The sequence below is a fragment of the Photinus pyralis genome, unplaced genomic scaffold (genome assembly GCF_008802855.1).
Source record: "Photinus pyralis isolate 1611_PpyrPB1 unplaced genomic scaffold, Ppyr1.3 Ppyr1.4_LG7, whole genome shotgun sequence".
Lineage (NCBI taxonomy): Eukaryota > Metazoa > Arthropoda > Insecta > Coleoptera > Lampyridae > Photinus > Photinus pyralis.
Genome location: NW_022170738.1, coordinates 20458225 through 20524415, shown reverse-complemented (window position 1 = coordinate 20524415; position 66191 = coordinate 20458225). Strand labels below are relative to the sequence as shown.

The following is a 66191-nucleotide window of genomic DNA, read 5'->3' as shown; positions in this document are numbered from 1 at the left end:
TTGTCACTTGAAGTAAAGCATCCCAATGCTGTGTCGATGACGAAAAATATACAAATATACGTTCTAGTGTTCCGAAAAAAGTAACGGAACTTGCCGAAACAGATGCTGCATGAACGCCAGCAAGATTCAAACTGTGGTTCGAGCAAGGAATGAACGTTGCTTTAGGATTAATCTCCCGGATTTTAGATTGTACTCCGTTGCGAATACCGGCCATTGTAGCAGCGTTATCGTAAGCTTGGCCACGGCAGTTCTGAATATCTAAACCGTCAGTTTCCAATTTCTTTAAGATCATCGATGAAATTTGTTCAGCAGTTTTTCCATGCGTTTCAATAAAATCAATGAAGGACTCCACAACTTCGACTTCTGTTCCGCTGATCTTGACGTAGCGAATGACTTGGCTGGTTTGGTCCTTGTGAGAAATGTCCGGTGTACTATCGAATATAATTGAAAAGTACTTGGCATCATTCACATCACTAATTATTCGACGTCGAACATGGTCTCCAAGCAAATTAATAAACTCGTTTTGAATTTCGGGAGATAAGTACGTTGGCGTAAGTTTGTTGGACAGCTTAACTCGAGTTAGATGTTCTGCTAGAACTGAATCATAGTTGGATAAGAAGTGTATAAGTTCGAGAAAGTTTCCGTGGTTTTCCACACACGAATCTTTGTAACTTTCTCTGTGACCTCTCAGGGAAAGATTTTGTCGCGCCAAAAACAAGATGACGTCTAGTATGCGTTTCAGAATGTCACGCCACTTCTTTTCTTCTCGTAAAACTGACTCTTGATGTTGGAAATCAATAGTTTTTCCTGACATCAGCCCAATTTCCAAAGTCTTCCACTGAAAAAAGGTACTGCAATGCAAGGCACTTGCTTCATGTTCGTCAACTTTTGGGCTTAGTTTCAACCAATTTTTGAAACCGTCAGATTTACTGAAACTTGAAGACTGGGAAGAATTTCTATCAAACAATCTGCAACAGAAACAGACTAGCGATCCCTTAGCAGGTGAATATAGCATCCAGGTTCGCAAAGTTTTTTGATTGTTCTCTAGAACTTTGTAGAACCAATTTTTTGTCAAATTTCTGACAAGGCCTTTACTTTTCTCTGATGCTGGTCTTGTTTGAGAAGCAAATTTTGCGTTCATATGGCGCACTTGATCCGGACCTTGTTTCACCAAGTACACGCGCAGTTCGTCTGAAATTAGTTCTGGCCACAGTCCCGCATCGTTTGGAATTTCGTTGCTCTGAGTGCTGGTTTCCGCCACCGCCACGTCGACATTGACTTTCTGAAGTACCTCTGAATTGCGAACTTCGATAAAATCTTGGGATTCTGAGCTACAAGTAAGTTCGTTCAAAGCCGAGATTTCAGATCCTATAGCGTTTGCACTTTCTTCTTCTGAATTCTCTTCGTTACTGCATTCTTCAGGACTAGCTTGTGGTATCACATCGGCAACTTCAGGAATGTCTTGAATGACTTGTTGTGGACTAAGTTCTGTCGGATTGACTTCAACACTTTGACTAGAAGACTGCGAACTGTTAGGATTAGGATTGAAGTATTTCAACAGCGAATCCCGTGATTTAGCTGCTTCTTTCTCTTTTTCTTCTTTTCTTCTTCGTTTATACGCCGCTCCACTTTCTCTGTGACGCTTCATTTTGAACCGAGTCGATTTTTAAACCGCACAAAATTCAAAACATGTAAGCAAGCACGTTTCGGTACCCAGGTACAACTAGAGCTCTATATATACCCAAGCAGACCGACGTTTATTTCTACCTGGGTACCGTCGTAAGCGTAACGTTCAACTAAAAGATTTAAACTGATGCGCGCTCCAGTACCAGATTCGATGCTGTACGCTGTACTGAAATGTGAAATGAAATAATACTCGATGGCTGCAAATGCAAATTGTTTTTGCGCATTGCGCAGTCGCGTTTAAGGGGCGGCAATTTTAGAATTGTTGAGTTTGTTTTTGCCGCCTTTGAAGACATGCCGCCCGGTGCGGGCCGCACCCCCCGCACTCCCATCGCTACGCCGCTGCTTAGGTAGACATTTCTTTGACGTTTTAACCTTAGATGCTAAAAAAACAGAGAGCACATAGCTATGGCCTTTTGGGAAATGCTCAATGCATGGAAAATGCGCTATAGGTACTCGCCTTAGGGCTGTTTCTTTGCGGTTAGTATCGATGGTATTCGTGGCTGAAGCAATATCTGTTAGTGTCGTGTTGTTACTCTTGACGTTGGTGGTGTGTTTGTGGTAATATCAATATTCTTTTATTGCAGACGAATTGGTGATCTAGCAACCATTTACTTCAATACCATCCTTGTCCTTTCCTTTGTGTACTGTGAAACTTGTGTCGTTATTTTCTTTACCGTTTAATCTTGGCTTTGGCTTGCATTTGAATTACGATGTGGAATCCTTCTCGAATACCATTATGCGAACTCTTACCTTTATATAGCAATCCTTACGCTATCTAGGTGTTCACATTGTAACCCAATCCGTTATTTGTGATATAGCTTTCTTTTAAAACCTTGCCGTCTAGGTTTCTGTTGCGCGTTTTTCTCTCACTCTCTGTCGGCGCGCGCAGACCGTGTTGATGAACTCGAATCGATCTTGACTTGTACTTGAGCTACACGCCATTACACTTACTTGACATTACTGTCTACCTTTTTGGGATATTATATGTGGTGGTTGTATTAAGTATTAGTGAAGCTTTTCTCTTATTATCTTACTTCCAACTTCGCTGACGCATTTCTGCGGATTTATCTAGTTCTAGTTTAAGGCCGTTTACGGTATGTTATCTATGACGCATTATCTTTTTACTTTAAATTATCCATTTCAGGCTACTTTCGTACTCCCTGAGTTTTCTTACTTCTTATTTTGGAGTTACCAATTGCTTCCTGATTGTGCATTGATATTTCTAAGTGGAAACGCGAATTCCCGATTTTCGATATTGTGCAAGAGCATTCTATTGAAATTTCGACGCCATTGCCAGTCAAAAACACCCTGCATATTTCTACCTTATCGACTGAAGAATTACCGCCATTTCGTGCGAAACCCATTTGAACTGATGACCAAATTGTGCAAAGTTCGTTGACCTACGATTGATTCCTCCGAAACGCAAGTACCTACATAACAAGACGTGTGGAGTTGATACTGTGTAACTCGTTCGTATGTATTGGTATACCCAGTTACCGATTACGTTTAGTTTTGTCGTTACCGAAGTTTAGATTAACGACAATATCATCTACGATCGACATCATATTTGTGTTACCCCGATACTTATATTTGTTAGTTTACTGTATTTTATCCCTCACATAACTACTTTTGTTTGTGATCTAGTTTTGTCTTTGTCCGAAGTAAATTTCTACAATTTTAATTAACGTTATGTATTTTGCTCTGAAGAACTTGCTCGTGTTAAGTTTGTTTTCATTTGAATTGATAAGATTGCTTGGTCATTGAAGAGAGATTCAGTTATTTGTACATTTTATAGTATTTTTTCCTTAAGACTTCATGTCACTTTTTGATATCTCATACCGATTGTAAAAACTAACCCTTAGTCGAACCAAATTTTGTTTTGTCATGACTTGAATTTTTGATTCTTTTTAGTATTGATTACAATTCTACGTATAAGAATAACTCTTCGTGTCTTACGTTAACCACTGCTTATGCGATATATTGTGCAACGCAAATCATTACCCTTCTTATATTTTTTTGTTTGTGTGTCTGTCTGTTTACAGATTTGCAGTTTCGCGTCCTCTGAGCTCAGCAGGTTGCGACCGTAGTTCAAAGGTAAATTTAGTTGTTTTCGCCGTTTTTCCCTTTTAACGTTTGATTACATTTTGGGTTTTGATACTAACGAATTGTGACTATTACTTTGTTTGAAAGTCACTTAATGATTATAGCTCCGTTGTTTCTGCGGAAGCCGCTTTTGGATAAATACTTTCCCCGGCTCGCGTTGGCTTCTCATTTGTTTTTTTATTAGAGATTATTGTGAATTCCCATTTTGACATACCAGATCTATATAATTACAGTGTCAGATTTGTGATATTTTGAGGTCATTGTATTTTAAAGTATTAAACCACCCGACGAATTTATGACATCAAATATTGTTTATGATTCTTTCCCCATAATTGTGCATTCCTTCGAGTTTAGTAAGACGAGAACAAGGATCTCTTAGTCTGCCTTGTTTATCCCTTTAGTAAGTATTCCTCTCTCTCTCTAGATTTATCAAAGACCAAGTGGCGCCTATCCGGATTACTTTTACTGTTTCCTGCCATTTTTGGCTTATATTTGTGTTTGTATAGAAGAACCCCATATTCACCCCGACCCACCTCTACTTTGCCTGAGCTTACCGTGTGCTTATCTAAGGTAATTTTGTCACGTTGGCCCAAAGTGAACGTAACAAACTCACTTTGTTTATCGTTACCGGATACAGTCTTCCTTTCAATTATCTACAGGTTGTACTATTTTCGCTCCCATCAGGTGATCTTTCATTTACTGTGGCATTTCTCTTTGGTACAGCTTCATAAACTGGTGGTTTAGATACTTTTACTCATCAAGCCAAGCATCAAGCACTACAAAACACAAATGTTAAAATGAAGACATTCTCCATGAACTAGATTGGGCCCTCGCGTGAAACAATTAAGTCGTGAAATGAATAAAACTGACTGTTACAGATGTAGTTTATAACCTAAAGGCAATGCAATCTCATATACCCAGTAGGGAAATGAAGCACAGTCTACCTATCCATATCGATTCTTATGGTATCGGATTAATAATATATACCGAGTGTCACGACATAGGAACAGAACCAGTTCGTTGTTTAGTCAGTAACAAACACCATAAAACAAATAACTATCGGCCACACCGGTTAATGAATGGCTCGACAGGCGTTTGTTACAATTACACGGTGCTCAATTTTGTTTCTCACCGTGAATCGTGCCTGGAATTTGTCGCGAGGTGATTTTTTACCTACTCCTCGTGCCTTTTGTTTTTCGTTTACACGCTCCGAATACCTTTCTGTATATCGAGAATCATGTACGAATAAAAAATTCGTGTTAACATCAACACTTTATCTAATTGTGCATGCTTACACAATTATTTTAATTAGGCCCAAGGGTACACACGGACAGGTGTTCTAAACCCGTTATAATTAGAATATAAAAAATTCTAAAATGTGTAGATTTTCCCACAAAAAGGTCTTCAAGAAGTAAAAAAATGTAAAATTAAATGTAATGCCATTGTAATTACTGGTGAAACACCTGGCCACTCCACTTGTTTATTGTGGGATAAATATGCAGAAAAAATGTTGTCTCATGACTCATTTGTAAAACATCCTAATTAAAGCGGCTGCATACTTACGAATTTAATTAAGTGTCTTAAGATCAACAGTAGGCAGTAGATGTGCCCGTGACATGGCACATAACTACGTTATAAGCGGACACTTACAATTGACTTTACTTAGCCGTTGTGCATAAATTCTGGATTAATTAATGAGTGTTTGTCAAATGTAGGTAGGTATATGGTTTCAAACTGTAGGTTCTGGAATATTTGGAAAACGTCCAATTGCAGTCCTTTGACGAAGGAAATGCACGAAAATTAGTACGTGAACTTATTGTGGACCTAAATACCATGGCGACGTGTGACTACGCATTGACTGCTGACAATGTAAAAGGGCAAGTCCCGTTTTGTTAGTAAATAAAATAAATAAATAAATAAATAAGAATTCTCCTTAATTAATTTCGAATGTGGCCAGAAACGTCGTGTCATAATGGTTTTTATTTTTAATCATAATCAGTTTTTTTAAGAATAAAAAAATGTTTTGTCCGTCCGGAACCACTTCTGCCGTTTTGAACTACTTCTAGAGCCCTGAAATTTTTTGCAATAGGCTGTACCTTGAAAGTGGGCCATACGACCATCAAATTTCGCTGTCTTAAGGGGGGCCGCCCAGAGATGCTGTCTTTGAAAGTAAAACGTTTTTTAGCTTCCTAGCATGTGCTAGGTAGCTATTGCGATAGCCGTTTTTTGAACATTTCAAAATTTCATCAAATGTCGACGTTTTAGACCATTTTAAGCAACTTTTAAAGAATAAAAATTTTTTCCGTCTGTATGTACGTACGTACGTACATACGTTTGTTGGCAATTTTCTGAGAAAACGGCTCGACGGATTTTGTTGAAATTTTGTATATATGTTTTAGGCATACCGAACAGAAAAATAACGGGCCGGATTTTTGAAAAAAAATTTGGAGCGCCGTAACGGCATCGAACTTTTTTTTTCAAATGGCAACCTAAAATTTTTATTCTATTATTTGGAAGACCTTATTTTCCTGTGTACAACCTACAAAAAATTGGGCCGGGTTATATTATCAAAAAACGGAGAAAAAAAATTGTCAAAGTCAAAAAATTGTGTTGCATATGTGCAAAACGCAACGATCTTGTTTCTGAAGCAATTTAAACGAAATTTCTATGGTAAGTCCCTTTAATAAGAGCAAACAAAATTCATGCGCAAAAATCGTGTTGCGCATGCGCAGAAATGCAATTTTCTTATTTATGGAACAATTAGAACGAAATTTGGATGGTAGGTCCTCCTAATAAAAGAAAACAAAATGCATGCGTAAAAAATGCACCTTTCTTATTTTTTCCGTCTGTATGTACGTACGTACGTTTGTTGGCAATTTTCTGAGAAAACGGCTCGACGGATTTTGTTCAAATTTCGGATATGTATATTAGGCATACCGAACAGAAAAATAACGGGCATCAAACTTTTTTTTCCAAATAGTAACCTGAAATTTTTATTGAGTTATTTGGAAGATCTTATCTTCCTGTGTACAGCCTACAAAAATTGTGTCGGGTTTTATTACCAAAAAATTAAAGAATTAATTAAAGAATAAATTTTTCCCGTCTGTAAGTGCGTACATATGTTGGCAATTTTTGGTTTCAGCTAGGAAGCTATTCTGTCAAGAATTTGACACCTGGTTTTGTCATTATTCCTTGTTGTAGTGGCTGTATTAAGTTTTATTTTAGGTGAACGTTAAAGCGGAAGCGGAGCTTATTTTCGCTCGATCGTACACGATGTTTGTTCGCGCTTTAACTTTAGAAGGAATTATTACAGTACGAGGTTGAAATTGCCACAGTATGTTCCAGATCATAAAATAAAGTTTGGGATTGCTAACCATCCAATCCATATCCCTCCACAAATACAAGAAATATGAACAAAATGGCGCCTGGCATGCGGGTTGGTACATCTCGGTAGCCGTGTGACATAGTAAACATTTAAATAGGGGAATTTGCACCTAGATTACCCACGGCGCAACAATAATCGTCTATTAAAGAGTTTACTTTGGAAACCTTCTAGCTTTCCGGAAAACTATAAAAAATGAAAAATAGAGGAAACTGTCAAAAAATGCATGCACAAACCCAACTTCCTTTAAACTTTTAAAGTGATTTTTCTAAAAATTTTAATGCGGATCCTTCAAATCTGATCTGCGCATGTGTACACCCAACTTTCTTATTTGTAAAGGAATTTCTCTGAAGCGGCAAATAAAAAAATTTTTAATCACAGATGCTTCTAGTAAAGACAAGCATATCTCATATTATAAAAATCAGATGTGCGCATGCTGCGCAATGTCAATTTCCTTATACTTATGTAGAGATATTTTTTTGAAATTTTAACAAATGCTTCTTTTACTACAGGAAACATATCGCATATTTTAAACATCAAGTGTGAGCGCTGCACAATGCTAAGTTTCTTATTTATACGAAAACATATTTTCCTGTACACATAAATAGTCGGTTGTATGAGTTTTCGGCAAGTAATTATCATTCATGGAAAATGGGCTCAAGTAACCCTCTTTAAGGCGAAAACCTCTTTTTCATTTTTTCATTTTTGTTTTCGTTAAATTAGGCTTATCTTTTTCTCGTAGTAATACAATACAAACCACCGGCATCTTGGTGGTATTGACCATTTTGTTGTCGAAAATGTGACATGCCATGGAAGATTTACGACGATCTATCGAGTAGGATAAAAAAATTTCTCCCGCAGTAAATATATTTTTGTTAATACATAGTACCGAGCACCACCTAACCCTATTTAATCTAATTAATTTATAGTTGCTTTACATTTTATTTATACAGGGTGATCCACGTAGTCTGTTCGTTAGAAGTTTTTAACCTTGCAATTGAAATAGAGACTTGAAATTTGGTTTACAGCCATAACCGATCATTGCGAATTGAAATATAAAATAATTTCAAGATGGTGCTACTTCCATAAATACCGGGAATTGGTGCCATCTTGGTTTTTTTAATAGAAACATAGAATTTTCTATTTCCTTCTAAATGCGTTAGTTTATTCTGCCTTCAACGCAATTAAAATTTAAGTACCTACCTATCTGTCATAGTTTTTGGCATATGTCAATTTTTCTCGCTGAATTTGAAGATGCAAGGGTCCATTAAGAAATTCATATCGCTTAAACCGTTTAACATAAGTGATCGTCCTATTTAATACCATAGTTCCTCTATGTTAATACTCAAATCTTAGTCTAATCTTAGAGATATGAATTTTTGAGTAAACCCTTGCATTTTCAAATTGTTAGAGAAAAGTTGACATAATGCTATATTTATCGATGTTTCTTAGTATGATTAATGGAGAGGGGGATCCTTTACACATAAACAGTTAAAGACCGCCTGGCATACTTTCAAAATTACTTTTAAAAACAACATCTCTGGAAGTAATGGGGGGGGGGGGGCTTAAAAAATTTGATGGCCGTCTGACACACCTTCCTCAGGTATATGCTATTTATTGCATAAAATTCCAGGACTCTAGGACAATGCCCTTAAAAGTAGATCTAAACCGCCCAAATGGGTCCGGACAGATGGACGGACGGACAAAACGCAAACAATAAAAAATTTGTTTTAGTTTCTATTGGTCGATTATATAGGTGTCAATCAAATTTCAATTTCTATACTGCAGGTTTAAAAACTTAACGAACAAGATACGTGAATGTCGCTCTATATTAATTCGATGTTTTATTGGAAGGTTACTGAGATCGACTACCTGTATCATGTCCAATAAACCAATACCTACTCGGTTTACGGAAACGTCTGTAATGTTAAAAAAAAATTATTGCTCCATATTTAAGGGGCTTTATAGAGACAGATATTTTACAGTAGATAAGGAAGCTGGTTCTGCTCATGCGTGACACACCCACACCGAAGGTCCTTTTATTCAAAGGACCTACTGTTAAAATTTCACAAAAATTGCTATATCTAATTGTATGAGGTCGCCTTTGTATATTTACCGTTCTCGATCCACAAGAATCCCTGTAACTTTTACCCTATTGATGGTTCTTTCCTAAACCATAAAAAAGTCGCGGTCCAAATTTCGAACAAGCGGCCGCTGTTAAAAAGAGTGGCCGGAAAATAATAAAACTATAAAGGATCACTACAAAAAATCCATAAAAGTGATCCCTGACCTTGGCGTAGTTCGGGTCCGGGTCCGGCTTTTACCAACCAAGTTCGGGTCCGGGTCCGGGTCCGGATTTTACCCACCAACCGGGTCTGGATCCGGGTTTTACCCACATCCTGATACTCCGCAGTCTCAACCAAAATAGGGTACAATGGTGCAATACCTTTAACCCAAAAAATAGGATGGTAAAGTAGACCATTTTTGCCGTAATGTGCCACTTGAAAAAGTGATGAAACTACCCCATTTTGTGGGGTCATCACTGTCAGTACTGGAGATCACTGCGGTTTAGGTCTTTCTTTATACATATAATCGTATGCACTCTATGAAACAAGAAGTATTAACTTTTCCACACTTCTTGACAAGAAATGACGGTCTTGTGTCAATTCACTTCTGCTTTGTCTTATTCTTTGTATACGAACATGCCAAGGTACCTATGGTAAGAACAAGGAATTCATGAAACACTATAGCTATACCTACCCAAAGATGTAGTCCATTTAGCTATAACTTTCTAAAGCCACGATTTTAAGTTTAAGACCTTTTGATGCAGTTATTCCAATAAAATCAATAACTAAACGCTCAAATTACGTATATTTATATACCCATACAGTTATAAAGCTTATTAATACCATACTAGCATTCCTCCATCTACGGGCAAATAGGTTTAGGACAGCAGTCTGGATACGGTTTACTAAGATCTTTTTCTCCTAAATAGCATGGCTTGGAGACTGAGCGAACGCCGCATCTGATAATGAAGGCATAAGTAATAATTTAATAATAATGTCGTTATCATATTTTATTGTGGGCAAAGTGTCTTAGCTGACATCAGCTTTCCTCTCACTAACCCAGTATACAAGTACGAACAGTCGCGCCTTGCCTGGGATTCGAACCCAGGATGCCCAACTAGTGTTTATGACAGCGACTAACTACTAACTTACCCGGCAAGATCAATGGTTCCTGGCGAACAGGTTATCCTGACACAATCGGTTGCTGATTGACTTACACCAATTTTCACTTTCCCTATAGACGGGTCTGAGCTCTCACAATATTCAGAATTGACTGAAATAGTCCAAAATTTTGTTAGTTGCAGAATATATGCATGATTATAAATACCTGGAACTTCTTCTATGCTTGTCCATCCAAGCGCTACGGAAAGAACTGCGGAAATATATACTAACGTTATTAATATCTTCATGATTGCTTAAAGATTTCTGCATCAAACAGCTGTCAACTTGTCTTTTTATACAGATCAGATCGGGTTACCAAGATAACCCTCTCTAAAATGAATATTATAACAGATTGCATAGAACTGTGCGATAAGCTAATTAATAAACAAATTATGCAATAAACACACTCATTTTGGTGAAGGTTACTTAAAAATTTTAACTTATCGTGTATATAAGAAGGTTCACCAGATAAAAATGTTTTTGTGAACTAATCGACCAGGATGTAAATTGCGTAATTCTCCATATTCAAAATAATTTGGTTGTCATGTAGTCCAGTCAAATTACGGTTTGGGCTGGATGTTGTCACTTCACTCAACGGCACCAAGCGCATCCTATGTAAAAAAATTCGCTGAATCTGAAAATCATAGTCCCCTTGGCCGGAAACGCCCGAAACATATTGCTATAAACAAAAAACGAAGAAAAAATGCAAAAATGTCGTGTTTCACATTTGACTTCGAATATCTCGTTAACTATTGCCGGAGGGAAAAAATGAATAGAAATGAACTTGTTTAGAATAAAATTTTCTATAAGATACAGTGGGTCCGGAACGCTCATTTTAAACTGTTATTTATTTATGGAAAAAAGTAATCTGTAAAATTAACACTTTGTTATTACTAAGTAACATTCATTCGATCTTTTTGAAAATCCGTATTTAGTAACTACTTTGATAACTAAACAATATGACAAACCAGATCACTGTAGGTTTCATACTCATTGATTAATTAAATAAACAAGTAGAAAAAGGGATGCTTTGTTTTTCAAACTGGGGGACTACATGAGCGTTCCCAATTTTTTTATACATAGTGGAACCGTAAAACAATCTTTTCCAATAATTGTCCCGATCATTTTTGCAAATCAATGGACTGTGGAATTTTTTTAGTTAACTAACAAATCGAATAGCTTCCGAGATTTAACAACAAAAGTAACTCTATAATCGGCCCTTGGCACTCGGATTAATAAAAATCATTCATCATCATGAAATAGAAGCATGAAAAAGTTCACGCTCTAAAGAATCGATCGGTGCGACCCGATGTGCAAAATCATTTTTGGTTGTTATTTCGAAAACTGGCGTCAAAGTCAAAAGCTGATTTCTCGTGAACTATTAATCGGATTTGGACGTATTTTTTTTTAATGTACGGCTTTCCGAGAGCTTTACATACGTCTATTATAGAGTTATATTATTTTGTTATATTTCGGGAGTTAGTCCATTTGTTAACTAAGAAAATTCATCGAATTTTGGAAAAAAAATTGCACAGTCCGTCGATTTGCAGGAATCATCGGGACAATTATTGGAAAACATTGTTTTAGGGTTATAATATGTATAAAAAAATTGTGAACACTCTTGTACTCCCCCAGTTTGAAAGACAAAGCATCTCTTTTTCTACTTGTTTATTTAATTAATCAATGAGTATGATCTGGTTTGTCATATTGTTTTGTTATCAAAAGTAGTTACTAAATACGGATTTTCAAAAAGATCGAATGAATTTTACTTAGTAATAACAAAGTGTTAATTTTAGAGATTACTGTCTTTACATTTTTCCCTAAAAAACAATAACAGTTGAAAATGAGCGTTCCGGACCGGACTTATAGAAAATTTTATTCTAAACAAGTTCATTTTTATTCAATTTTTCCCTCAGAGCAATAGTTAACGCGATATTGGCAGTCAAATGTGAAAAAACACGACATTTTCCTATTTTTTCTTCGTTTTTTTGTTTATAGGTAACATATGTTCCGGGCCAGAGCCGTAGCTAGAACGAAAATTGTAAAGGTGCAAACGAAATGTTAGAGGGTGCACTTATTGTTTACAAAAATGAAATCTCGAGAGACTTGTTTTGTCAAAAAAGCAAAAAATATATAAAAAAACTAATTTTAGCCAATATATATTATATATTAAAAAAAAACAAAAGGTGTAACATAAAATAAACGTAACACAAATATAAGTCAATCGAATCAATATTTAAGCATACATAAAAATATTAGATAAAAATATAGTTTATCTAATAAGTACAATTTATTTATAACAATAGAAAAAAGCTGGAATATATTCATTAAAATAGTTGCAACCTTCTCTCTTTGGCATTATGAAATTCTTTTAGAAGTGTGTTCATGTCTATATTTTTAGTTCTTTCCTTTTCGAATGTAATCAGCGACGTTGCCAACTTGTCAAGCAAGAAACAAGCCTAGAGCTAGAATGTCCTTAACTTCACTTTTCAGATGTCTGAATTTGAGTTATTTAAACTTGTTAGGTACTTTTGAATCAAATTGTATAATTCTAATAACCATTATTGTACTCATACTACAAAATGTATGTAGGTATTATAATTATCAATAATAATAATTTTTATTCAATTTATTGTAATAATAATGCACAACAATTATTGTATATTTGTGATAATTAATTTACAATGTACAAAAATAGTACTATTGTATATTTTTATTTTACGATTCTGATCGTGATCGGTCAGAGGGTGCCACTTAATATCCAGAGGGTGCCAGGTACCCTCTCGCACCCCCCTGGCTACGGCCCTGTTCCGGGCGTTTCCGGCCGGGGGGACTATGTTTTTCCGATTCAGCGGATTTTTTTACATAGCTTGGTTTCGTTCAGTGAATTGACAACATCCAGTTTATACTACTTTTAGAGCTAATTTGACTCGACTAATGGTATACACTGGTTGGCCCAGGATTTTAGCGTCGGACAGTTTTCAAAAAATTAAATTGTCAGTAGAAGCCGAACTATCCACGTTCCAATGGCGGCGTTGCCACAAAAATTGAGGTGGAATAGGGACAGGAATAATAAAAAAAGTAACAAAAGAAATGCAAGGTATTGAATACGTGTTATTGCAATATCGTAATTTCCGGTTCTTATTTTTCTTCCCAACTCCTTATGAATCGTATTTAGTGCAAAATCAATATAGTGATACTGTGCGACGAAACCGTGTTGACTTGAAAACCCTTTAAATAAGTTTGTACCTACTTCGTTAGACAAGTTAGGAAACCTGATAGCCTAGGAAGTCAAGTCAATTAAATTTATTGGTTTTGATATCGACTATAAAAAAAAATAGAGACACATAATTTTTTTCGAATTTCCAAAAACTGGATCGTGCGTTATTTTCACTGTATCATTTTGGGCTAGGCATACCCACAAACATAGGGTACAGTTACACCTTTTTATTAGTTATGATTCCTGAGAAATGAGTTACGGTTGTAATGCAATCGATTTTGGGCCATAAAAGGTTTGTTTGAGGAAATTCTAGTTTTGGACTCATCATTCTATTTTCGTGGGATACTTAATTATTGCACCCTGTATAATATACTGAATGACATATTTGTACCAAGAAGACGTTAGAATTGTTTGACCAAGATGGCATCGATTTTAGCAAATAGTCTATATCGTCTCCCAAATGACCTGAGATACATGTCATGTCAAAGCTGCGTATGCGTCTGTGTAGGAGTCGTCAAATCACATAATCTTTTACCCGTAATGCCCCACACATGTTCAATATAAAAATTTTCTTGATGTTTTCAATAGCGCTGCTGTCGATACATCATTACATTAAAAAATTTGAAACAAATAAACTTTTTGAAACACTAGGAATCCGAATCAAGCAAAATCGGCTGGTCGGTCTGTCGGTGTGTACGCTCATTTCCGGTTAAATGGCTGAATGGATTGGAACCAAATTGGTTTTCGATTGCGCTGCTGTTGATACATCATTACATTAAAAGATTTGAAACAAATCCTTTTTTACTTTGTAGTGTATATTCCGCCTCTTAGCAAACCAATATGAAACGATATATATAGTTTCTATCATTTTCTTTGGAAACCTTATCTCTGTTGCAGGTTGCTTTCATATTTGGTCGCCCGGTACCAACAGTCCGCGAATTTCAAGAGCGTCTCAGTGGAAACACATCGGCCAAGTAAGATAGTATCAATAAATGTCTGAAAACGTTGTGGGGTGGTAAGCGGCACATAAAGTGTATATCAGCGAAGTTCTCCTACTTCCTACTTTTCTGACGGAAATACACCTTTTGAAAGACTAGGAATCCGAATCAAACTATACAAAATATCTCGATGATATCTGCCGGTCTGTCTGTCTGTTCTCTCGTTTTCAGCTAAACGGCTGAACCAATATTTGGAACGAAATCTGGTACACATATTCTTAGACTTAGAAAGAAGAGTTGAAAAGCTTTTTGGCAAAATCGCGCATGCGCAAATTTCCATATCATTAGGCGTTTTTTCGCGTTGGCCAGTTCAAATGACCATTGAACGTGGTCAAGAATTTCCTGTTTTCGCGCTCCCGTTCAATGAATTTCTAACCTCTACAAGGGTCTCGCAAGATTTACCCGTTCATGACCAGGTTGACCGTACTCCGCCGCTTGTTTTTAGGTTTTGAATTGTAAGGTTAGGTATACGTAAGAGTAAATATTGGATGTTTACGCCACGGCGAACGGTTATTTTTCCAATTATGTTTAAAATTACTTTTTTCTCCAACCACCTGAATAAGACGCTATTTTGTGACGGTGTTCGGTACGTAAAATTGACGTTTTGCGGATTAATCGCTTTCATCATGGCAACTGTACAAAAAGTGGATACTTTTGGTCCTAGTACCAAAAAGAAATTGACCTTGAAAGTTGACCAATTAAAAAATTACAATCACGGAGATATGTCACATTGACATCGGTTTACATTGCAGGTTGTAAGATATTTCTATACATACAAATCAAATATTTTTGCATATTCAATGCAAATAATGCTGTTACCTACGTATGTACATGTATTGAAAATGATTTACGCTCGCTATTTTTATTTAAATCATGTGTAACGTAATTTACATATTCGGTGAACGTAATTTTAATACGTATACAACCCGCCGTCGCGCGTAACGCCATCTACTTAAGACACATTGCACTATTATCTGTCATTTTGAATTCAAAATTTGAAAAAGTTAATTGCAATTAATTTTAATTAAAAAACTGTATGGTAAGTTTTTTATTTCAATACAAATATAACAATATTAATTGTGTATGCATTAGAAATGACTGAAACTGATAGCGACATGGATTGCACTCCGCCAGAGATTATAGAAACGGCAGAACATGCTAACTCAAGATTTGCTCCCTACAAAGTCACGAGAGGTGAGAAGTAAGAACGAATAGGTTATTATAAGTTAACCTAAAAACTAGAGTGGCATGACACGTGAGAACAAGAAAGCAGATGTTCTTATACTAGTAGTGAAACTGTGACTGAATCTAAATTCGAATATAATTTGAAGTAAAGGGGGTTGGAGAAAAAATTTTATGTTTTATTCGTACAAAAAATGCGTTTTCGGGACTCGGAAGGGTGCTGGACTCCGCTGACGCGTCGTCCAGCAACTATCTTCCTCGTCCCGAAAACTGACATTTTTTGTACTAATGAAACAAATAACTATATTGGATGATGAAACTAATAAAGCATATACCACACAAGTTGATCAGGGTACATACCAAAGAATTAATAATGATATTCTGCGAATTGTGGTTATGTCAAATGACCAACAACTCAATTTTCGCGCTCTGTTCAAATGACAGTGAATTTGTATTGACCAAATCATAACCAAGCGTGACCAGAATTGTTTGACTAGGTCAACGCGAAAAAACGCCTATTGTTAAACTATTGCATCGTGCGGGTGGCACCTGCGCTAGCCACAGCAAGTTTTTTTAATCTATTTAAACAGGGTCGCCATTAGGTGTGGAACCCAAGTTCTCACGCTAAAACCTTTTGAGACATGAAAATTAGAACGCTTCCATTTGTTATTATTTCAAATATTTTGAGGTTAGAAATTTTTTTTGGAACATGGTTTTTGAATGCGACCGCAAATTTGATTTTTTTTTAAATGCAAACATAGGTCATGTGATATGGTCATTAGAATGCTTCCTATGGCTGTGTGTCTGTCCGCTTGACATGCATATAGCACACCTCCTCGTTTTGCTCTTCAAAGTGGATTTTAAGTATATACACGTTTGTCACACATCTGCTATGCCAAGTCCGAAATAAGTACACATCACGACCAAAATAAAGGAGGGCGACACAATTTTCGGACCTTACTCCTACCTTTTTCATTTATTTTATTTATTTATTTATTTGTTTATTTATTTATTTATTTATTTATTTATTTATTTATTTATTTATTGATTATTTCTCTTGTTTTGGACCTCCAACAGGCTTTCGTCCAATTACAGAGTGAGCCCATAATTTCTAATAAGTTGGTATCACTAACTTGACTGTTACAACTTAGCGGTACAGTGTCTTTAACCCAACAAAATTTAATAACAGAGCGGTGAAGTAGGCCATAATGTGCCATTTGAGGCGCAGGTGACGTGACGTCATTAGTGACAGTACCGAGGTTCTCTACGGTTTCGAGTATTTTATTTTATGCACTTTACGAATCAAGAATGACTCTTTCACATTTCTAGACAAGAACCCATGCTCTTGGTTCAATCCACTTCTTCTGCTTTTTCTTATCCTTTACATACGAATATGGTAAAGTATGGCAAGAGCAAGGAATTCATGAAACACTATAGGTACTTACCTGATGAATTGTAATGCATCCAACCATTGAATAAAACCATCACCTTTATTCAATTATCTACATAAGTAACTTGAAAATGGTGTGATTTGTCAGCTAAAATATCTTATAGGTAGCAACTAATCTAATAAAATCAATCAATTACATAGGTATGCCCATACTTAGATAGGGCTTATTAATATCGTACTAGCAGTCCTTCGCTTACGGACAAACAGGTTGTGGGCAGCAATCTGGATACGGTTTACTAAGATCTTCTTCTCCCATATAACATGGCTTGGAGACTGATGCAACTCCGCATCTGGTAAGACATAAATAACAATTTAATAAGACTGTGGTCCATTGAATGCTTTATTTGATTTGATTATGCGCGAAGTTTTAGCTGACAGTTTCTCTCTCAACCCACTATACAATTACAAACAGCCGTGCCTTACCTAGAATTCGAACCCAGGACCTTCCTATCCAATCAGTACCTATGACAGCTTCTAACTTACCCAGCAAATTGAATTAATCCAGGCGAACAGGTTATCCTAACACAACCAGTTGCTGGTCGACTTTCACCAATTTTTACTTTTCCTGTAGACGGATCGGAGCTCTCACAATATTCAGAATTGACTGAAATCGTCCAAAGTTTGGTTAGTTGCATATGGATGATTATTATTAATAATACCTGGAACTTGTTCTAAGCTTGTCCATCCAAGCGCTACGGAAAGAAATGCAAAAATACACACAAACGTTGTTAGTATCTTCATGATTGCTCAAAGATTTCTGAACATAAACATCAAACCGCTGTCAATCTCACTTTTTATATTGATCAGACCGGGTTACTAAGATATCTTAATTAAAAACAAGCTAATTATTAATTAATAAACAAATTGTGCAACAAACACCCATTTTCGCGAATGTTACTTAAACATTTTAACTAATCGTGCCTATAAGAAGGTTCACCAAATATTAATATTTTCTGAACTATTTATCCAGGATCTATAAATTGCGTAATTCGTCCATATTTCCTGATTGTCTTGGTATATATAGGGCCCAAGTTTTTAGCGTCGGAAGATAGCTCATTATCTGTACATTTTTCAACGGTTTGGTTAAACGAACTATGTATACACTTGTTTGGGTGGATGCACCGCTCGAAACGACCCTCCTTATTTTGGGCCAGATTTTATTGGCTTTGTTTGTCATTTTATAATTCGCGGTAATGTGAGACCGGATGTGACGGGATGTAGCACTTCTCTTTCGTTGACTGAGCTCTTAATTTTTGTTCTACTACGTCGAACGGAGAAGTGGTAGCACTCAGGACTGATTGGATACGAGAACGCGAATTGGAATAACATGCGATTTACAACTAAAATTTGAAGGCTCAATTTTGGCCTCACTGACAACCGCAATTACATGGTCTGTGGTTTACAGGACGAAAATTTAAAGTTCAGTCTCGCTGCCGACAGCTGCAGTTAACTATTTACAACTATCCTAAACCAGTACAAAATTCTTTGAAATACTTCAATTTATCATAATGATATAAAAAAATTTAGTCAAATACAAAGAAACAAGAAAAATGAAATAATAATCCTTTCAAATAATTTAATATGATTTATGTTAACCACATGCTCGAATTACAGATATTTATTTATATTCCCATACTAAGATAGAGCTTATTAATACCATACTAGCATTTCTTCGTTTACACTCTACGGGCAAACAGGTTGAGGACAGCAATCTGGATAAGGTTTACTAAGGTCTTCTTCTCCCATATAACATGGCTTTTCGATTGACGCAACTCCGCATCTGGTAATGAAGACATAAATAATAATTTTTCATAATACCTATCCGTTAAAATGACTTAACTAGTAATGTCAATGTGATTGATAAGCGACTTATAACGGCCTTGGTCTGTTAATTTCCATAACATTTATAAACCATCGACCCTGTGATGTATCAGAAACGTCAAACTTAACGTGCAGCTTATCTACCAAAAAATGTTATTTTGCGTTATTTAGTATGGGTAAATTACAGATACTCTGCACGTTAAGTTTAATATAATAATAACATCTATTTCTTTAAAAATTGTTTTACAATTATAGAACGTTAGGATACATCACAGGACTGAATTTTTCTATTGCAACGGGAAACGACAACAACCCTTGAACTATATAAGCATTTTTATTTGGAATTTTATTTTCCAAATCTGAAATTGGGTTATTTTCGTAGGTATTATGAACGTATTTCGGCCGATATACAAATATCGGACTTAGTTGAAATTCAACTGCGTCCGTTATTTGAGACATATCGGCCTAATTACGTTTTCTGATTAATTTAATGTCTTTATTTTATTTTATAATGGGCGAAGTATCTAATCGGTGCCTATGACAGCTACTAATTACTAACTTACCCGGCAAGTTCAATTAATCCTGGCGAACAGATTACCCTGACACAACCGGTTGCTGATCGACTTTCACCAATTTTCACTTTTCCTATAGATGGATCTGTGCTCTCACAGTATTCAGAATTCACTAAAAAAATCCATAGTTTTGATAGTTGCAAAATATGTATGTTTAATAATACCTGGAACTTCTTCTAAACCTGTCCATGCAAGCGATACGGAAAGAAATGCTAAAACACACACAAACGTTAATAGTACCTTCATGATTGCTCACAGATTTCAGCACACAAACATCAAACAGCTGTCAATCTGGCTTTTTATACAGATCAGGGACCGGGTTACCAAGATAGCCTTCATTAAACTGAATAATACAATCAATTTCACATAGAAATGTGTCATAAGCTACATTAATAAACAAATTATACCTACAAGAAACGCTCATTTTTATGAATGTTGCTTAAAAATTTCAACTTATCTTGCATATAAAAAGTTCACCAGATACTAATATTTTGCGAACGACTGAACCATTGAATATGTAAATTGCGTAATTCGTCATATTTTAAATTCGGTTGTCACGATATACAGAGTGGACCAAGCTTTTAGCGTTGGAAGATAGCTCAACTGTACATTCTTTCAAAAACTTTTGCAACAAATTGTCACCCGAACTATCTACGTTTCAACGGCCTTCGCAAAAAAAGGAGTTTGAAGTTCCGGCTCCTATGCATGTGTGGTATTCCGAGTCCCAGCCCCTTATGAGTAAAATTTGGCATGGAGACAAGGTAAATTAAAGACATGATAAAAGATGATATTTATTCCTTAATTAACAGTTTGAAAATGAACTCTTTACATTATTTACAACCCACACAAACATTTAATATAAATTCGCCATGGAAGGCAATTAGAGGAAACCTGGGCTCAAAACGCAACAACTGTACGACTGGTTATCGCGGCGGTATTTTATAATAAAACACAATTCGGTTGGGTCTTTGCCACCCATCGGTAGTAGTTGAAGGTGTAAACGTTTGTTACACAACTGGTCCGAAATAAATACACATCATGACCAAAATAAAGGAGAGTGATAGATTTTTGGATCTTACTGTATATAGAATTTTTATTTAAATTTTAACAAGTTTTTAACTATTTACATAAAGCGCATTTCCACTTGCATTCATTTCCCATTATTGTAAGATGCAACTTCTATTAAAATCGTAAAAATCCGGCCACAAATATGAAAGATAGCGTTGCACATGGGCAATCCATTTTTGACGTGCTACTTCAATTTCAGTTTATGAGAAGAATTTCATTTCAATGCTTTTCTAAATAAGAAAGTTGGAACTGCGCATGCGCAAACCTAAATTTTGAAACTAATGTTAGATTTTCCTTTGTTCCAAGCGCCTAAGTATCAAATTTCAGTTAAATGCTTCCATAGATAAAAAAGTTGGCACTGCGCATGCGCAAAATAAAATTTTGAAACTGGCGCTAGATTTTCCTTTATTCCAAGTGCCTATGTATCACATTTCATTTAAATTCTTCCATAAATAAAAAGTTGGCACTGCGCATGCGCAAAACCAAATTTTGAAATTGGCGTTTGATTTTCCTTTATCCCAAGTGCCTATGTATCAAATTTCGTTTAAATTCTTCCATAAATAAAAAAGTTGGCACTGCGCATGCGCAAAACCAAATTTTGAAATTGGCGTTTGATTTTCCTTTATCCCAAGTGCCTATGTATCAAATTTCGTTTAAATTCTTCCATAAATAAAAAAGTTGGCACTGCGCATGCGCAAAACCAAATTTTGAAATTGGCGTTTGATTTTCCTTTACCCCAAGTGCCTATGTATCAAATTTCGTTTAAATTCTTCCATAAATAAAAAAGTTGGCACTGCGCATGCGCAAAACCAAATTTTGAAATTGGCGTTTGATTTTCCTTTATTCCAAGTGCCTATGTATCAAATTTCGTTTAAATTCTTCCATAAATAAAAAAGTTGGCACTGCGCATGCGCAAAACCAAATTTTGAAATTGGCGTTTGATTTTCCTTTATCCCAAGTGCCTATGTATCAAATTTCGTTTAAATTCTTCCATAAATAAAAAAGTTGGCACTGCGCATGCGCAAAACCAAATTTTGAAATTGGCGTTTGATTTTCCTTTATCCCAAGTGCCTATGTATCAAATTTCGTTTAAATTCTTCCATAAATAAAAAAGTTGGCACTGCGCATGCGCAAAACCAAATTTTGAAATTGGCGTTTGATTTTCCTTTATCCCAAGTGCCTATGTATCAAATTTCGTTTAAATTCTTCCATAAATAAAAAAGTTGGCACTGCGCATGCGCAATACCAAATTTTGAAATTGGCGTTTGATTTTCCTTTATTTCAAGTGCCTATGTATCAAATTTCATGCAAATACTTTTATAAGTAAAAAAGTTTGCAATTCGGTTTATAAATGGTCGAGATGCGAAAAGGGCACTGTGAATTTTGAATCGATTCGATTCAAATTTTGGCATTGCGTATTATATGGCTAAAGCTATGCCCATATTGAATTTCAGGCAATTCAGTTCATAACTAACGGAGATGTAAAAGCGATCGAACATTTCTAAACAAAGTTATCGTTCACACGGACAGATAGATGGACAGACAGACAAAGGAACAGACGGACAGACCAGCATGCAGACCACAGATAGCAATGCAAAATTATAAACGATCTCTAGGATCGTTAATAAACGGCAAAAGTGTAAAATTATAGAACATGTAAAAAAACGGTTTTTTGTTTTTTTTACAATAACTTTTTTTGTAAGCGGTACAGAAAAAATTCCTTCCTTGGAACAAGACTCGACACCATAACGAACCAAATAGCGAAAAAAGTAGAACAATAGCTCTTAAGATAAAGAACTAGTAGCGTCGCAAAACGAGCGGACGGACGGANATTCGATCCAACTTTTGGCATTGCGTATTATATGGCTAAATCTATGCCCATATTGAATTTCATGCAATTCAGTTCATAACTAACGGAGATGTAAAAGTGATCGAACATTTCTAAACAAAGTTATCTTTCACACGGACAGATAGATGGACAGACAGACAAAGGAACAGACGGACAGACCAACAGGCAGACGACAGATAGCAATGCAAAATTATAAACGATCTCTAGGATCGTTAATAACGGCAAAAGTGTAAAATTATGGAACATGTAAAAAACGGTTTTTTGTTTTTTTTACAATAACTTTTTTTGTAAGCCGTACAGAAAAAATTCCTTCCTTGGTACAAGACTCGACACCATAACGAACCAAATAGCGAAAAAAGTAGAACAATAGCTCTTAAGATAAAGAACTAGCGTCGCAAAACGAGCGGACGGACGGACAGCCGGGAAATGCGCTAAAAATGATTGAATATAGGGTACCTATTCCATTTATAATAAGTTGGCACCACTAACTGGAAACTATTTTAGATGAACTGATTTTATGGAAATTAGTCTATTCTCATCACATTCTAAAAATACTCCCTTTCGAGTTGTCAGTTGACCAATTAGTTATTTGTTTCATAAGTACGAAAAATGGGCGTTTTCGGGACGAGGAAGGGTGTCGGTAAATTAAGTTCTAACCTCACTTTATTCCATTTGATTGTAGAGGTACAAATTTGATGTTGAGGTTGATCCGTGTTACAGTTGGAGTTCCTCTTGCGTATTTTAAATGACTTTTGGATTAATATAAACATAGACATGTTTCAGGTTTTTATTAAAGTGACAACCCAAGTCATGTTCTGAATGACAAGTAAGTTAATGACATTTGATTGGTTAACATTCAAAATCAAATTACTTTTTGGACTAGTCCGAAAAGTACCTACTCTTTGAACAGTTACCATGGTGATACCGAAGACTCCTGAAATCGACTATTTCTTGTACCAAAAAGTGTGAAAAAATAGGGCCGATTCAGGTGGTTGGAGAAAAAATCAATAACGCTCGAATTACATATATTTATATGCCCCTACTTAGATAGTGCTTATAATACCAAATTAGTATTCTTTCGTCTACGGGCAAACAGGTTGAGGACAGCAATCTGGATACGGTTTACTAAGATCTTCTTCTCCCATATAACATGGCTTTTCGACTGACGCAACTCCGCATCTAGGGGAAGACATAAATAAGAATTTAATAAGACTGTGATCAACTTAATGTCTTTATTTTATTTTATAATGAGCGAAGTAGCCAATCAGTGCCTATGACAGTGACTAACTATATCAACTTACCCAGCAAGTTCAATTAATCCTGGCGAACAGTTGATCCTAACACAACCGGTTGCTGAGCGACTTTCACCAACTTTTACTTTTCCTATAGACGGATCTGTGCTCTCACAGTATTCAGAATTGACTAAAGTAATCAAAAGTTTTGTTAGTTGCAAAAAAATGTATATTTGTTAATAATACCCGGAACTTCTTCTAAGCTTGTCCATCCAAGCGCTACGGAAAGAAATGCCGCAATACACACAAACGTTATCACTACCTTCATGATTGCTCAAAGATTTCTGCACTCAAACGGCTGCCAAACTGGCTTTTTATACAGATCAAACCGGGTTATCAAGATAACCCTCATTAAATTGAATATTATAACGGATTGGAAATACATAGAACTGTGCGATAAACTAATTATAAACAAATTATGCAACAAACACACTATTTCTATAACATATTCGGCAACTATTGGGGGTATTAACAATTGCATTTGGATATTAGATTACAGTTGGGATAACTTTAGGGCAAGGATGATTTTAAACGCTTTATGAGTGACTAGGCATTTGACACCCCCTTTAAATCTTTAGATGGCAACATGCAAATATCAGTACACACATCATAAACACAAACCGTCTCGAATGATAATAACATTGATAATGTAATAAGAATCAACCCCTAAAGAGCATCTAAAAAAGCAGCAGAGCACCTCGGTGAGACCCTACGTGGCCACTGGATTTGACCAATTTTCAATTAGCTTGTTACTTGTGGCACATAGGGCAACTGTGCAAAGATTGAACCAAATCAGTATCTAAGGATCGTCTATTGGCTGTCATCGTTGCTAGTCAGTTTTATTGGATATGTAAGTTTTTGGAAAGGTAAGGTGGATTTTGGTTTAAATAGGACGGACATAGAAGAGAAGTTTGGAGGCCAAATTGCAATTCTTTTGAAGAAACTTTTTGCTAGTTCCGAGGTCGAAGCGTTGTCCGTCGTTAGTGACAATTTTGTTTGTCGGATAAGGTTTTCGAAACCAAGCTTTTTGGTTCGCTTTGTATAGAGGTTTATTTGCCATTGTACAGTACCGTTCGTTTTGGAAGAGATAAGGAGTTGGATTTCGCCCGGTTGCGCGGCCGACTACGTTTTGGTTTGGATTTTGTTTAACAAACACCCTTTATATTTGCTTGTAGGTATATTAAATTTTTTTTTTTTTTTTAAAGGTGCAGCTCATCAACTACTGGGTTATTAGTGCTACACCCTCCTTTGATCGTTAATCGCAAAACGAGTGTACTACTTCGGAATTATAGTAAGAAGAAATAAGGTAAGAACAAGTTACACATATATTCACGTCTTCGGGTCTGTGAAGACGACGTACTTGAACACACACAAGATAAGACCTCGGATAGAAGGAAACAGGTAGTAACAAAAGGTAAGAAACAGAGGAAAAAACCTAGGGAAGAAATACATGTACTATTTCAGTTTTGAAAAACCACAAATAAACGACGTTCATCAGAATTCTTTGTCCAATCTAGTAATCCTAGCGAACAGGAGGATAGTTTTCTGGTTATTTGGAGACAGTGCTTCTTCCAGTGTGAGTGGCACCCGTAACGCCCTTCTTACATTCTGGTACCTCGTACATTCTAACAATAAATGGGAAACGGTGATTTCAGTGTCGCATAGGTCACAGATATCTGGTGCGGCTTTTTGGAACAGGTGGGAGTGAGTGGTTCTAGAGTGGCCAATTCGCGCTCTGGTAAGAAAAATCTTCTCTCGTCTTGTTCCGATAGCAGGCCATGGATCGACTTTTGCTTTTACGCGTCGGAGTTTGTTGCTTTTTTGACTTCAGGGCTTGATTTTTTGGAATAACAAATTCTTGTGTTTTATTTGTATTTTGTGGAGAGTCAGGGGTGCTGAGTGGTGAAAGTGATGTAGTTGATGTTGGGTTATTGGTTGATACTGATAATGGTCTCTATTTAGATTGGATTATTGGATTTTCAGCACTGGGAGTGACGGCTGTACAATTTGTGGTTCAAGAGACAGAGTTTCATCAGGTTGTAGTGGTTCGTCTTGCTCAACTCTTTGGGGTAAAGAGTCTTGCTCAATTTTTTGGGGTAAAGATTCTATCAATTCATTCGTATTAGACGTATTTTTATCTGGACATTGGTCAGCTCGATGTCCTGTCAGTTTACATGAAAAGCAAATATACTTGGACTATTAAGGATCATATTGTTTTTGCTAAGTAGCAAGAATATCATCCAATTTTGTTAATTGTTGTCCTGTCCAAGATATATCGCAGTAATGTCCAATGATTCTTTTTGCCATTCTAAGGTTTGACATGTTTTGCCTTTGCTTAAAGCCTCTAGTGACCCTTTTGAAAGCTGTTTGTACAACTTAACATATATCCACATTTTTTTTATTTTTATTATGTTTTGATGATGCATGTATAGCTACACATGTCAGGGTGTCACAAATTGCTTGTTTTCGATGTTTTTCGGGGATATTTAATTAAGAACTAGAGATAGAGTGATGCGGTAAGCGGTTTGCACTTCTCGGAGATACTTTTCAAAGCTGCCTAGATTGACGATGCCAATTTTGACGCGAACGTAGCACTAGCGAAAAAGTTAAAAAATGCAATAAACAGTTTTTGCTTTATAACTCGGTTATTTTTATAGTTTCTGACCCCCGCCTTAGTTTTCTAGTGGAATGTACTTATAATATTGTTTGAACTATTTGCTTGTTGCTCTCTAATTAGAAAACTGCTCGTATTGTCGTCAGGATGTTTGATAATAAAAAAATTGAGATACACAGGCAAAACCGTTATTCAGTCTTGAAAATTAAATACAAGTAGGCCGTGGAATATATTTCAGGTAATGCTCACAATAATAACAGTATTTTAATCAAAATTGCTCATCATATATTGTCTACTACTCTACTTCTTTTTGATATAATGCTTGCACTAATTTAATGTTCCTCCATCTACGAACAAATAGCTTGAGGACAGCAGTGGGGATGTTCTTTGCTGAGATCCTCTTTACCAAATCGGCAAGGTGGGGGTCCTGTAGCGTTGCATCTATGATTGAATGCACGGTTGAGTTATAGAATTCAAAAAGAAACCTTGATCAATTTACCCTTCATATATGATCAGTCCTGGAGTACAAGTCGCTTTGACGCACCTTCCCGCTAACCTACTTACGCCAACTTTCAGCTTTCCCACAGATGGATCCGAGCTTTGGCAATATTCGGGATCGACTAAACCAAAAATAAGTTTTAGTAGTTGCTCAACACGCATACATCATACTTTCAACGGTTTCTTTGCCTATCCATCCAAGAACTGAGGATAGAAGTGTGAATGTGAGCACTACCGCGCATGGCACCTTCATGATTGCCTCGAAAGACTGCGTCCAAACAGCTTTTCATCCACGTATTTGTACAGATCAGGAGCGTGCCTTGATTCCAATCAATTTACAAATGATGGCCTGTGATAAGCAGAAAACAATATGTTTATTGTGAAATTACAGTATATCCATCGCTCTTCAGATAATGCATATCTATTTTAAAGTGCTTTATCATTTGTATGGTCAAAGAAAGGAAGTGGATTATTATAGTTATTTATACTATCTAATTATCTACAAAATTACGAACATAATAATAGGACCGTATATTATCAATAGAACAAATAAATTAGGAAAAACAGCGTATCTGGTATTCCATAGGTTTAAAAATGATTTACTGTTAATCACCAGTTTATCAATGAATATTTGGTGTAGGTATAACCCTCTTTCTTGAAAGTTTTATTTTAGATCAGTCAGATTATTTTGTAATGCCTACCATAGCTTAAAAAAAACAATCTATGATGAAAGTAAATCTAATAACGGTTTCAAAATTACTTTTTTCTCCAACCACCTGAATAAGACGCTATTTTGTTATGTATACTTTTTGGTCCAAAAAATGGGCGATTTGGGGAGTCGTCAGTATCATCATGGTAACTGTCCAAAAAGTAGGTACTTTTCGGACTAGTCCGCAAAAGTAATTTGACCAATCAAAAAATTACAAATAGTTGTCATTGACCTGTCATTCAGAACATGACTCGAGATGTCACTTTAACAAAAACCGTAAACATGTCTATTTTTATATTAATCAGCACTTGCACATCAACTTTCAACAAGATCGAAATAAATGTCAACTTTCTATAGGAAGCGCTGTCAAGACTTGTTTAGACGTGCAAGATTTTATTGCAGGAATGACTTGCCGGGCTGAGCTCTTCTATCACCGTTTACATTATGAGAGTTATTGGGAAGTGCTCTCCGACACAAATTTGTGATAGTTTTACTATCCCGTGTAAATTACGTTTTAGTGCGTGAAAGAAATAACTACCTACAAAATGTTGTTTTACATTAAAACATTTACAGATTTACAAATGGAATTGAAAATTACAGCTTCGGTAACATATGTTCGCAGTTAACATGTAGGAGCTTCAAACATAGGAAAAACTAAGACTTCACAGTACATACGAAAAGTAACTTCGCAATTCAATTCATGTACGATTAACTAATATGGGCAACTTCGCACAGTGCTTATATCCGCATGCTTTGGTTGTGAAAAAAATATGTTTCTAGGTAAACAGTTTCGCACCTTCAAGTAAGAGTAAGGAGATGTTCAGCATCCTAGACCTAATTCTATGCACTCCAATGCTTCCTGTACTTGTACCAGTAAATTTCGAAATTAAACTTGTCATCGACCACTTAAAGAGAATCTTAGGTTAATAAAATGTACCCGTTTATGCTACTTACTTGATTGTACATCTTGTCGTATTTGATTAAGCAAAAATAAGATGTTTCGTGTTCATATTGAATTGTTCTAAGATATTTACTTCATGTTTACTTTCATAAGGAGGCTAACTTAACCTAAAAAAATATTAATAGAGTGGCACCCAAAAGATGAAGCAGTGGTCGACAAACGACAACTACAAGAGCGTGCGCAAACACACTGGGTAAGTAAAAAAGTGGTTGGAGAAAAAATTTTATGTTTCATTCGTACGAAAAATGCGTTTCCGTGACTCGCGTCGTCCACCACCACCCTTCCTCGTCCCGGAAACGTGCATTTTTCGTACTTATGAAACAAATAACTATTTACGCATGGCGTATGTTTTATTTATGAAGGTATTCAATGAAATTTCTAATGTAGACATCCAAATAAAAGTTGAACTATTATTTTCAAAATGTTGTGATTGCGCAATAGTATTTCGAAAGTATGTAAAGAATTTTATATGTAGACACTTCCAATAAAAGTAAAACTAATGCCCATTTCAAAATTTGTTTATATTTGTATACGCTCCACTATACAGGGTGCCCTTTAATTATGTATGGAATATAGTATATATCTCGGTAAATATCGACTACATACAAAATTTTTTTATATGAAAGTTGTTTAACATTTTATTTCCTATAGTAAGGCAGCATTCCATTGCTTTTATTTCAGATAAATAACGAAAAACATTTTTTTTAAATAGCAATGGACATTTTCATTAGGTTTATTTGATAGACATTTTTTTCTCTTTTAAATGACGTAACACGTTAGCACCCGTGTAGAAGAAATTAATTTTTTTATCCTATACAAGGAGAAACTTACATTTTCTCGCCTGTGTGAGGACGCGAAAGAAGACAATTGCACGCATGGAGCGAGAAAATTCAATTTTGTCGGCTAGGCGAGAAAAAAAATACGTCTTATGTAAGCTAGATGGCGCGGTTGTAATAAAATGTCAAAGAAGTTATTTCTTTTTAATTAAATAAGAAACATAAAATCGTCAACACTGATTTAATAATTAAATTTACCCTATGTTCACTTTATTTTACTGAATTCAAGAATTTATTTAATTACCGCGAACCTATACCTATCAATGTTTCGTGAATTTGAATACTTTCCCAATATCACGTGACCAATTCAAACTTAAGTCATAATCTCCTATTTGCTTTCAATAACGAGCATCTGTGTCAACACATTTAACACCGAGATGTACTTTGCACTTTACGTAGAACACCGCTTATCCGCAATAAGTAGCATTTTAACATACGAGACTACCCCGAAGTTAAAATGTGTCCAGTGTGACTAAGGAATGAATAAATCTATTTATAAAACACATTTTTTTAAAAATACAAGATCATCAAGGATTTAAAGTGTGCCCATTGCGCGTTCGTCACCGAGCATAAATCCAGTCTTAAAAGCATCTAACATTTGACAAGACATGGATCCTGCCAAGGATTTAAAATGTAACCGGTGTGATTTTGTCCCTTAAAACACACATTCAATTTTAAAACACATTTGTTAATACACAAGACCAGTAATATAATTTCAAATGCGCCTGGTATTAATTACAACCCCTTAAATCCCGTTATTTTCTAAGGAAATAATCACGCGCCAGTGAAATGCCGGAAATGTCAACTCAGTTCGCACATGATCGGTATTCTCCACTTGCACCTCTGCTGTGTTGCACCGTGACTCCCTTCGTTGACTCCGCACTGTGCAATCGCAAGCGCGCTAGAATTTGAATTTGCGTTGAACTGTATTATAAGGGAAAGAGGTAAATCTACGAGTAAAAATATACTCGTGGGCCCACTTAGATTGCACCGTTTCGTAAAATTTTTTTCGCGTAGTCAGCAGGAAACGTGGAAATAAACAAAACAAACGCGTGCACGTTGACGCGTTAAAGCAAATCCAAATTCAAGCGCTTGCGGTCGGACGTTGTTGAGGGATTAATTTTAAATGTAAGTGCATAGGATAAAAAATATTGTGTGCACCACGGCACGAAAGTTGTTTTCCGGGACTCAGGAAGTGGCCAGCCTCGGCTGCGCCTCGCCTGGCCATATCTTCCTTCGCCCCGGAAAACAACTACTTTCCTGCCTTGGTACACAAAGTACTATTATTTCAAGCTTTTTGCCACTGCCTTGTAGTTAATGGTGGACATTGTAAATATTCATTGCGATGGAAACCATTTTACTGCTAATTTCGTTTTGTCTTCAAGGTTTAATAAGAAGCGCACACGTTCATTTGTCTTATTTTAATGTAGTATATCGGGATTAATGTTATTGATCTAATTATAATAAAGTTTGTTGAAAAATTTTCTTGAATTAGGGTACCAACATGTTATATAATCAATGTCTATCAAATGAGCCTAATGAAAAGGTACACTGCCATTAAAAGAAATTCAATTGTTTTTAGTTACCCATTTGTTTTCTGAAATAAAAACAACTGAATAGAATATAGAAAATTTTTGTATACATTCGATATTTACCGAGATATATACTATATTCCATACATAATGGGCACCCTGTATTTTTCAATTAACTGTATAGACTTTGGCGATAGGTGGCTCATTTGAAAAAAGGGGGTACGGATCTCGTGCCTACAGGTATTTTTTCCGGCCTAGGTCCGTGTGAAAATTTTAGTGGTCCCTGAAGATTAAAGATCACCAATGCTAACTCACTGATTATTATGCATCGATTATTGCTTCCCTTTCCACATTCCATTGAATAAATATTGTTTTTATGGTTTTTTAGGTAATCTTTATTAATAAATATATATTTAAATATTTTTTGTCCGTGAGGAATAAAACGTTGGCGAGCGCTGGCCTAGGGTACCACAATTTGCCCTCAGTTTTAACTTTTGAAAGTAAGATATTCAATCAGGTTTGAACGATTCAATGCATTACTAACGGCCTACAATGCAGGTATAATCGTATACCGAGAAAAAGCTATACCTAGAATAAACGTCGATGGTTGCGTTGGTTACCATTGCATCAACCAATAGGATACATGTTGCAACGGCAGTTATTCCAAGATCAACTTATTCTGTGAATAGGCTTAATTGTAGAACCGGGCCTAAACAGAGAGAAAAATATGTAAGGCCGCACAAACAAAAGGTTGTATGTTATTTGCTATGGCGATTCATTGCGTTCCGCTCAATAAATAAGTATACATACTCGTATCTCATTATTTCTAGGACATGAGCATTGTTTGTTTATTAATACGAACCGTGTAATTGTTCATTACAAAAACACGTATAAAACTCTACTTCTACTTACCGATATACTACACTTACGAGAAATCGTAGAACAAGTTTTAAGAATTCGATTTGAATGCGAGAAATTGGCCGTTAAATTGATTTTTGGGTACAATGCGTTCTGTGTAAACAACCTGGCTTAATAAATTACACACCAATTTAAAAAATAAATAAGCAAGTGGCAAATTTTACTGTATATCTTTCACATCTACAATGACACTATAAATTAAATACAGTGTACAGGGTGACTTATTTGTCGTGCACTATTGTCCGCATTTTAAGGTCAAAGTGACACATGCTATGGTTTTGTTGGGATAGTCCCTGTTCTGCTACACATCATAGAACAATCTAAATTTACCTTTTTGTTCAAAATTTGATAGTTTCATCAAGACAATCTTGTAGCAGAAGAGGAAAGTTGTCCGCGCAGTCTCGACAGTAGGAACGCTTCTGTCGGTCATCTTAATTAGGACTGTCTTGAATAATTTAAGTTTTTTGCAATTTGTTGTTGTTTTTTTGTTATTTAACGCAAGTAGTAGAACTGCAGTTCTTGCTTTTCATTTGTATTTATAATTTTTCAATATCGATCATGTTATTTTATTTCGAGATCGGTTTTGTCAGAATTATTAGTTGTTAATTTCTTTTAAATAATTGCCTTGTTTATTTTATTTGTTTAATTTTGTTACTTGTTAAGAGCTTAGATTTAGACATTTCAGAATATATGTGAAGTTATTGTAAAAGTCTATCTTCGTTCTGGGATAGGAACTGTTATCGCTGCGCAGGCTAATCAATTCATTTCACGATACTCATGTGTTATCGCCGATAAGAAAACACAGGTGTAGATTATTCGAAGACGGCGCATTATTTTTGTAAAGGAAGGCGCTATTTGTGAGTCGTAGTCACCTGGTTGCTGTGCCGGGAGACGTAAATTCTCCGACATCGTATCTAGAGGTCTTTTTTTTCTATCTTACCTCGATCACTCTCTTCGTGTCGTATAGGGGCACTGGATCTCGATGTTGGTATACCAATATTAATTTGTTGCCGATATGGGGTTGGCTCGACCGGCAAACTTATCCACGGTTCGCTAACTCTTCTATGCTCAAACGACCATGACTAATATCGAGACTAAACCTATGCCGAAAAAACGTGCCGTACACTAAACAGAATAGCACATACTTCATTGAATCCAATTAATTAGGCATTTCCCAACTAAAACGTGTTTTAAGTATTTCCTCAATAAGTCAACTTTTTTAACAATGCTGTAAACATAAATAAAACGAATCTACAATTCCGTAATTATTTTAGAATAAGCCAAATGGAGCATCGTTATCATTACATTTTATTTTCTCTTTAAAGTAGTAACAAGATTCATGCCTTCCTCCTATTGCAAAATTCGTGCAAAAACCTGCAAGACAACTCTCAAGTCGACAAAAATTTAAAAGTACTTGAGACAATAAAACAACTATAAAAATAAGAATTTGAATTAACAAGGTGCAATATAAAAATATCTCCATTTAATGCTGGAGTTAATAAAGACGACAAGATTTTCTTCTGATAAAATGCTTGAAAGTTAAATCGTGATTTATAACTTTCTTATCATATAAGATTAAATTTATTCAAATTTTTGTTTGGGAAATATTAAATTTATATGGTAGTGGGAGACTGTAACTAAAGGGTTAAGGATATATGATCGGAATTTGATGCGGAGTCATTAAAAATTGTTATAATGGTTACTTTATCTCGCCACTTCATTAAACAAATCCAAACATAATTATCCCATTACAAACTCTTAATGTCTACGTATGAGGTAAAGATAGAAATTCAGCACTAACGAAGGGTATTTGACAATGTTTCCTTCTAGTGGTTTTCCACAGAACATGACTTGGAAAAGTTGTGCCTATCGTGTACATTAGCTGACATTTTTCAGCAGCTGTGCTACTATATTTTAGTTATTAGATTTTCTTTAAAAAATCTAGATTCTTTGACATTGACCTACAGCGTATTATATTAAAATGTAGAAAACGTAACGTATTTATTTTACAATTAGGTTATCTAATGAAGGTTATCTGTGGTAACCTAGCTCGCTCTGGCTAGCTATAAAACGACCAGACGCTGCAGTTTCAGGTATATGCAGTCATGAAGATGCAAATTGCGTTAGTGTTGAGTTTCGCGCTTTTTTCAGCAGCTCTTGGATGGACAAGCAGAGAACAAGTTGAAGGTATAGTCATCGCGCATTGTAGCAACTTAATAAATTTTTTTTGAAATTTAGTGGACCCCGAAAAGTGTGTGAGTTCAGATCCAAATGTAGGAACCTTAAAAGTTGGTATAAGTACATTACCAGACAGTTGCGTTAGGGCAACCTGCAGGCCTGGCATGATCGACCTCGCTGGGTAAATAAAACGGGTCTAGGACACTTCGCCGAATGCCCACAACGCCGACACGATTTTTTGAAGGTCCATATCGCCGACTAGGGACACTACGCCGACCGTGCCCACATCGTCGACAAGTGTGCAAGGGACACAACGCCGACCATGCCCACTTCGCCGACGGACACTACGCCGATCGTGCCCACATTGCCGAAACGTGTGCAAGGGACACTAAGCCGAACGTGACCACAACGCCGACTGTTCGAAAATCCAGGCCCCTCATACTCTGTCCAGTGTATGAGTTTGCATTTTAAAAAGTTTAAAAAACATGTCCTAAACCTACAAATAACCTAATATCCAAAGCTGCTTTGCTTCACACTCCGTCCAGTTTGATTAAGAATTTTCGTATGAGTCTGTAGTTCGAAAAAAGTTAAAAAAATATTCTGAACCTACAATAACCTAACGTCAAAAGCTACTTGGTGTTGCACACCGTCCAGCTTGATTAAGAAGTGTTGTATGAGTCGACGTTATGGTCACGTTCGGCTTAGTGTCCCTTGTTCACTTGTCGGCAATGTTGGGCACGGTCGGCGTAGCGTCCGTCGGCGTAGTGTCCCTAGTCGGCGATATGGACCTTCAAAAAATCGTGTCGGCGTTGTGGGCATTCGGCGAAATGTCCCGGCCTCAATAAAACATCGTATTTTGTTTGTGTGCATTTATGCGTTTATGACCAGGTGCGGAGTTGGGTCAGTGGGCAAGCCCTGCTACATGAGCGGAGAAGATCTGAGCAAACCATATCCAGAGTGCTGCCCTCGACCTGTTTGTCCAGCGTAGAGTAAAAGCTGGATATACCAAATATGTGACATAATGTGTAGGTATGCTTTTAGTTGTATTGTATTACAGTTAAATTTAACTGTTATGACAAATTAAAGACAAAGAAAATGTAAAAAAACTGTAGAATTAAGGGTACTTACTATTAACATCCGTTGCGGACGTCGGGTCTGTGTCAATCGCAAGTTACACTGTTCAAACCAAGAGGGAGGAACACTGCTTGAAATGCCACATTCTTTAAAACATTCTTACTCACCAGAAGCGATGTTTTCAATATTCAATATTATGCAAAAATGCATTGCCGCTGTCGGTTGGTACCATGCTCGAAATCATAGGGTGAATCAAATTTAAACAAGACTTTATTTTTAATATTTTTTTTATTATACTTACATTTAAAAAAAACAATTACAGGTTATTTTTCTACATATTGTCCTGCTTTCGAAACACATTATCCCCAGCGAATACTGAATATGCAACAAATTTCAATATCCCGTCTTTGTAGAACGAACTTTGTCGTGTCAACAGTCAATTGCGCACATAGGCTTCCACCTCAGCGTCATCGTTGAATCTTTGACCTCCCAGAGCGTCCGAAAACATGAAAATCGCAGAGTTAAAGGTCTGGACTATAGGAAAGATGCTCCAGCTTTTTCCAATCGAGTTACTTCAATTTTTATTGGGTCAGGGCTGCTATATTAGGACAAGCGATTTCTTGGAGAAGAATCCCATCAAATGGCGAGGAGCCCACCTTGAGGGACACTTTTCGCAACTCTAGCTTGTCTGTCATAAGAAAGTGCTACCTTATTAACTTATCCCGACTTCATCATTTTGCATATTCAATGACCTCAAGAAGTTGTCAAATGCGGCGAATGCTGTTGCCTGTGATCCCGATGCGCGCACGGAGATCGTAGCCTTCGTTCTCGACGCGTTTAGGCCTTTCTGCGAATTGTTTGAGTTATGCAAACACTCGAGCTCTTGAAGGCATCTCTTTCTGTTTCGTCAATCTCCGGGAACTTTCGGCTGCATTGGCCTTCCTAAGCGAGAAACTGAATAATAATGCGCTGCGCAACAGAGACGTGCCCTTCTTTTTTAGACATCGTGATAACTGACACAATAATGAACGGACAATGCCGATAAATTGCCTCTTCCACTCCTGATATCCCCGTTCAACACTAAGTGCTACCTAAAGTTTTGAAATTTCGCGCTCTGGGCGTACTGCGAATAGTGAGTTTACTGTGAGCTGTGACAATATTGTGAGTTGTTCGATGATTTCCTTGATGGTCGAATAACACATCTGTAATGTTAAGGTTAACAAAATAGATTTCTGCATCTATAGGTAATTGATGTTATAGTGACCTTCGGGATTATCATGTATAAATATAAATTTGCGTGGGTAATTACGCTTAAAGTTTCTTTTGAATCATTGAATAGTCATTCGAATACCATTCGCAGTCAAAATATTTCTCGATTATTTTTGAGGTGCTGTTCCACTCATGCTAGTTACGCATTTTAAATATTACATATAACTATTATATGTAACTATTTTATATATTATATATAACTAGCATTCGTGACAACACCTCAAACATTATCGACAATACTTTGAGTAGTCATGGTATTATGACAATTTTTACGTCAATACAGTAGTACCAACTACCATCAACCAACATAAATAATAAAGTCAATATGTTTTCATCATTTAATGAGGTTGGTGAAACGAGGTGCCCTTGGTATATTTCTTAAAATGGTCTTCTTTCACGATACTTAATTACATTCATTTTGGCAGGTTGTGATACCTACAGATCCATTGCCGTAGCAATAGTATGTAAAAACATTTTGAAATACGTCTACTTTTCAGATTTCCTATACACAGTAGTCAATGGCGAGATTGATGGATTTTTTCTGAAACTACATAGATACTTTCGTCTCTAAAAAGGGTTAATAAAATGTGATTTTCCTCTCTACTGAGGAAAGTAAAACAATTGCTGCGTTAATCTTAGTAATGACATTTCAAATTGAAACATACCCGCATCGATAATGACTATGTGTTAAACTTCAATATTGCATACGATAATTTATTCAATTTTGATTTTAGTTTCAGAAAAAATTATGTCAAACTTTTGAAATCTAGTTGAAAAACTCCACTTTCTTCATATTTTCATTTTTTTTTCTGAAACTACAATCAAAATTGAACAATTATCGTTTGCAGTAATGAAGTTTGACACATAGCAATCTAAATACGGGTAGGTATATGTTTCAATTTTAAATGTCATTACCATTATTTAAGTATTTAAACAATGTCATTACTAAGATTAACTCAGCAATTGTTTTTTACTTTCCTCACTAGAGAGGAAAATTACATTTTCTTCACCCTTTTTAGTGATGAAAGTAGTTGTTTCTAAAGTAATTTCAAAAAAAATAACTATTTTTCACTGTTGACGTTTTCCCGCACATTGTTCTATACATTAGCCGTTTAAAATCTAGTACTTCGTGCTTCGGAATGGGGTCATCCCGGCTTCATTTTTTATTTCTGATCTACAAAGTACATTAAAAATAAAAAGACCCGTGTGTCCTCAATTTTTATTTGCGAGTAAAATAAACCCAAAATAAATGATTGAAATACTGTGTTTTTAGTCCGAATTTGAAACGCTTCAGTCTAAATACGTCACAAACCTACAACCAATCACGTAGAAGTGAGCCGGTAACCTTGTGCGAGGGTCTGACGTTTGTCGGATTTGACGTTTTAAGATGCATGTTTAACTGCATCCACAACCGTCTATAATTACAAGCCGTGCTGAGAATTATGGCAACACTGCATAGTAGGCCGATTTCCTAATTCAACTTGGCAGATTTCAGGTGTATTTTATATATGTTTTGTGTGTAATATTCCTTTTTACCTGTTTTAACAGAGTGAGATTGCGACAATTTGTGTTACTCCGGACGAAATGAACAGAAATTATTATTCAGGTAAGTTGCTAAACGAAATATATCGATTTGTTGTCATAACCTCTAAAGCAGGCTACTCCTTACTGGACCCTTTACAAGCACTTGTATTTGTTCAAAGTAGGTACCTGTACAAGCTCAAATATGACCTACACACTACGTGGTACGTAAGTACGGTAAGTGTTTATTGTGAAAAAATACAATTAGTTTGTATTTCAGGTATTCTAGCACGGACATGTCAAGTCGATTTTATGAAGGAACCTTCCGACTTATTCCCAAGAGTTCACGGTACGGGAATTTGAAGTCTACGGTGCTCCCCAGCCATTTACTGTCCTTTTACCGAAATTATGTGCTCAAGCGTGTGCTTCACTTCGACCTCTTTCGACAGAAGTTTACCAATTTCGGAGATCTCGATGGAAAACACATTATGATGCAGTTACCAATTCACAGTGTTCCGAATTTTAACGTCAAATAAAAATGTTATTATCCATTTTTGTAAATAAATAAAATATATGTACAATTATAAGCTGCCTAAGTATTTCTCTTCTGTATTAAAACCACCAAGGCGAAACACAGGAGAGAGTAAAAATGCAATTTTTCAAGAGCAACAAGACGCCATTAAAACTTATATCGGCCCACCGATTGACTTTCGGACAACGTTGTCAAACTTCTCAGCATGGCTTGTAATTATAGACGGCTGTGCTGCATCTAACGCGAAAGTGAACAAGTGACAAGTGTCTGTGACAGGTGACGCAAGTTACAAATGACATTCTCCTGCAATATTGCCAATTCGTTATGTCATCTGAATGGTTCTAGGAGCTGATTGGTCGGGTTTATTACGTCGCAGAGGCAGAGCCCGCCACAATATATCGTTTTGAATAAACCTTAAAACCGCACATGTTCATTATTTTTTTGGTAATCAGCCTCTACTTTTAAATACACTTTTACCGTCCAAAAAAATGTTTTATGGTTTCAGGTACACGCTTATTAAATTAGAACTACGGAATTCAACTATACTGTAAAAAAATGTAAACCCCCAAAATGACATACATTCGACAAATCTGGGGGTCCATATTTTAAATCAGTCGCAGTAAATTCAAAGTTTAGGTACAATGGAACAAACAGACCAAAGGTACTTTGTCCAAACCCACCAGTAGCGGTAGGCCATAATTACAAAAGATTTGCGAAATTCAAGCAGATTAACGTACCCTTAAAAAGTTTTGACTCCACAACTAAAACGCCCTACAGACGGTACCATTTGTCGTACAACTTATCGTACGGCTTTAAATTTATACTACCGTCTGAACGATAATCGTACCGTGTGTAGCGACTTACTGTTTATCTTTGTAGAGAATTACGTCGCACGACAAGTTGAAACGATGTTTTTTATGACAGTGAGAAGACCAATGAGCCAATAAGAAATACAGATTTCTAGCGACGATGTCCTACTTACACTTTATACAATGCCAGCCAGATGTCGCTAGATTGAGCACACATTTTCAGGGGTGCCCCCATAGATATGGTGCCCCTACCATTGAATGCCCCTACCCATATTAGTATTACACACAGCACTTCCTCTACTAAACTTATGTTTTTAATCTAAATACCAAACATTACTCAAAGCATATCTTTTTCTAAGGAGTTTAAACAAATGGTTAATTGGTATTTCACTTCCTGTTTCTAGTAAATCAAGTTTCACTTTTATTATTCAATTTGTCATTTTCGCTGTTACCTGCGGCACAAAATCACGGCTATAGAAAACATTTTTTAATTTAAAGAAGTTGAACTAATTGAACTAATGCGTCTGGTAGGCATTCCTGCGCAATGTCGAAAGTAGGTACGCACCTTATAAAAAAAAACTAAGTGAAAAATTAATGAAATGTAGTTCTACAAGATTGGCAATTAAGATACTTTTTACCGATTTCTGTTAATTTATAAATGCTCGTGTGGGTTTTATCTCCATGCCGTTAATTGCACTTGTAATTAATCATCAGATATCTACGTACGCGCGCTACTTTAGTAAACCTCTTCATTTCAACGTTTGTTTGCTAATTAATTGTAAGCCGTTTTGCATAAGTGGATTATGTTAATGCGATCTGAAGTGTTCGTTGTTAAATGAGGAAGGAAAATTTGAAACGTGCAGAATTTCGGGCGCAACTGATCCGTATCACGAATCTCCCTCGATGAATATACAGAATTCCGCTCGCTTTGCATCGCAATTAACAATATCAATAAATAAATACCGGCAATATTTGGAAGTCGGCGATTGAATAATTGAGCTGTCGAAACGGCTCCTGTGTCTAAGCAATAATAAATCATACCCAGTTAGTTGTCTAGCGACGTGTTCTTCGATAGCTTGTCTGGCCTGAACAATTTCATGGGTGATTGCTATCTCTTAACCCGGACCTGTATTCATGCTTGATTAAATTGGATACACCTTCACAATTAGATGAAGTAAAATATTGAGATATTCGATACGCTCCCGCACGTATTTCTTTGGTGCAATTGGTTTCGTGGTCTACTGCCATTTTAAAAATCTACTATTAGCGCTTACGTGAAATATTAAATCTGGATCAACCTCTATCGATAAATGTCAGAGACAGTGTGCACGACAGAAACATTTTTGATTCAGCTTTTGCACAATATACACTCGGACGCAATGGAGAAAAGTCTAGCTAAGAAGAAGAATGCGTAGTTCGCGCGTCTTTCCGGTATAGCAAACTCATTGGATACACTATATTATATACACTCTACAGGGTGGTGACTTGCGTAACGCATCAAAGGGATTTCAATGTAAAATTCATAACATGCGATTATTGGCTCCATCAAATTATTTCAGAGCAAAAATGTATTAAGGTTTCTTGTAGAAAAAATTTTTTTACGCCAATAAACCGTATTAGTTTTCAATTTTTTGCATAATAAAGACGGAAAATTGAAAGAATAGAACCCCCATCTTTTTCAATAATCTGTGATGCCATGGAATTTTATAATACAAAAACTGCGCCAATATCCGTCATGCCATGGAATGTCTGCTATGAAACAAATCAAATTCTATCAAAAAGTACCGGGTGAATCATTAGAACTGATGTCATCAGTTTGAATTTCGCGCGTACAATTCTAGTGATTTTTACGGGATAGAATTGGCGATGATATATTTTTAGTTACCTATTTTACTAATTTTTATTAGTCACCAGTGCCGTCGTTATTTCGTTAATTTGTTGATGTTTTTAATTTACTTTTCCAATCTGTATTATCAAACAGTTCTTTCCAAAACTACGCTGTAAATTCAAGAATTTGTTGAAGTAAGTAATGTGCATTTGTAGGTTAAAAATCCCCTTCTTGAGGATCCTCCAGTCCTGTCGAGAGCAGTTTATGGAAGGAAGAGTATCCCGATGTTATTATTTCTTATAAAGCATTTGCCAATCATAAGAAAGGAATCGTTGATTGATTTGAAAACAAGAATTGCATTTGCAAAAAGAAAAAACAGGTTGTCCATTACTAAGAAACGATGAAGTGGTCGAAGACAAAGAATGGAAGCGAGTTCCAGAAAATCAATCCGTCAGTTAAGTGCCCAAGCTGGTAAGTGGTACACGTAGAATGAATATTATACCTACTAACTTTATTTTCGAATTACAGGAATGTCTTTATGCAACATGCCAACGAATTTTGCATAAAGATCTACGTATACATACACCCGTATCGGGTTTCTGTTCTACAGCAACTGCATGCTCTTGATTATGAGAATCGACGTAATTATTGTGATTGATTTAATAACAATTTAAATAATAACGACTTATTTGTAAATTAAAAATAAATTATTACTCCTTGGAGAGTGATTCTACATACACCACTGGAATTAGGCAAATGATAATCTATTATTACCAACCTTTAAAATTTTTTGTTTTGCGGGACATTCAAACTGTCATCAGTTCTAATGAATCACCCGGTATTATATTTAGAACAGCGAATTCAACATAAAGAAAGACCAAATTACTAAAAACGGTTTCCTAATATAACAATTTACAATAAATGTTCGAATAAGTCACCATTAACTGCAAGACAGTAACCAAGTCGATCATAAAATCCATTTCGAACTGCTGCTAATTGATAACTTGATATCTTTTTGTTTTAGAAAATTCCATGGCATCGCAGATTATTGAAAAAGATGCGGGTTTTATTTTTCCAATTTTCCGTCTTTATATTATGTAAAAAATTGAAAACTAATACGGTTGATTGGCGTAAAAAAAAATTTTTATAAAAAACCTTAATACATTTTTGCTCTAAAATAATTTGGGGAGCCAATAATCGCATGTTATGAATTTTACATTGAAATCCCCATGATACGTTACACAAGTCACCACCCTGTATAGTATAGCAGATTCTGGACCATTTAACCTTTCTTAGAAAGAAAATTGGTCTACAAGATTCTGGACCATTTGCAGCCTATAAAATCTGGATCAAATAAACAAGTTATTTGACAGTGGAAAAGCGAGGAGTTGTAAACGGAACGGAGTTTTGCCTTCGGGTAACTCCAGCCGGCGGGCCAGAGATCGAAATTTGTAATAATTTAAGGGGAAAATACTTGTTACAACAAATTATGTATCTTAATCCACTCTTGAATCAGAGCCGGTACTGGGTCTGGAGACACTACCACTGGTTGTCGCTGTCAAAACGGAATGGCGTCAATCTTAGACAAGGAAAGAGAGAGGTCTGATGACCATTGAACTGTATACTCTGAGAAAATTTAAATTTAATTTAATTAAATTTAATGATCAAATTAACAGGTCTGGGAAATAAAAATGAAACTAAAAAAGAAAGCACTGTGTGTCGCACTGTTTATCACAATGTACCTGACTCCATTTCATAAGTTAGGTCGTGATGAGGCGTAGAATTATTATTGTTCGCGGTTTTATTACTTGTCGGAGAACCCCCGTAACATCTAAAGCTGTTAAATAGGTGGCTCCACCTATCGATGCAATTTTTGTCCATGCGAATTTGACGTGCTGGGACGGGTAACTTTAATTTCTTCTTCTACCGTTAACTTTTCGTTCGGCAGGCTGGTCGAAAGCAGCTAATGACGTGTTAATTCCCTTAAAGTGGATTGAATATTAAGTATTTATATCTTTGACAATTTACCCGTAGTTTTGTAACTTTAAAATTAGGTGAGGATTTAATTGGGAAATTTCACACGTGGTAATACTTACCGGCATTTTGATTGCCGGCGTTATCTGTGGTGTCTGTTCTTTTTAGACCTATACAATAGCTGACGATTAAGCCGATGTAAATTAATTAATCAACCATCGTGACTCGATTATTTGGTTTTCGTGTCCTCTCGTGGTTTGGAGGCAGGTGCGATTGGGATTTAGAGGTGGTAATTTTAGAGGGATTTTCCGGGTAGCCTTCGGTGAAAAAACCAGTCTCCAAATGTTATTTTTTACTAGTTTTAGCTCGAGGGTATATCCACTAAACAAGGGTGTTCCTGTGTACAAGCTGTATCTGTTCGCTATTATCAGTGAGATAACTGTAATCGTGTACCCCATCCTCGACTTCACCGGCCAGATAGATGCTTGGGGATTAGATAAGAATTAGAACAACAGGATTTAACCGAGGCATTTAACCCGTTGCAAAACGTATCGCTAACAATCCCTTAAAGGGATAAATACTTGAAGGTGTGTAGTTGCGGCGTGGAGAGCTCTTCCGCTGCTCATTTTTCTTTTTCTTATGATTGCACTTGTGTATATGGTATCAAATTATGGGCAACGACGGGTTTTGTTTTTATATGTATGAAACCACCACTTCCGATACACAGTCAGTCAGTGCGGTATGATGTTATGTAGAATCTGAATGGTACTCTGGATGTGATGTAGCCACCACCACAGTGTATCATTCCAGATGTCGAAACGAAGTTAAGGAGTCGCAAATATAGTTCATGGGGGTCAGAGGCCCAACTGGCTGCGACTTCACTGCCATCTCTGGTATTCATAAAATAATCGTGCCTAATTAACGATTGATTCAGGAAAATATACGCCGAAACTTACATGGCCAACCACTCTCCTACTTCATTTTACAAATTTACAATGACCAAACACACGTAAATATCTACACTGTCGCTTTATTTCTTATTCTAAGGCAGTGAATGCCTAATCTGATCTCAACACGAGACAATGCCATTTAATAAATGTGTACGGATCATGAAATTTAAATGTACGCAATAAAAAACAAGGTGTACTAACTTCCTTGATGTCTTACAGTTTCTTTTTATCCGTTTTCGGAGTATATTTAAGCAACATTATTATGCGCGCGACAATACAAAAGAAGTTTATTAAGTTACTTTCTAGTTATGAAACGCGTATTGTTAGTGCGACAATAAAATTTAAAAAAACGCAAGATAAAACCTAAATGATGGCGGGTTACTTCCTAGAAGAAAAACGTATTGCTGTTTTAACCACAAATATATTAAAAAAGTTGTTTCATGAAATGAAATTGAGAATAACTCCTTAAAAAGAAATCGTGAGTCATATAATTGGTACTTAGAAGCGCGGGCTAATATTATTAATATAAAAAAGGTGTGAATTTTATTATTATTTCTGTTGATAAAATTTAACTGTATTCCTTATAGGTAATACATTTGGTAAATGTTTCATTTAAGCAGTTAACCAAAAATTTGCATCGTAATTTTTGTTGTGGTGTGCAATTAAATTTCGTTAGGGTTGCGCGTTTTTCGAAGGTGTGTATTAGGAAGAATAGTGGGTGCCGTGGGTGGTCCCCTTAGACTGTAGAGGACCGTTTCTTCCGAAATTTTGTTACATTCAAACTTCACACTACAGTAACCATGATATGAAGTATAGTAGGGAAGGGACACAAAATAAGACGCTGACGTAATAACATAATTCGTATAAGTCTTCGCATCATGATCAGTTATTTTAAGAGTCAGGAGCAACAGTGAAAATATTGTCAATGTTTTAATGTTCCTAAGGGCCTACCAAGCCGACACTGAAAACGTTGACTTACCCTATACATACCGTTGACAACTTTGGGAAAAACTGCAAGTAGAGCCACCTACCTTTCAAGTCGAAACGATGGACGTTTCGCGGCACTTTCGAATTTGGATGGCAATCGGGTCGACATGAACTCCTACCGTTGAGTGAGCTCCTACGTTGTGTAGTCGGTTCTTTTATGTGTACTTTTGTGCGTAAGACAAGTGACAAGAACAAATAAATATATTACGCACACAACAAGACCATGCCAGGGAAACCTTCTACGGGACTAAAACCCTGGCATAGGCCACACAAATCCATGAAATAAATCACCTACAGCAATAAAATGCGGGAGAAAATACACATAAATAAAGCATCTCAAATTGTATGATAAAAATCAGATAATCAAATCAAATTCAATGATTAATGGCAAGTACAAGAAAGAATAAAATGGTTACTACCTGTAATTATACCTTCAAAACACCACCACCAAAACAATCAAGAATAAAAACACCGGAAAAGCGTGATGCCTTCTGCCGACCTCGTCGCCATCATCTTCTCCTCTCCCCTAGCTTTGTTACGAAAATCCCCTAGTATTCGACATCTGCGCAAAACGGTCAATTGGTAATATACAGAGCATATCATATTTTTGTTTCAGATGTAAAGGTGTATTGCCTACCCATAAGGGTTGATTATCACAATGTTCAAGATAAGCATAGTAAATCACCTACACAAAAAATGATAGCAAACACAGGTTGGACTATAAGCAGGTAACAAAGCAAAGCAAGATGACTGTACAATAGACTCATCTTTGGTGCAATAAAACCCTTTTACCCAAAATCGTCCTGAAACCTTCATTTTCATGCCTACTTTCTATCAGGAAATTTTACTTTCCACGACAGAGACAGAGCAGACTACGTTTCCTGTCACTTTACTGGCCGCACCTGTCACTTTACCGGCCGCACCGTCACTTTACCGGCCGCATTTTTGACATTTTCATATGTCTATAATGACTCCTGTCATCACTGACACATTGACATTAATCATAAGTTATATATAAAATTGAAATTTTATATTAAAAGATTTCGGATAAAATTTAAGTACTCGCCAGTAAAATGTCATTACCTGACTCGGAAATTAAAGTACTCGGCCCCGAAGGGGCCTCGCACTTCAATGTTTCCTCGCCAATAATATATCATTATCTTGACTTTTATGTAAATAACTATCGTTAAAAGCGACATGCAAAATTATATGTCCTTGAAAGGCAAATAAACGTTAGCAACATAATATACGGAAATGAATCGCAACTCATGTCGCATATATATTCTAAACCGAAAAGTGCTTCTTAGGAGGGTCCCAACCCTAGGACTTGTCAATTGTCCCTCGTGCAGTCTTAGATGTCGTAACTAGTTCCGTTACAGTATTTCCCATCCTTGTGATGTTGAAGATCTTAAAAATTTGGTCGTGAAATTCGAAAACTATATCGTATGTGATGTTTTATTTTATTTTATTTTGCCTTTATTTTGGAGTAGGCGGGGTTTCAGCCAAAGCTGCTCTACCAACCCAACCCACTATACATGTACAAATATACATGCCCGAACCCGGATTCGACCCAGGGACCCTTAGCACCACATTCCAGCTTTAACTGAACTGCGCCACACGGGCCTCAGTCAGAAAGAGCAAGTTTTGGATCGTTTGGAGGTAAATTTAGTTAATGAAACTCCTAATTGGGTTGAAAAATATATTTTTAAGGTTCAAATACATGTGGTGGGAAGGGTCGTAATTATTATTAATTATCATCAATTTCTTTTTAATCTAGGGGTTAATTATAGAGGTGAAAAAAAGGAAATTAGTGCCCACTACAAAACGCAACTTTAATACCCATATTTGATACAATCTAAATAAAGTAAAATTTTTCGGTTTCTCTGATACCTATTTCTGTGTAACCAATTTGGTTGCCCAGTATGACCCATACAAAATGCTTAAATGCCATGCAAAATTACCAGGTCGGTACATAAAGAAATTACATAAGGTTATTACTCCACTATTTGTCATTGAAAATGACTTCAAAGGCTCCAAAAACTATCTAAGTTTCTATAATGTAGTACAAAGCTAGATATTTGTATAATCTTGTCTAGTACAGGAAAATACTCGGTTAAACTCAAATCCGGATTACGATCGAAATGAACTTATTTGTGACGAACTAATGAGAGATAAGAGATAGCCAACCACGTACGTTTTTAGTAAGGAATCTCGAAGAGAGGTGCCGTTAGTCAGCGCATCAATATATCGAGATATAGTCTATTCTAAGTTTTAAACCTTGCAATACTAGAATTTATTTACTGGAAAATTGCTTTATGACGAGGAATTAGCAATATTTCTTTAGAATATCGGTAACAACATGGATGACAGAAAAATTAAGTGTTCCGATTTCACAAACAATTTAACTCGCCGTGTACAAACACATAACGTTTGCGGGGGTGATCGGCAAGTCGCCTGTAATGCAAATAAAGGAAGAAATTACTTATAGCCGTAATGACTAATGCGTTTAATATTTAAATGAACATCTTCGCAGAATAATCGCACCTAAGTAGTTTTAACTGATGTTATTATGTAATTTACGTCCATTCACCTCTACAGTAGCAGTAATTAATATTCTAAACGTAATTATAGAATTTTATATAGTATTGTGTTCGAAAGAATCTCAATGCACTTTTATCGCCAATAATCTGTAATCTTTATGAATAAATAAGTTGCCGTATTGATTACTCATTCACAGGAAATCAACCCAAATTACTCTTTATTTGGAGATTTAGAAAATGAAAAGGAATGGCATAAACATTACGTAACTTGTGCTAACGGTAATAAACTAAAAGCTTCATTTCAAATGCGGAGAGATAATTGACGGTCATTAATTTGTTATTACTAAAGTAACAACAAAAAAAGATAAATAAATTGCAGTTAATTATTCATAAATGAATTAATCAATTCTGCCTTAAACAGGAAAGACTTTAATGTCGTATTCATGTACTTTCGATTAAATTTTTAATGCCTATAAAGCATCCAGCTGAATAATAATTGGGGATCGTTTTTCTCATAAAGAATGTCGTAATATATAATAAAACAAAAACAAGAATTAATTCAATACGCGTTTGGTTTCAAATGGAGTACGGAGATTTATACACATTTTGATATTAAAACGAAATTGCAAATTTAAGAGTACGCTTTTACCTGTCAATCGAGCTAATGCGTATATACAAGAAACAATTACAGGAACTCAATAGTTCAGGCAGGTTGGAAAATGGTCATTAATCTGGATTAATTACGGAAAACTTATTGCATATAGCTACTCAATTATCCGTTTAAATTACAGCACTCTTAATAGAAGTTATAATGAAATTAATGTTTTCACGTCAAAGGCGACAATTAAGATCTTGTTTTGTTACGCTGATCGAATATCCATCACATTTGTTATTCGACTATGGGTAACATTAATTGATGAATTGCGCTGTGTGGCAAACTAAAACAATTATGCCAAACAGTCAATTAGCGGAGTCGTAGGTAGGTACCCACCTAAGCCTCAGATTGACTAGAGTAGAAAGTTATCCTTTCTTTGGTTAAGTACTATTTGTACTTACTTTTCACTCAACGTTTGTACCTATTATATGGAATAGCTACTAATTCGTGATCGAAGAACAAAATTACAAAGTTCCTATTATTTATTTATAATAATAGTATATTAAGATACAAGTGTATAATCAAGTCTTTAAAGCACGCGCAACGAGTTTAAGGGCACGACGCAAAGCGGAGTGCCTTTAACGTTGCAAGTGCTTAAAGACCAATTATACACGTGTATCTTATAGTATTTTTTATTATACCTGCAGTATAATTTAAAAATAGGAAATACAATGAAATCATATTGACGTTATACTCGAATACATGTTTAAGTAAGTGGGCTGGGTGTTCGAAATTTCACGATTGCCATGGAAATGTCACTTGACCACAGAATACGGCCTTCTCAGAATAGAAACAGCAATGTTACAAATTTGTATGGTATTTTGGCGGACCCTGGTGAGTGTACTGTGAACTAAAGCATCAAAATAAGTGTAGCGCCCTCTGGTGATCAGCTTGTAAAGCCATGAAGTAATTTCCCCAATTCGATCTAAATCATAAATATCGATAAAGAATACACAGTTATTAAATTAAAGTGTATTTGGATACAATCACTACATTATTTAACACAGAGAACTTAAGTTACATGTTTACAAATTACATATAAAACTCAGAAGTGACTTGAACTTACGCTTTGTATATGTTAACACTTTGCAGAAAGATCCTTACATAACGATTTGTCGTACGAAATATTTTGTTTGGATTGCTGTTTGGACTAAATATTTTTGTTAAACAATATCTTGAGAACTAAATTTTTTGTTCCAAGATGTATTAAAACCGTTTCAGCAAATTGTCACACAAGTTTTTGACAACAAATGTTAACTTGATCATGGTGCTTACTTGTTACTTGAGAAGCGAGGGTGGAAGTTGAATTATCTAAAACGAATTACAATATTAAGTATCTACGTCTATATAAATATAAAACTCAAGTCTACGCCCTTTTGCGCCTATACCGTTAGGCGTTAGTAATTTATAAATTCCATACCTTGAATAAATAGGAAGAAATAACAACACATTTCAACCTTCTTCGCGTTTCAAGCACAAAACAATCTGTTTCAAAATATGGGAAACGATGCCTTTTTGATATTTTATCGTTACAATCCCGCACACAACACTTTTTGCGGTCACATAACTTGTTCATATTTTAAATCTTTCAAAAGTCAAAATTGACATGTGTAAAACCATGTGTACGTATAAAATCGACGGTAAAAATATTTCCTGTAACGAGCAAAATTACAGGTTTTGCAAAAAAATATTTGAGTCTTTGCGAATAAAACGATTTCCGTTGAAAAAGATAATACACCGTCCATTAATTCGCTTGTTGTAAAATCTAAACAAACGTTGGTAGGCGTAAAATCCAAATCTAGTAAAGCCTATTATAAAGAATATGAAAAGTTGTTTCCATGGATGAAAAGGAAGTTACTTACGAATAAAGTCTTAAATGCATCGATAATGCTGGGATATATGAAGGAAATGCTAAAGGTATTTAAATCTCCTATCTTTTGGTGCATTAACTCAAAACTTCAAACAATGCTGCGATTAAAAGTGGAACAGATTTGGAAGCATACCCTAAATTACGCGCGTTTGTGAAACCTTCAACCAAAGGATAGGTACAAGCCAAAGAAATGTTCTGCATTTACAGAAAGCGACCTAAGAGGATCTTTTATTTCAGCCCCAGATGACAGTTTCAAAAGTCATACTTGAAGTATCGTTACTAAGCAACTTTAAAGCACGTGTGTTTTAAAGGCCTTTTTTCGCACGCATTTGAGTGTTTAAAACGGAGATTGTGATCCAGGTATAATAAAAAATACCTATAATTGTGGCACTGTCGAAAACCCGATAAATTTTTGAATTTTTGGTGTCCTTAAATTCATTATAGGTTCTTCCTTGGAGCAAGAGAAACCTATAGAACGAGCCCGACTAGACAGCACTTAGGCACACCAAATGCCCATTGTACCTAGCCCTTTTCCTTCGCAAGTTCAGACCCCCTTCCCCTCAATAAATGATAGGCCCCTGTTTAGGCTAAGTTGCTTCACACTCTCCGGTTCCAGATAACTGTCGGAGATGGCACGAACTTATAAATTAAGATGGACTATGCTGAATTGACAAATGACACCTACATGGGGGCAGCCATGATGTGCACTCACTTGGCGCGAAATTCAAATCAACTAATAAACAAGCATTTTAACCTCACGTTTCCTAAATAAATTACCGTGACACATGTCATTTTCCAAGGCTGCAATAGTCTCAAAACTTGAGCACTACTAAAATTCCCCTAGAAAATAACTAAAACGTGCACATCATGGCCGCGCCTATGCTAGGGCCATTTCTATCTCTATGCAACTGTTTGATCAGCAATCCATCTTAATTTATAAGTTCGTGGATCAAGGTCACATGCTTTAACTGCCTGACTCAGCGTTACCACAATCAGGAATTGACTGGTCACTCAGTCTTTAATCTTGGGCCTGACATTGGAGGGGGCAATTCCTAGGTTAGGCTCGAGAACGACGAAGACTCCCCCTCCCCCTATTGCCTTCACGGGCCAACTCGTCCTCCCTTTCGTTCCCCCTACTCGACAGTGTGCTTGATTCACCTAAACTATCTAGAGATGACAGGGCCCTCAGCGGCTCAGCGCCTCTTGACTCTATTTAGGTTCTCTGGTGCTCTGGTCCTGAAACTCGGTATTGTTGACCAAGGGAGAAGCTTATATATACCCATTCCCATTCCCTCTATTACCGTTAAGCGTGGTTTACACGCTATGATAATTGTAACAATTTATTATAACGATCGAATTGTTACGATCGTCGCGTGTGAACAAATGATTGTAGCGATTTATTGGAATTGGATTGGATGGTTGATGCCAACATTAATTTCTGCGAATCGTAGCGATAAGTAAGACCGTATAAATAATAACAGCGATTCATCGCTACGATTTGTGATTCAATTTCAGTTCTTCTTCACAATAAACGGAAACTAATTTTAATAACTCAACATATTATGTTTCTTCGTCCATTCTTAAATAATTCTTCCAGTCATTTCATTTCGCAACCATTGGCGGCTCTATTTCCTTCTTCGTCTTCAATGTAATCGCTAAACAAGCACTATAAACGACAACAGTACTTCCTCCATGGCGAAAACCATTATAACGAAAACTGCGCTAAACCAATTGGCCCTGGCCGACAATGAAATTGGAAAGGAAATCGTTACCTACATGTAAACAGTACTCACTCCTTCGAATTATTGAAACAATACATTGGACAATCACATCGTTCCAATGTATCGTACCCGAGATTGTAGCGTGTAAACTACGCTTAACGAACCCATCTGTAAACCACAGGTTTGAGGAACGAGCGATCTCCCTGTCCGGGGGAGTGACTTTATACTTTCTTAATTTCAGCTCGGATCACATCTTTGAGAAGGGGATCGAGTTTTCTTCCATATCCGCTCAACTTTTGATGATCTGCGATACGAGATGTTTTCCAAAACTTTGGCAAGCGAAATTCAAAATTTGGATGCGACAGACGACAGAAGGTCGTCAAACGGTACGCTGGAGCGAATATGGGAAAAAAATGTCGTCCTTTATCCATCGATTACTACCTTACAAATAGGTCCAGATGGGGTCAGTCGACGCCGTATTTAATGCTCTTTAATTTGTCTCTGGATAAGGTTTGCGGTAGGATGCGTTGTTTAGGAAATATTAGCGAATAAATGAAGAAAGTCCGAAAATGTTGTAGTTTTTGGAACACCAAAGGTTATGCTCATTGTTCGACCCCTGGAGGAGTGTAAACTCAGATTACTTAAGAGTTTAGAACTGTTCTTTCAGGTCTAATTTCACTGGACTAAATAGCGTACATTAATTCCCACAGTAACTACTGGATTTGGAAATTTTATGAATTGGAAGGCGGTGCAAGATTAACCCACCTTATACAGGGTGGTGCCTAGCTCAACGCAGCATAGGGATTTCAATGTTAATTTCTTTATAGTCAATTACTAGCTCCCCTAATTATTTTAAAGCAAAAGTCTAGATAAGTTTTTTTTAGAGAAAAAAATTCTGCATCTGTTCATACTTTTAGTTATAATTTTCCATTTTTCAAAACCGACAAAATCGACAAAATAAAAAATTACATTTTTATAAATCAGTGCCGCTTTGGAATCTTTTAACAAACTACAAGCGCATCGCATGTAAGTTATCGTTGTTTGACGTCGAACGATTTTCATATTTAATTTTGTTACAACTATCCGATGCAAGAAATAGCGGCAATTGGGTAATGTTTTTTTAGAGAATGTATGCTGCATTTGCATCAGATACTATTTGTTTATCAGAGAGAATCAGAGCACCTACACAATCGAAGAAAAAAAAATGATTTGAAGCTGATTTGTTCCTAAACTTATATTCGGATTTTCCGCTACTGCAGCCAAAACGTTGAATGTATTGTCGTTTTCCTGATGGTTTTGACGGACATTTTGAACGTTATTGCACTTGCAGTTCTTTAACTAATTTATAAACAAGTATAAATTTAATATACGTCAAACGCAAATAATGAAACGTGATCGCTGTTTTAGGTATAATTCCAAGGCATATTTGATTTATTGTAAAATGAAACTTTTTATTTTGTCGATTTCTACGGTTTTGAAAAACGGAAAATTATGAGTAATAGCATGAACAGATTCAGTATTTTTTTCTCTAAAAAAAAACTTATTTAGACTTTTGCTCTAAAATAATTAGGGGAGCTAGTAATTGATTATAAAGAAATTACCATTGAAATCCCTATGCTGCGTCGCGCTAGGCACCACCCGGTATATGTTTTACCAGCGTTTAGAAGATTAATTAAATTGATTTTTTTGCAGAAAAGCCGGGAATATCTCGCCCGGTTTTGCACTCTTAAATGGCATGAAAGTGTTGACCGCTCATCCCTCGATAAACGCCCAGGTAGATGCTTTCCAGTTGATCGGATTTGCATCTACCCGGATACCCCCCTTTTGGTGGTTCCGAAATTACGTTGAGTGAGTTTCCAGGAGACATCCACCTCAGACGTATATCTGTCGCGCGATCTTTCAAAAAGATTTTCTTTTGGACTTCCGAAAGACCTTCAATGTTATTACAGAGGGTCATCCATGATTCTTCGACTACGGTCTTTATACATGATATGAGCGAAACTTATTCAGTTTAACCACCCAGTTGACGCTCTGATCGTCAAGAACTGAATGTCTTACCGTTATTCCTTCTGGACTAATCCCTACAACTTTTTTGCACACTCCAAAATGGCGTTATTAGTTAAAGGCCATGTTTAATCATTAGATATTCTGATTCGCTTTGCTCAATGAATTATGCACGCGGTGGGATCATCAATCAAGCCCACGCGCGTTAAAAAAGCTGCAATTGTCATTTTGCGCCGTTCTCATTTCACTGTTGTAATCATGTTAAACACATTAAGATCGTATTACCGTCCATCGGACTGGCGCTGGTAACTTTCCGAGTTGATTAACCGACTACAAAGCATCTGAGCGCCAGTGACTCATAAGATATAGATCTCCAAATTCATTCGGAAACTATTGAATTTTAAAACTTGTTAAAATAGAAACCACCCCACTTATCCCTAAAACTAAGCTACCCTACAAAAATGCCAAAAAGAATCAACCCCATTAAAGGGTGCGTGGAACTCCTTACGAGGCATCTCTCGAACTTCACTATGTAACTAGTTAATCTCCGTATGCAGAACTTTTCAGAGATGGACATTTATTTTCTCCGCCGCTCGTGGAACTAATACGGATCATAGCGCAGAACATTTCAATTATAACATTATCTACTCATTTCTGTAGAGCACAGTCTATGGATCGGCCTTGCACGGGCCCACGGGGTCCGGAAGCCAACCTAAATTGAGTGTGTGAGCTTTCATCATTCTCGTCCCTTTTGAGCTACAGTTCTCAAACTGTGTTGCTCGCCCCAAACACAGTATTTATCTTGTATTTTACAATGTTATGGGAGTACTTACGTCTCGAGTGGTATTATGTGGTCACTTTAACGTATTAAATGAACAATTGCGAACTTACACCTTCCTTGTAATCAATGAAGTCCCTAGAGCTATTCTCGTCTGATTATGCGGATTTACGTTAATATCGTTTTTAATCAAATTTGACTCGACAAGGGATCCGGACCCAAATGAAATATCGGTTCCGGTCCTGTTTATATTTAAGCGAAAACATTTATATCGGTCCCGGTCCGGTTTCGGTCCTGAAAAAAATACCAGTTTCGGTTCGGTTTTCGGTCCGGGTCTTTGGACTCAGATTCAGTTGGTTTCGGCGGGAGTTTTGATTTTTGGTTTTGGGTCTTTTCTTCTCGGCTGGACTTCGGTTATCCGAAGAACTGAAATGTTTTAAAATTTTCTTCTAGGAAAGTAAGTGTTCTGTGGCAAAATGTCTCCCTTTGCTCGTCTCTCCTCCTATTCGTATTCTTCTATTTTTGAGATAAATCTTGGTAATATGCTTGTCAATATTTTAAAAAACCCATGTTACTTTTTATAATTGTCTTGTAATCGGTGTACATCAATACAGTACCTATCATAATTTTTGTAATAAGGTTTTTGTTAGCTAGGCAGTTTTATAAAATTACCTATACCTAATGATATAGATGAACTGGTTTTAGGAAACACTCTGCTCGTCCAATTCGTATCATTATTGGCTCCCTAAATTACTAATGTAACTTATACCATACAGATGGCCCTATCAACGTACTAGTTAACGAGGAATTAAAAGGAAACGTGACAATACGAATAATTTCTTAAATAATTAAATAATTCTTCCTGTCTTAAAACAGTAATTCCGACAAGAAGATTATTCCGCTCTAGATTGAGATATAAACCGTAATTACCCCGGAATACCTGCGTACATTTAATCGTATAAATATTTTGATTGATTCATTACGTACACGATTAGATGTAAATTGGTTAGCGGTATACACCGTGAGGCAACATTCTTCATCAAACTTCAAGCTGCCACAAATATAAAATAGAATTAATTACTGGCTAAAGAGATATAATTTAAAGAACACGTTTATTGAAATAGGCAAGAAATTTTGCTTGCAATATATTAAAACGTCAATTAAATCAAAAACTCCTTAGAAATTTTAATGAATTTTCTCCCGTATTTTATTTATAGTGGTTATTAATGGTGGTTCATTAAAATTAACTCACTTAAAAAATTAACTACGCCCATTGTGTATTGAAAAGTGTAATGTTAAATAATAACGTTCATTTTATGTTTAAAATTACATATTGCTTAAACGTGACTGTCAAATTTTTTTATGTGGCAGCTAAAGACTCTATCCAATTAAAATAGATTTAAAACCGACAAAATAAACACGTGAGATTAGTTTTAAATAACCATTCCATTAAAGCTATCAGCGACAATACACGTTATTGAATTGCAGTTAAGTAGGCAAATGTTAATCAACAATGGAGGGAACCTTCATTTGTTAAACAACAATGATGAATCGACAAGAAATTTTATTTTTCTCTCGTGGTTAACGTTCGCTTGTTTAACAAGTTAATAAGCTCAACAATCAGTTAGTACATCAATCAAACAAGATTTGGTAAAAAAAAGACTAAATCGCCTGTCAAATTCCTTCTTGATTAGTTGTTGTCTCGGAAATTAATAGGGTTTTTTGTTTATTTTACTTGTTAATTGTGTAAAATTCACGCGTTTATTTATTCATGCTTTGCCCCCCTGGGGAGCAACAGTATAATACTCACGAAGCGCCTTCGAGATGAAACCTTTTTAATCTTTTTAGGGTTGATTTTCGTTTACCTGTGACCAGTCATATTTTTAATATTTAACATCTTGATAGAACATATCAAATTTAGAGGCAATTATATTGTGGATATTTTAACATCTTTTAAATTTTATAGTTGCGGCTATTAAACTTCAACAATATTTTTATATTATTGACTTACAATTATACAATTTTTCTACCGTGAGATGAAGCTATTAACTCCTCATTATTAATTCATTAAATGATGCTTTAACGTGTGTGTGTAGTAAAATTACTGTTATAAATTACAGGTGGAAAGGAATATGCATGTAGAAAGGTATATTAAATCAATATTATGCACAACTTTGCTTCTTTATAAATAGAAGCTCGTAGATCAATTCGCCTTTTTTTATTTATTGTATTGAGGTGCCTGGTTATTGCTACACGCATTCTACCTGCTATCGTACATTCGCTACCCAATGCAATTAGTGACGGGTTAAGCTAATTGTTAGCTAAAAAAGAGAACTGTCATTGTTATTTTTACATTTCCCTTCTAATTCTTATTGGAGGTGTTGCGGCTGAAATTAATTTTCATAATCCAAAAGAAAAAGGCAAAGTATCTTTGAAAAAATAACAAAAATACAATCGAAAGTGACCTTTTTCCACCTTTACTGCCTTAGGAACAATTTTGACGTCTCTTTATTAAAAAAATGCATAACATTTGTTTATTGAGCATTGGGACAATGCATTTTCGGTTGGCAGGACAATTCACGCACTTGTGCAATTGGCGCCGGATATATCCAGCCAAGCAACATTCGCACGAAAAACACTTTACCACCAAACAATTATTCGAGTCCGGTAAATGGGCCTTGAATATTAGGTAACTTAAGCGTCTATTTTACAGAGTTTCTCAAAAGGAGGTTATAAAATGTCGTATCCATCTTTGTTATGAATATTCGGCACGGGAAAGTCGTAGAAAGGTCGTTGATGTTTCGTTTGATAAATATAGGTCTCTCATTAGTACAGCAAGAAATGTTTTTTTCCTAATCTCTTAGGGACGATTTGCAATTATGCACTAATTTCGGCGGGGAGATGAGAAACCTCATTGACTTTATGCACGGGAGCTAAATTTTGTGGTGTGTACTTCCTCCTTCTCTCTCTGGTCGCAATTACGAATCCGCCTCCTTGTTCTTTAGTTAAACATTCACAAAATTCTCTTATCTAACCCGCAACACCTGCGCACAAAATTATTTAATTTTTAGTGATAAGCGCAAACTGGAGAAAAGCATGAGATAAACTCAAATAGGACACAAATTCGTAAATTCGTAACGTAAAATCTTGACAAATACATAAACAAAGTAAACAAATTACACTGCGGTTATTTACAAAAATTAGACATCCTCCATTAGACGTAACTTTACACAACAATATAAATCATCCCCCTCGAAATGGGGGTTGAAATATATTATGTTATCAAAAATCTCTAAACCTTCCCCATATAGTTTTATTCGTTGAAGTTTTTTAAAAATAACAGCGACTATAGTTTCGGCGTACTGCCATCATCAGGCGACTAGAAGTGTATCACAATATAGCAAATTTGAAAACATGAAGAGCTAGTACTTACTGTGAAAGTTAACAGGAAAACGGTAAATTACAAACGTTGAAGACGAATAAGACGAACATGTTGTTTTTTTAATTATTAACTGGCCGAAGCCAAGTGAAAAACCTGAAGGGTGATTAAAACGGAAAGGTTGTCCTAAGTTTCAAGACGAAATTATTATCAAGCCTTGTTAAGACAACCAACCGGAGGGTTGAATTTTTACATTAAAGGTTGAAAGTTGGGTTAACCTAAAAATGAACAAAGTTTTAGATTTAAAAATAACTTATCTAAAAGGTACTTACACATTTCAAAAGAACGGGGGAAAAAATAAACTTATAAAAGTATTGAAACTATTAAGATGACTACATATTTAAATTATTTAAGTAAAGTTTAAATTCGAGATCATGCAGACGGCATGTCTCGAAATGATTGACAATTCGGTATAAGAGGAAACTGACATATCGATAAATTTATAAATTTTGAAAAGATGTATAGGGTGAATTGAAATTATTGTAAAAACAGAAGATTGTTATTAAAGCCAAGCACTTCGTTAAGAGAGAGGTGCGGGTTCTTTTTAAATTGGTGGTGAATTTCTTTCAATTCCAGAAAGTTCAATCTTATACCTTTATTACATATATGTAGAATTTCGAAATCGATGTTCGGATTGAAGGAGTGACCCGTTTCTAGGATGTGTGAAGCGAAAGAGGATTTTATTGAGGAGGAATTATTGTTTTTAATACATTGAAAATGTTCTTGAAACCTAGTAGAAACAGGGAGAAAATTTTCTACTAGGTTTCAAGATAGTGTTGCCGCGAGACGAGACGAGACGAGACTTTCGAAAGTCTCGTCTCGTCTCGTTACCTCGAGACGAGACCAAGTCTGAGTCTCGTCTCGTCCTGGTTCAGTCTCGTCTCGTCTCGTCTCGTCTCGTCTCGTCTCGTCTCGTCTCGTCTAGTCTCGTTTGGTCTCGCCTGGTCTCGAGACACTATCCAAATATAGTGTATGTAGGTAGAGCAATGAGCATATAGCATATCAAAGACCACGAACTACGAAGGCATGACAAGTAAATAATAGGAGTAATATAGTAGGTACGAGAGCCGGACGCATGGAACCAGTAGTGATAAGCTAACAAGATGAAATCTTTGTTACTGGATTCCTTGCAACTTGAATAACACAAAATGAGTTTTCTGCCAGCCTTTTTCTGGCCGGAATGTTATTAAAAATAGGCACTTCCGGTGAATTTTTTTCCGCAAATTAAACCGAAAACCAAACCACCTGAAATTGATAACCGTAGGTTGAGGGCGATGGGTTTTAAGGAAAAATTCTTTTCTACCGAGTTTTGTCCAGCCGGAAATAGCGGCAGAAGCGGATTAATTGAACTGTTTTTTTGTGAATTGCTATACTCATAATACAACAACTGGAGGCCTCAAGATGGCCTCCGTGTCCGTGGGCACAATTAAACAAGATATGTACGAAGAATCGCATACGATTTTCAGGGAATTTTTTGACAGCTCGTAATCGGAAACACGACTTCTAATCCGCAGTGATCCTTGAACTCGTAGAAATCGATTCGCAAAAGTTTATCTTTTTTTGTTCTCGATTTAGACTATTCTGCTAAAACAGTACAAATAAATACAAACAAATTCGAGACCAAACGAGAGTCTCGGCGAGACTCTCGACGAGACTCATGCTTAGTCTCGTCTCGTCGAGACGAGACGAGACTGAACCTCGGTCTCGTCTCGAAAATTCGAGACGAGACGAGACGAGACGAGACTGAGTCTCGTCTCGGCGGCATCACTATTTCAAGAACATTTTCAATGTATTAAAAACAATAATTCCTCCTCAATAAAATCCTCTTTCGCTTCACACATCCTAGAAACGGGTCACTCCTTCAATCCGAACATCGATTTCGAAATTCTACATATATGTAATAAAGGTATAAGATTGAACTTTCTGGAATTGAAAGAAATTCACCACCAATTTAAAAAGAACCCGCACCTCTCTCTTAACGAAGTTCTTGGCTTTAATAACAATCTTCTGTTTTTACAATAATTTCAATTCACCCTATACTTCTTTTCAAAATTTATAAATTTATCGATATGTCAGTTTCCTCTTATACCGAATGGTCAATCATTTCGAGACATGCCGTCTGCATGATCTCGAATTTAAACTTTACTTAAATAATTTAAATATGTAGTCATCTTAATAGTTTCAATACTTTTATAAGTTTATTTTTTCCCCCCGTTCTTTTGAAATGTGTAAGTACCTTTTAGATAAGTTATTTTTAAATCTAAAACTTTGTTCATTTTTAGGTTAACCGAACTTTCAACCTTTAATGTAAAAATTCAACCCTCCGGTTGGTTGTCTTAACAAGGCTTGATAATAATTTCGTCTTGAAACTTAGGACAACCTTTCCGTTTTAACCACCCTTCAGGTTTTTTCACTTGGCTTCGGCCAGTTAATAATTAAAAAAACAACATGTTCGTCTTCAACGTTTGTAATTTACCGTTTTCCTGTTAACTTTTACAGTAAGTACTAGCTCTTAATGTTTTCAAATTTGCTATATTGTGATACACTTCTAGTCGCCTGATGATGGCAGTACGCCGAAACTATAGTCGCTGTTATTTTTAAAAACTTCAACGAATAAAACTATATGGGGAGGGTTATAGATTTTTGATAACATAATAAATATAAATCATTTTCTAGTCACACAGAACAGTCTTGCACCATTCAATGCAGTTTTTCACGTTTTTTTTTAAAGTTTTCTTATAAAACGGCGTTAACATTTTATATTATTGAACAGAGAAACTCTAGAGCAAATACAGGAGCCATAGATGTATCTTGTATGTAGTTTAAAAAAGTGGATATCTTACCTGCGATAAAAAATAGGAAATTGTTTCATAAAGTGAACATCTAGAAAAATGTGTACATTATTCCATAGTTTTGAGACGCTCGTTATATTGTTTTCGAGTTCCTCTAACACTAGTGCTCTACACATGTACTAATATTGTGGGTGTCAAATGGTTCAGGTCCCGCGGCCATGATGTGCACGTTTTAGATATTTTCTAGGGGAATTTTCCATGTGCTCAAGTTTTGAGACTATTGCAGCCTTGGAAAATGACATGTGTCACAGTAATTTATTTAGAAACGGCGGTAAATATCTGCCTTATTTCATCATGAACATGTACTTTTTCGTGCATATTTAGATTCGTCACAAAATTTCGCTTATAATGAGACCCATCTCATTTAAGTCTTGATACAAAAACCTTCGCTAGCTCAGAAAAACTGAGTCTGTCCATAAGAGCCCATGTTAAAATACCCTGTTTTTACTGTCAAATATCTCAGAAACGGCACATAGGAACACTTTTTTCTTTTGACCATTAGAAAGTGCGTCTCTCAGAGAATAAGTGACCAAATTTTCACCAACTGCTTGTTACTTTTACCTAGGCGCTCTAACTACTTTAATGCTTGTTTATTAGTTGATTTGAATTTCGCGCCAAGTGAGTGCACATCATGGCTGCCCCCATGTAGGTGTCATTTGTCAATTCAGCATTAGCAGTCCATCTTAATTTAACATTTCGTGGTAGTGTCCCTAGTCGGTAATATGGACGATCAAAATATCGTGTCGGGCATTCGGCGAAGTGTCCCAGAGCCATCAGAAATGAAAGGGGATGTGACTGACTTTTTCTATGAAACATGACATGCTTTCTACATTTTTGGAGAAGATTTATTGTTTGCTTTAATATAAGCAAATTGAATTATGTTTGGTTTTAGTCCCAACATCGTTGCCAAAAGTGATAAATAGTGAAACTCGCGCTCATCTTATAAACATTAAGTGTTCTTCATATTTCAGTGAAAGATTTTTACGACTTTATGATTCTTTTCGAAAAGAAGAGCCTGTGTGCTTCCACACAATGTGTGAAACATATCACCGCAGTTTTATTCCATCATCATTGCACGGATAGATCTAATCCTTTCAAATGCAGTTAATTTGATCTTGCTTATTAATGTTGTACACTTGACTTGTAATTTAAATATTAGAGAGTAGGTGATAGTGTAACTAACATACTGACATCATAACATTATAATTATCACTAGATTGCATTGCTAGATGTAGTTGTACTTGAAATTTAACATAAAAAGTATAAAACCAATAATTTGCTCTAGCTCTACCCGACATGATCAAATTTACATAAACGATAGATGATTAATTAAATAATTACCTAAATTGTTTAACGAAAATGAAAGCTACTTCAAACTAACTATCTAACTTATAGATAAAACGATAAAATTACGGTCCTCTAGGCTCGACAATGCATAAAATCGAATAATAAACTAGATGGTAATTAGTACTAAAATAAATTAAGTACTTATTATGAAACACATTGTATTTCAACAATTAAGCAGCTGTTAGTGTATTTAGTGAAGTTTAACATATAAATAACTAACCGGGTTGTTAAAAAAATTTAATTTCTGACAATGATTTAATATTATAGCTTCGGAACTGGTTCTAGTAAATATTAAGCAGATATTATTTTATAATGTTCGACCCATGTTTATTTTTCGTGGTTTTAACTGGTTATAAAGTTTGTCGATGCGAACAGAAGTGGTGCAACGATTGTAAAATAAATCGGAACTGGTTTTCTTCTTCCTTTTGTAATACGTTTCAATAATTTTTTTGCAATTTATAGATGTTAAAATTAAAAGCGAATTATCATAAATTTATTCAATTGAAATTTTTTATCTTCGTTAATGATCGCGCGTACTACCCATTTAAATTAATGTACATACGCATACCATTTTCGTTCAATGTTTTGGTGAAATACAGTATTATTCCTTGAGAAAGGCGACGCCAACAGTTGCCGAAGACCGAGTCATATTAATTATCATTACATGGGACAGTCCAAGGTTTACATACCTAGGTTATCAAGTTTGTGTATTAGTTCATCTCAATTAACAAACATTTTTTCAAAACAAGAAACTATTACCGTCATTAGAATGCAATAGAGATGATGTATTAGCTAACAATGTAAAGTTATTGCTTTTATTTAATTTGATAACAGATTTTAAGTTTATAAAAGGTGCAGATGTTTTCTTTGTGTACAATTCCTATATTTTTGGAAATTATCTTTAGGCATTATGTTTGGATAAATATGGAATGGAACGTTTTTTGTTCAGATGTAATTGCTTAATCTTGGATAAGGGGGTTTTCGAACGTCTTTTCAACGAAAAATTTCCTTCGTAACCTCAACGGTTGTTTAGGAAAAAGCTCGTAATTAGGAAGCATATTGCTCCGTTACTTGCGGAAAGTGTTTTCTCCAGAAACACGCCTCGTGACAAACAATTTGTTTCAAGGATTTACTTAGTTCCAAAAAAATACGGTTCAACACGTTTTATATCCTGGTTTCCGGAAACGTCGTCAATTAAAACAGAACAACGAGAATTTTTTATATGCATTGTTTTCGGGAGTCTTGAAAAACATTAAAACTGACAGAGTAAAAGGTAATTGTAGTAGTCCCATATTGGGTGTCCAAAAATTTCCTATTTTTAAATCATTAATAATATTACAATTACTTATTTTACAACCGTACTACAACCAATAGGTACTCTCGATTATCGCCAAAGATACTTACCTTTTCGTTCAAGGGGATTTTTTACTTTTTTTGCTTTGACTGTCTTGCTTTTGGTGTTACCTCTTCTCAAAATGTAAACTTTATGGTATACTTATGAATTGTCCTTGTACACTTCAGGCACCTCCTACGAAGAGAAATTCTAATATTGACTTAAATTAATAGTTGCGGCGATTCAGTAGTCTCAATCAACTTCCGAAAATTCTAAATAAATTATTACAATAATTTGTTATCAATACCTGAAATAAATCTTTGATAGATAGAGAAAAATGTGACATCAATACTCTATCCGTGTTGCACATTAGGTTAGAATAAACACGCAATTAATTGATTGACAATGGAAAAAAATTATTCCAAAGCACATGAAATACAAATTAAAACAAAACTCCAGAAATAAAGGGAAACTTACAAAGCTTGTTGTTACATAGTACCTCGTACGCAGACGGTCGATAAATGAAATAAGGAAATCTTAAAATTACTTAGTTTTTTTTCCTTTTAATAATCCTAACAATCTGGTCGTGAACAGGTTTGCGATAAATTGGCACACTTAACTCAACACAAATGCTCACAGTTTCAAAACTTTTCTTTAACAGAAAGTACCAGATTCTTTAACGGAGATTATGTTGACTTTTTTATCCAATATCCACCTCAATGTTGAAGCATTACAATACAAGCCTTAGTATTGGACGATTTTTAAAGGTTTGTATAACTTAAAGTCTTTAAAACCGCGATATAATCAAATCTGGGATCTTAATAGTATCATTTTCATTTAAATGAAAGGTTGGATGGGTAATTCTAACCCGCGGAGGGGTGGCAATTTGCACTAGTATCTTACAAAGAGCCGAAGGTTTTCTCAGGTTCGTGATATAAGTTCAGTTCGTAATTTATACGTCCTATTTTGTTGCTGAAGTATCTTTTTGTACTTTTTAATTCAAGCTAACTCAGGTAAAATTAGTTATATGTCCATTTACCAGCGCGAGGCTTAATGATTAATAGACAGTGAAGCCGAAGTACGTCTTTTTTATTACAGCGTTGCCATTTTCACTTACTTTTATTATTCACTTAGCTCTTAACTATAGGACTAACGCATTTTTGAGATAATACATTGTACAAGTTACACTGTCAAATTCAAATTCTACCCTATTGTAGAAGGTAAAAGGAACATTATTTTTTTAGAATTTGTAGGCCATTACAGGGTCCTTGGATAACCATCTGAAGATGGCCGTTTGTTTGACTTTAGAAACGGCATACAGGTTTCAAACTTTGAACTTTCGTAAAATCTCACTCATCACCAAAATTTCAATAGGGTATCAAATTAAAATCCAGAACAGGATCAAAATGTCTGCAAGAATCAAGAGAGAACCCCCCTTTTGATTCTGACAACAATCTTTGTCCTGATTCGGCACTAGAATCATACCTGGAAAACACTATTCAGATCTGAGCTAATGAATCATTTTGAAAACCATTTAGTCCCTATGCAGAACAATGTTACTTGTTATCAAATCAATGCCGCATCGCACCAGCTAAAATCGTGTAAAGACCTTCCTTACCCACATTTCTTTATTTTTTCAATGTGTAGCACGTAATTCACAAATGAGCTACAACGTATTGATTATTTGGAAGAGATCTTCATACAATTATGATGGCACTTCAGTCAAGTTCGATTAATCATTTTATAATAAGATAGTATAGTTGTCAATTTCTAGCGTAAAATATATTTTCGGAAATAGCACCAAAAGCCGATAGCATATAAAATGGTAAGAATATTGAATATTCATTCATTCCATTATATGTAAAATATAAGTAGGTAGCTGTAAGCAAAACGTTTGTACCAACTATGGAGGTGAAAAATCCATGGGAAGGTGGTCAAAGTTATACGTGGGTGGCCTCAACAATTCAATTTATAATTTCATTCCAAAAAGGCGTTTAAATCCTAACCGCATCACAACATTTTACACCTGGGATTAATGCCATTATTGAAAACTTTTGTGGCGAAAAATTAGAAAAAGGTGTTCAAATTTAAAAATAATATCAGTAGATTGATCTCAATTGAGGGATAATGCTTTCGGCTTAAAAGTCAAGTGCACTCTACGAGCTTTCGGTGAATGTATAGTCAATATTTATACTGAAAGCACTTGAAATGTCCCCTTTGTGCTTTACCTATTTGAATGAATTGGCCGCGTTAAGTACCTATATTCTTCGCACGAATTTCAATGGAACGGAATTTAAGATAAATCTTTTAGCCAAAGCGATCAAGCTTAGCGCCTCGATCTGGGGCACCTACCTATAAAGTAATTTAAATTTAAATTATTTAGAAGATTGAAGCCTCATAGAGTTAATTAATGTTAAATATATATGAATACTAATGGAGGGCCGAAGTATTTTTATGATTCGTTTTTCGGTGGTTAAATACACAGATTATGACGGTGTTGATTTTTTAATTTATTTATTTAACGTCCACAATGCGGGAGGAGTGTTAGCTCGTCGTAATTTATGGCACTTTTTGTGTTATATCGAAATATTACCATAGTATAATTCACTATG

The 66191-nt window shown here is 35.7% G+C and overlaps 3 protein-coding genes and 1 long non-coding RNA gene across 5 annotated transcripts in view; 1 reads left to right on the top strand and 3 right to left on the bottom strand.

Moving 5' to 3' along the window:
• The window catches only part of LOC116176107 (zinc finger MYM-type protein 1-like), a 2655-nt gene extending 1007 nt beyond the window's left edge, over nt 1-1648 (bottom strand). The window contains exon 1 of the mRNA XM_031494581.1: nt 1-1648. This exon is cut by the window's left edge and continues 1007 nt beyond it. Within this exon, the coding sequence (XP_031350441.1) occupies nt 1-1648 (1648 nt within the window).
• A 15748-nt stretch (nt 1649-17396) lies between these two features.
• Nucleotides 17397-18037, bottom strand: LOC116176291 (U-scoloptoxin(16)-Er13a-like). The gene is made up of 3 exons (XM_031494783.1): nt 17908-18037; nt 17732-17852; nt 17397-17538 (listed from the first exon to the last, which is right to left on the bottom strand). The coding sequence occupies exons 1-3, from the start codon at nt 17987-17989 to the stop codon at nt 17442-17444; spliced, it is 300 nt and encodes a 99-aa protein (XP_031350643.1). The 5' UTR covers nt 17990-18037; the 3' UTR covers nt 17397-17441.
• Nucleotides 18038-26674: 8637 nt separating this feature from the next.
• On the bottom strand, nt 26675-35607 carry LOC116176292. Of its 2 annotated transcripts, XR_004146419.1 has the most exons (5): nt 35225-35607; nt 31589-31709; nt 27134-27311; nt 26964-27084; nt 26675-26905 (listed from the first exon to the last, which is right to left on the bottom strand). It is a non-coding gene; the product is annotated as an uncharacterized LOC116176292 (long non-coding RNA). The 2 variants fall into 2 exon arrangements; XR_004146420.1 differs by lacking the exon at nt 31589-31709.
• LOC116176290 lies at nt 33995-35307 on the top strand. The gene is made up of 3 exons (XM_031494781.1): nt 33995-34105; nt 34157-34277; nt 34985-35307. The coding sequence occupies exons 1-3, from the start codon at nt 34024-34026 to the stop codon at nt 35082-35084; spliced, it is 303 nt and encodes a 100-aa protein (XP_031350641.1). The 5' UTR covers nt 33995-34023; the 3' UTR covers nt 35085-35307.
• Nucleotides 35608-66191: the final 30584 nt, after the last annotated feature.

Excerpts from the sequence above, each read along its gene's own strand:
- LOC116176291 (XM_031494783.1), bottom strand. The coding sequence starts at position 17,989 with ATGAAGATACTAACAACGTTTGTGTGTATTTTTGCATTTCTTTCCGTA. Across the intron at positions 17,853-17,907 it reads AAGCTTAGAACAAGTTCCAG|TCAATTCTGAATATTGTGAG; the intron begins GTATTATTAATA and ends GGACGATTTCAG. Across the intron at positions 17,539-17,731 it reads GGATTAATTCAATTTGCTGG|ATGCGGAGTTGCATCAGTCT; the intron begins GTAAGTTAGAAG and ends ATGTCTTACCAG.
- LOC116176290 (XM_031494781.1), top strand. The coding sequence starts at position 34,024 with ATGAAGATGCAAATTGCGTTAGTGTTGAGTTTCGCGCTTTTTTCAGCA. Across the intron at positions 34,106-34,156 it reads AAGCAGAGAACAAGTTGAAG|TGGACCCCGAAAAGTGTGTG; the intron begins GTATAGTCATCG and ends TTTGAAATTTAG. Across the intron at positions 34,278-34,984 it reads GGCATGATCGACCTCGCTGG|GTGCGGAGTTGGGTCAGTGG; the intron begins GTAAATAAAACG and ends GTTTATGACCAG.